This window comes from Humulus lupulus, chromosome 4 (genome assembly GCF_963169125.1).
Source record: "Humulus lupulus chromosome 4, drHumLupu1.1, whole genome shotgun sequence".
NCBI lineage: Eukaryota > Viridiplantae > Streptophyta > Magnoliopsida > Rosales > Cannabaceae > Humulus > Humulus lupulus.
Genome location: NC_084796.1, coordinates 73,730,998 through 73,791,711, shown reverse-complemented (window position 1 = coordinate 73,791,711; position 60,714 = coordinate 73,730,998). Strand labels below are relative to the sequence as shown.

Here is a 60,714-nt window from a genome sequence, read left to right as displayed (position 1 = left end):
CTTTTGGGACTGAAAGGTTATTGAGCTCAAATTCATAATTTAGTTATAAATTAACCTTCACTAGTAGAGTCAATGGTACTTAAGGAAACAAGAGATAATTAAAAGGGTAAAACGGTAATTTTATTCCCAATTAATTATGAACCATTATTAGAGGGTCAAGTTGTATGCAATGATTATATCAATGGACGCTTTATGATTATAAAGTACTCAGTAAATGAAATGTCTATAATTACAAGAGTGTAGTCTCATATTTATAGTGGAATAATCATGAGATTAATAAATTAAGATTATTTAATTAAAGAGTTTAATTAATAATATCAAATTTATTGGAGCTTGGAATTATAGGTCCATAGGTCCCCATAGCGGCTCTATCAACATTGTTCAAGGTAAGAGATGATATGAAGGGAAAATAGTTTAAAGACATATTTAAGAAGAAACTTGTTCTTCAGGCCAAATATGCAATTATATGATAATAGTGATTAATTAATTAATTACAAATTAGTTGTAGTTAACAAAATTAATTAATATTTAATTATTGTATAATTTTTGAAATTATATTAAATAATTAAATAAATTTCGAAATTTAATTAAATAATTAATTAATTGTAATTTTCGAAATTATGATTAATTAAATATTTATTTTCGAAAATTTTGGGATTTAATTAATTAGTAGAATTAATTAAATATCTTTATTTGAGTGGGAGATGATAATCTGATAAGTTCAAATTGGATTTGAATTTAAAAGATTAATATTTATTCAAATAATTAATTATATTTTATAATTAATTAAAAAGATAGTTAATTTGAATTAGCTATCAGGTTGTTAGATCTTATCTGACAAAGAAATTTGAATAAATAACTAAATAAAATTTGAAAAACTAATATCCCTAGAAATTAGGAAGCTACACGTTCACACACAGTCCATAGATTGTGTGTGGCATGTAGGATAGTATTTTTCAGGGATGGGATTTTCAATTTTATTTATTTAATTAATTAATTAATGGATAATTCAAAAAAATTGGTTTTTGGATTTTTTTTCATTAATGGAATAATTAATTAATTAAAAAGTAAATTGTAAAATGGTTACAGATTTATTTTTTAAATTTTGAATATTTTCTGTTAAGTAAGACTGATCAGATTATTATTCAAAATAAGAGAAGTGAGTGTAAGACAACTCAAAACATTCGCTCTGTGAAAAATAGAACGATAGTTTTCTCTCTCCTTGAAAATAAAGAACCAATTCTCAGGCCTATTCTCTTGATCTCATGAGTTGAGTACATCAAGAAGAATCACAAATAAACTATCCTTCATTCTCTAAGTGCCCACACATTTCTTGAGGTGTAGAGAACGCTTTGGAAGATCTTGGTGTGAGTACGTGGAGCGGCTTGGATAGGAAGATCGTTCTAAATACGAGAAGATAGCAAGGACACTTGATAGGCTTCAAGAGGTATGATTTCTATCACTATCTTGCTTATGATTAATGTATGTATATTAATGGAACCGCATATTTAATGGTAGTTTAAATATGTTACAAAATTTTTGTTGTACACTGGGCCAACCCCACCACCATTCCGCTGCGTATTAGGAAACTCGTTCCTAACAGGTGGATGAGCTGATTCGGATTATACTGAACTAACCTAAAATCAGCAATAGCCCTATCTAATTCCCTAAAGGGGTATGGGTTACCTTGGCCGGAGGGGCTGGCTGCTGCCCCTGACGCAACTTGATCTGGATCGGGTTCCCGAACAACCTCGGGAGCCCGTCTTTTTCACAAAAGAGACACCTCGGCCTCTTCCTCCTCGCTGTCCTCACAGATCGGTAAGGCCTCTTGAGGAGGGGGAAGCTCGGGGATGGTTGGGAACGGAGCCCAGGTCCTCAGAGCTAATGTTTTCCCCTCTCCGATCAGCTTGCATTCCAACATGGTGGCATCATTCACAACCTGGCGATAGTCCTTTTTGCCAGGGGGAAGTCTGGATAATTTTTCGTACTGACCCCCGAGGGAACAAAATTTTCCTTCCTCGCAAATATGGTTGCACGAGAAACAAATTCAATCAAGACATGCACAAAAACAAAGAAATATCTTTAAAGGAACAAAAATCATGAGCTGAATTTACAAGGATAGAAGACATACGAGGTCGGTTGAAGTAATGGTTTTCACAGTTTCTGAAGCCATTCGACATAAAGAATAAATCTTTATGATCGTTTGGATGGCTGGGGAGCTCAATGACAGAGGCAGAGTTAGGAAATCGCATGAGGTAGTAGAATCAATCACCGTGTCCCCTCTTATAGGGGCTTGCCTTAAGCCAAAAGAAGTACAATTTGTCTGCCGGGGTGGGGACCTCCCACTCGTGTTTTAGGAACAAGTACTTCAGCCCCGCCAAAAGTCTATACGAATTTTGGGAGAGTTGGAATGGATTCAACTTCACGTAATTCAAGAAATTCGTGAAGTACTGGTCCAGGGGAAGGAAGGCCCTAGACTTCAGGTGCTCATCACTCCAAGCCGTGTAGTCGTCTTGGAGAGGGGAACAACTCCTTTCCCCTTCGAACGCAGGATGAGCGAGAAGAGTTCTAGCTTCGACCTCTATGTTGTGACGCAACATAATCTTATTCACTCTCCCATGCGTCGTGATCTTGGAGATGATATGCTCAGCCTCGAAATATGCATTGGGATCGACCACGAGCTCCTTCTCCACCACCAAACCAAAGTGGCGGATGGGAGATTCGGGGGTGATCTGCTTCCCCTTGTTGTTCTGTTGAGAAGACGAGCTTAAGGCATTCTTCTTTGGAGCGTTCTTCTTGTGAGGAGACATCAGATCGCCTAACGACCAAACGGCCTAGTTAGTAGGCGACCTAAGATGATCTAAAACTATGACGCGAGAGTATGAAGAACGAAACAATTATTTTGGTTATACGAGCTAAAGTTAGCCTCAGCCCCATTGTGTGATGCAATGCGATGTCCTAGGCTACGCACCTCAGTTTCTTAACAGTCCTTTGATATTTAGGGATCCGTGTGTCAGAAACGACAGGCCATTACTTTCCTCTGAAAAACGTTTTTGTGCAAAACCGCTTAAGGAATCATAACGCTTAAGCTACCTGGTTTTAAACCTAGAAACCTTATGATTTTTTATGCCCCAAGCAGGTATTTTGCTAAACCTATTTGAGATTAGAATTACCCTAGATTGACCAAGAAAATTACCAAATTTTATGAATACCTTCATATTCGGTTTCACTTATGGAGTTTAAAATCAAAACCTATTCCATGTGAACATTTAGAAATAGCCTACCAGCAACTACAATAAGTGTTGTGGATGAACATGGTAAAGAGCACAAATTCCATTGGATAAAAAAAAGGAAAAAACTCTTCAAACCAAAGAATGAGATACTTACAGGAAAGTACATTCGCATATTGGAGGGAGTAGACTCGGGAATGGGAAGCTCCGGGAAAGCTTCTGAATGTTTTGGCACGATGAACGGTTTTGGGGATTCTGGGAAAGAAGGGAAGTTTGGAAGTTCAGAAAAAGGAAATTTTTAAATGCAAAGGTGGTGAAGTTTGAAATTTGACCATCCTATTTATACGTAAATTAAGGAAATTAATTTAGGCCATCCAATTAGGTTAGTTCAAGATCCAGGGTTAAGATTAAATAGACCAAACAGTGACAAAAAGATGATAAGACAATTATTTCATTCCTCGAAACCTGAACAGATGCCAATTGCGGTACACCATGTGTCCAGCACTCGAGTAGTAGGCAGGCGTGGTTTTATGTAGCAAAAGTCTAAAAGCCCTTACTGTGTATGTCAGAAAGTGACGACATCATACACGAGCAGGAGCTTGGGGGGCAAATGTTGTACCCTAATTTTAGCACGAGTCCATGCACTCAGCTCGGGTACAACTGGCAGATAAATTTACGGAGAAATGACTAAGGGAAATAATATCCGCTTATTATCTACAACTCAAGATTCATAGTGGTCATACGTGGTGTAAGGCGTCCTGAGTTTATCTCAAACTAAGGATGCAATGGTTGTGAAGCGCGAGCTCATGATTTTAAATAGCTGTCGAAGCACGAGCTTGGAGGAGATATCTAGCTCGTGGTAATTCTAGTATACTACATACACACGGATCCCCAGAGACTCGGGATCCCTTTATATGTTTATTTATGACCAGGTTGTCATATTTATTATCCGAGATAGTGGGAACCTGTTTATTCTATTATCAAATCATATCCCAATATAAATTGGAATTATTTGTATTAAATGTAATCATTATGTAAATGCATGATTGACTCATGTGGTTACCCAAACCCGTCCATGGAATTCCCTTATAAATACTGGGAATATTGGACAGGAAAAGGGGGCATTATTCTGTAATACCAAAACTCTACCAAAATAGAGAGAGAAACAGCAATAATATTAACTCGTGGACTAGGTAGATTTTAACCACTGAACCACGTAAAAATTATGAGCTCCTGAGTGAATTATGTTTAATTTTCATTACGGTTTACTATTAAGTACTAATTTTCCCTATTATTTCTTAATACACTGTTGGTGAAAAACTGCGTCAACACCTCCTATAGCGTTGTCGTTAACGTCATTTAGCCGGACGCTGAACACCCCAACTAGAGGGGTTCCAAAACCATCACTGATTTACACTTTTCCACTGGTCCTTCCAAATAATGCTTTAACCTTTGACCATTTACTTTAAAATGTCTTGTTTTCTCAATGAATTTGTACTGCTCCATAAGGAAATGATACCACAACTGTAAACGGTCTCGACCATCTAGACTTTAGTTTTCTTGGAAACGTTTCAATCTAGAATTAAATAACAGAACTTTATCTCCTGGTTGGAAATCTTTTCTGATTATTCATTTATCATGAAAATCCTTAGACTTTTATTTATAAATCTTTGCATTTTCATAAGCTTTATTTCTAAATTTATCAAGCTCATTCAACTCTAGAAGCCTAATCTGCCCAGCCATAAATAAATCTGCATTCAATTTTTTTACTGCCCAATAAGCTCGATGCTCAAGTTCAACTGGTAAATGACATGCCTTCCCAAACACCAACCGATATGGCAACATACCAATCAGAGTTTTAAAAGCTGTGCGATATGCCCATAATGAATCATCAAGCTTTTTCGACCAATCTTTCCTTGATGTGTTGACAATTTTCTCTAAAATACTTTTAATTTCTCGGTTGGACACCTCAGCTTCTGTGATGAACTCCATAACGAACACATAAAGATGTAAAATATTTATTACAAAAATGACTACCTCTATAACTAATAATAGCTCTTGGAGTACCAAACAGAGTAAAAATATTCTTATGAAGAAATTTAAGTACCTCCTTACCATCAAAAGTAGGAGTTGCTACAGCTTCTACCCATTTAAAAACATAATCTACTGCCAGGAAAATGTACTTATTATTAAATGAGGATGCGAAGGGTCCCATAAAATCTATGCCCCACACATCAAACAGCTCAACCTCCAGAATTCTAGTCATTGGCATTTGATCTCTTCTGGATATATTACCAGTCTTTTGGCAACGATCACAACTCGTAACAAAGGAATTAGCATCTTTAAATAACGTAGGCCAATAAAACCCACATTGCAAAACTTTTGCTGCTATCCTTGCTCCCCCAAAGTGACCATCACAATGTAAAGTATGGCAATGAGTAAGTATGGAAGTCATTTCTTCTTCTAGGACACATCTTCTAATCACTTGGTCAGCACAGTGATGAAAAAGAATGGGCTCATCCCAATAATAATGCTTAACTTCCGAATAGAACTTTTTTAGTTACTTCCTTGACATGTCAGGAGGCACAACCTTAGCTACCAAATAGTTAACATAATCTGCAAACCATGGTATGGTCTCTTAACATTCAATTGAAAATAATTGTTCATCTGGAAAATTTTCATCAATTGACTCTTCTTTCGCACTATGCTCTTCTTCTTTTTCCAATCTAGATAAATGATCAGCAACTTGATTTTCTGTCCCCTTCTTATCACAAATTTCCATATCAAACTCTTTCAATAGTAAAACCCATCGAATTAGATGAGGTTTAGAATCCTTCTTAGTCATAAGATACTTAATAGCTGAATGATCTGTGTAAACTATGACCTTATTACCAATTAAATATGGCCTAAACTTGTCAAATGCAAAGAGTATTGAAAGTAATCCCTTCTCAGTGGTTGCAAAATTTAATTGAGCATCAACAAGGTTCGTCTAGCATAATAATTGTTCGAAATACCTTGTCAACTCGCTGTCCAAGAACTGCTCCTACGGCATAATCACTAGCATCACACATTAATTGGAAAGGAATTTCCCAATTTGGTGATATAATAATTGGAGCATAAACTAGTTTTTCCTTCAATGTATTAAACGCCTTTAACCACTCAAAATCAAAATCGAATACCACACCATTCATAAGTAAGGTAGATAAAGGCTTTTAAATTTTTGAAAAATCCTTTATAAACCTCATATAAAATCCAGCATGGCCCAAGAAGCTTTGAATCCCTTTAACAGACACTGGGGGAGGTAAATTTCATGTTGTTAATATCTTGGCCCTATCTACTTCAATTCCATGGCGTGAAATTTTGTGGCCCAAGAATATTCCTTCTGTCACCATGAAGTGACATTTCTCCCAGTTTCAAATTAAATTGGACTCCTCACATATCTTCAAAACTCTTTCCAAATTAAGTAAACATCCATCAAAGGAGGGTCCAAATACTGAAAAAATCATCCATAAAAATTTCAATACATTTTTCCACCATGTCCGAAAAAATTGACATCATACATCTTTGAAAGGTTGCGGAGGCATTGCATAACCCGAATGGCATCCTCCTAAAGGAAAATGTTCCATAAGGGTATGTGAAGGTAGTCTTTTCTTTATCCTCCGGTGCTATAGGAATTTGATGATATCCGGAATATCCATCCAAGAAACAGTAATAAGGATGGCCAGCCAATCTATCTAACATTTGATCAACGAAAGGTAAAGGAAAATGGTCTTTCCTAGTGGCTTTATTTAGTTTACGATAATCAATACAAATTCTCCACCCCGTCACCGTACGAGTTGGAATAAGTTCGTTATTATTATTTTTAACTACCGTCATGCCACCTTTCTTTGGAACTACCTGGACATGACTAACCCAAGTACTGTCAGATATTGGGTAATTTACTCCAGCATCCAACAATTTAAGAATTTCTTTCCTTACCACTTCTTTCATTGAAGGATTTAGCCTCCTTTGAGCATCAATACTAGGCTTACTATCCTCCTCCATTAACATACGGTGCTTTACTGTCTAAGGACTAATACATTTAATATCCACTAAAGTCCATCCAATCGCTAATTTGTGAGCCCTTAATACCTTCAGAAGTTTCTCTGCTTCAATCTCAGATAAAGACTATGAAATAATAACTAGGAGAGTGTCATTCTTACCTAAATAAGCATACTTAAGATGATCAGGTAAGGTTTTTAAGTCAAGAACTGGTGGCTTCTCAATGGATGGAAGAGGTCTCTCAAGCACTTTCCCTAATTCCTCATATTTCTTTTTATATATTTGCCTTGATTAATTCAACCACTTAACATACTCACCAGCTTTAGTACCAGCACACTCTTCAGGACTTTCTATCAGACTCAACTCCAATACACTAACATAAAAGCAACTGTCACTAGCTGAAGGATATTTCAAAGCTTTGAAAACATTAAAAATGACTTCATCTCCTTGTACTCTAAGCCTTAAGTCTCCTTTCTGAACGTCTATTAACGCTTGTCTCATGGCTAAAAATGGTCGTTCTAATACAATAGGCACATCCTCATCTTCCTCCATATCTAATACAATAAAGTCCGATGGGAAAATGAACTTATCTACCTTTACTATAACATCTTCTATAATACCTTTGGGATGTGTTAAAGAACGATCAGCTAATTGAATAGTAACAGTAGTTGGTCTAGCTTCCCCCAAACCAAGTCTTTTAAATACAGACAGCGACATTAAATTTATACTTGCACCTAAATCACATAAAGCTCTCTCACAATGACAGTTTCCAATAGTGCAAGGTATAGTAAAACTACTCGGATCTCTTAACTTTTGAGGAAGCTTCTTTTGAATAATTGCACTACACTCTTCAGTTAATGCAACGGTTTCATAATCCTCCATTTTTCTCTTATTAGACAAAATCTCCTTCATAAACTTCACATAACTAGGCATTTGTTCTAGAGCCTCTGCAAATGGGATGTTAATATGAAGTTTCTTAAATACTTCAAGGAATTTGGAGAATTGTTTGTCAAGATTAGGCTTTCGAAACCGTTGAGGATATGGATTTTTTGGTGTAGGCTCATAATATTTTGATTTTTTTTTGTTTTGGAAGGTCTTCAATAACCTCCTCTTAAATTCTACTAGTAACTTGTTGTTTCTCTGTATTCTTCCCTTTCTCTTCCACTGTAGGTCCATCATACTTAGTCCCACTCCTCAAAGTGACACCTTGACATTGTTCTTTAGGGTTTACCTCTGTGGAACTAGGCAAATTTCCTTGCTGTCTACTAGAGAACATTTGAGCCAATTGACCTATTTGTGTCTCCAAATTTCTGATGGAAGACCTTGCTCTGTCATGAATTTATTTAATTGGTCTGGCTGAATTGTTGGTGGGTTCATTTGAGGAGATGGTGGATGAGATGGGCGTGGGTTTGGATCATAATATGTTCTAGCATGTAATCCATAAGTTGGTTGATTAGGTTGTTGTTGAGGTGGGTACTGTGGATATTGTTGTTGTAACCCTTGATTATTTTTCCAAGACAGATTAGGATGATTTTTCCAAGCAGGTGTATAGGAATTTGAATAAGTATTGGGTGCGGGTCTTGAAAAATTACCTATAACCTGTGCTTGTTCCAAGGGCATATTGTTTACATCTGTTGACCAACTAGTTGTGCTCGTACATTGTTCATAAGAATGAGGTCCTCCACAAATCTCACAACTCATGACATTTTGTACTTTCATTGTTTGTGTGGTGAGATTAGTATGCTGCAGTTGTTTGGTTAGAGATGCTACTTGAGCAGTCAATAGCGCCATTGGATTAACTTCTAAGACTCCTGATACTTTCTTATTATCTCGCTCTGTAGGCCAATTATAATTATTGATATCCATCTCTTCCAACAGCTCATACACTTCATTAGCGCTTTTTCTCATACATGCTCCTCCTGATGCTGCATCTATAATCATTCTTATATTTCCCCCCAAACCATTGTAAAAAGTATGAACTACCAGCCGCTTTTCTATTCTATGATGTGAGCATCTCCTTTGCAATTCCTTAAATCATTCCCATGCATCATACAAAGACTCCCCATCCAATTGATCGAAGTTGTTAATCTCTCCTCTAATTCTGGCTGACCAGGCAGGAGGAAAATATTTACCAAGAAACTTCTGAGCCAAATCTTCCCAAGTAAGTATAGAATTGGCTTGTAAAGAATTCAACCAACTCTTAGCTTTGTCCCTTAGTGAAAATGGGAATAGCCTCAATCGTACAACATCGTTACTCTCCCCTTCATTTTAAATGTCGCACATAACTCCAAAAAATTTGTGATATGTAGATTTGGATCCTCATTCGGTAACCCCCCAAATTGTACACAGTTTTTCACCATCTGAATAGTTGAGGGTTTTATCTCAAAATTATTAGCCTCAATAGTTGGAGGATGAATGCTTGAATGTATCTCCGTAACAGTAGAGAGTACATAATTAATTAATGGTGGATCAGCTTCAGCTGCATTACCCATATTTGCATTATTGTTAACAACATTATTTGCGTTCTCAGCCATGGTAAAGTCCAGCCTTTTATTTATCTTACGATTCTTTCTACACGTTTTCTCAATTTCAAGATCTATTGGTATGATTTCCTTTTGTCTACTTCCTCGCATATACTAACAATTCTGGAAACACAATATAGCCTTGATCCAAATAAATATTAAAAAATAAAAAAAAAACCAAATTAGAAAAAATAACAATTAACTATGACATTTGGAAATTAAGTCCCCAGCAACATCACCAAAAAATTGATCGTGAAAATATATATACGCAAGTGCACGTAATCGATTCAAGTAATATATATGATAAGTAGAGTATCGTTCCCACAAAGACTATCTTCTAAGTACCACTAATTGTTCTTTTAATTTCTATTTGGCAATCAAAATCTAAATGAATTTATTTTAAAATTATAAAATAAAACTAAGAACAAGAATCACTAATGAAAAGATTTAAATCACTATTAAAAAGACCTAGGGTGTTAATTTCATCAACTTTTCATTCTACTAATTTTATTAATCAATTCTAAATTTCTTTCTTCCTATTCTAATAGCAGGTTAAAATAATTCGATTCCTATTCTTTTTCAAGATATAAGATCTCAACCTATATGCAGGTTTTCTACATCTCTGTGATAAACTTAAACATATAGAAGGCATTAAGCATGGAAACCTAATTACTATACAAGCCATACAGGTACTTTCGTCCAATATGTAACCTATGTCTATATAACGATAGCATATTCAATTCTCATCTTTCGAATTTTGAATCAAAATCATAAATCAAGCAAATATTGATCAGGTATTTACTAGCATTAAGCGAACATTATATAGATTAGAATAATGAAAAGAATCAATAGAACATCATAATAACATTAAATAGAAATCCAAGTGACTACATTAAACCCAAGATAAAAATTGTTTAGTTCATATCAGACATGACTAAATCAACAAAATAATTATTCAAAAACATAAGATTCATAAACTTCAAGAAGAAATAAAAATATGAAACTGTAGAATAGCTAGCCTAAGAACCACAATTAGTATCTAAAAATGTAATTAAAAACTGACCTAATTACTTAATCAAACCCTAAACACAAATTTATAGTAAAAAAAATTAAAAGAATCTGATTTTTTTCCTTGTGCGGGCCGTGACTTGGCCTTTTCTAGGTCGCGGCCTGTGTCTGTTTTAGGGCCTTTTCTTCTTTTTTAATGGTTTTAGGCGTCGCGACTCAAGAATCTCAAGTCGCGGCCCGTGTCTGAATTTCCCCTTAGTTAAGCCGCTGTTTCCCTCTTGAATCGCGACTTGTAAGCCCAAGTCGCGACATTATTTCCTTCCAGCAAGCATATGCACCTCTGACTTCACCTTGAGTCGCGACTCATAAGTCCATGTCGCGACTTTAATTAAAAAAAATTCTCAGATTTGATCGTTCAGCTCATCTCTTCATCAAAACATGTCCTTTAAGCATCCTTGGTATCATTTTTAGTCTAATAACCACCAAAAGCCTCGTTTTCCCAGCATTTTTTAATCTTTCTCGTTATTCATCACAACAACCTACAACAAAGACAAACAAAAGCATAATCTTTCACAAAACACACATAAAAACTCAAGATTACCACAAAAACACCATCTAAAATGACCATAAAATGAAGTTATCAGCGTTGGTAACCTTTTCAGTTCCAAAAGTCAACCCAATAGGGAACCATTATTCAATCTATAAGAAGGTATAGGTTCCATATCTATTAAACTACGTCCCCAGCCATATACATCATTGAGTCCCCAAAACAATTTTTCTTAGCTTGATCATTCTGACAAACCTTAACACATGAATCAAAGGATCAGATGACATATATAGGAGTTCATAGCAACCTCAGGATTAAGATCATCGTGTAAATGATCATCGTTTGATGTGTTTGATTACTACTATGAAACGGTGTTTAAATAAGTATTAACAAAATCACATCTGGTCCAGTTCTACATACTCTCAGCATGCAAAGTACCTCCACTAAAGTGTCCTATACTAGTAACCCGGATCTAGGTCACATGTATTCATAATACTAGTGGACCGTACTAGCAGTAATTAATATAAAGATTCCATAACTTTATTTTACTGCGAACTATTTAAGTTTATTATCTTAATCTTGATCTTCCCATACCAATATGAGATTAAGACCACATAAATAAACTTTGGAATTTCCTGATATTTGGACATAGTCTATATATATAATAATTCAATTCAATTACTTATTTCATTTAAAATATATGTCAACTACAATTCCTTTAAGGGCACTATTCCCAACATGTGTATCCTTAGCATACTTAATATTAGTCTGCCCACTTATGAGAACCATAGGGCGGTGCTGCCGAAATTTTTACATAAACGAAACAATGAAAATAGAGTAAATTAAATTATTTGTATACTACAAACCTGAATCAAATAGGTTCTTTACCCTTTTAGAAGTGGAGTGAAAAGGTTGATTAGGACACACACCACACATAGTCAATTCTACTTAATGATATTTTACTTTAGTACCATAGATGGTGATTGATAAGAGTTCGACGACAATGAGAAATCGACACGAAGATGCTTATTGGAACGGTCTCCAAGCCTTCTTGAGAATGGGAAAAGTTCATGTAGACTGCGACAGGAGGATCCCATGTCTGTATGTTAGATGTTTCAATGTAATACTGCAAAATGTGGATACGATGGAGGCTCATATCTTTGATTGGGGTTTTCAAGAAAATTATCAACAGTGAGTTTACCATGGGGAACCAGAATAGGTGTTCCCGATGAGGTAGTCGAGGAGAATGAATATATAAATGAGAAGAGAGATGTTGCTGATGATTTTATATTCCTAAAAAATGCTAACGAATGGGTTAGTATTACGACGAGTTGTTCGATGAGATTGAAGCTGAGTTGTTTTCAGGGTGAGATTGGATATCATTCGTAAACTTTTTGGCGAAGTTGATGCACATGAAAGTTAGAGGGAATTGACCTAACAACTCATTTGATGAATTGATAAAGTTACTGAAGTTTTCATTTTCGAAAGATAATAAAATCCATGCAGCACACTATGAGGCTAAAAAGAAACTAAGCAAGTTAGGATTGGGATACCAGTCAATCCTTGACTGTAAATATGACTGCTGCTTATTTTAAAATGAGCTTGCAAGTAAAAATTCATGTCCGGTGTGTGAGAGTATTAGATGGATCAATGAAAAGACGAGGGGGAAAAGAGTTCCACATAAGGTGATGTGTTATATTTCGCTGACTCCCAGAAAATGAATGTACAGTTTAAGGCATACAACGAATAACATGTTATGGAATCATACAAGGTGATCGAAAGATGATGGGGTGATGCATCATCCGGTTGATGAGTTTGCGTGGAAGGATTTCGACGCCACACATCCTGAGTTTGTAAAAGATCCCAAAAAATGTTTGTCTTGGCTTGGCTGCCGGTGGGTTTAATCCATTCGAGAACATGAGTCTTTCGTACGGTATGTGGCCTATGGAGTTGACAAACTATAATCTCCTACCCTGGTTGTGCATGAAGGAGGAGTATTTCATGTTTACTCTCCTTATTCCTCGGCCAAAATCACCAGGTAAGGACATGGATGTATTTTTGAGGTCATTGGTCGATGAGTTAAAAGAGTTGTTGAATAATGGGTGGATACAAGAGATGGCAGAAAAAACCAATTGTTCAAGATGCGTGCAACGCTCCTGTGGACAATTAATGATTTTCCTGCCCATAGTAGTTTGTCTGGTTGGAACAGGCGGGGATACAAAGTTTTTCCAATGTGCAATGAAGACACTTTGTCGATTCAAGTAATTGGAAAGACATCTTATGTCGGTCATAGGCACTTATTGAAAAAAAATCACAAGTATAGAAATGACACAGAATTCGACGGCAAAGTTAAGAGAAGAGGTCCTCCAACTTAGTTCACTTGTGAAGAAATCTTAGAACAAGTCAACAGTTTTTCTCCTCAAGTTCCTAGTAAACATGATATGTTTGGGGGTGTCAAGCGCAAACGAGATGCAGAAGAAAGTAACTGGAAAAAAAAAGTATCTTCTTTGAACTTGAATACTAGAGCTCAAACATGCTAAAACATAATATAGATGTGATACATGTTGAGACGTATGTGTGTGATAGTCTTCTTGGAACCTTCTTGGATAATGATAAGTCCAAGGACACTACTAATGCAAGACATGATCTAAAGAATATGGGAGTCAGGAAATCGTTGTGGATTTATGAAGGTGAAAACAAAAGATTATTAAAGTTGCATGCTCTGTATGTCTTGACAACTGATTAGCGACAAGAATTCCACCAAATTCTTAAAGGCATAAAACTCCCCGATGGATTTTGCTCTAATTTGAATAAGAAAGTAACTGGCAATGACTCTAACATTGTTGGGTTGAAGTCTCATGACTGTCATGTTATCATGCAACGTTTAATTGCAATTGTTTTTCGAAAGCTTCTCCTAAAATCCATAGAAAACACCATAATGAAATTTTGCAATTTCTTCAAACAATTATGCCCAAGGACACTTAACATAAACATTATGGAGAAGGCGAAAGATGACATGATTATAATTTTATGCAAGATGGAGTTGATTTTCCCTCCAGCATTCTTTGACATAATGATCCATTTTGTTTTGCACTTCCCGGACGATGCTATAATGGGAGGCCCTGTCTTTATGAGATGGATGTATCCTTTCGAAAGGTACATGAAAAAATTGAAAAGCTATGTGAGGAATAAAGCTTGTCTAGAAGGGTCCATAGCGGAAGGATATGTTGCAGATGAGGCTTTGACATTTTTCTCCATGTATTTCAAAGGTGTGGAAACAAAATTTAATAAGCCTGACCGGAATGAAGATATACCTTATGTGGATCGATATCTCATAGTGTTTCAATCTCAGTGTCGTCCACTCAGTAGGGAACTCATGTGTCACTCAACGAGAAGACTTAGAACACAGTTGAGTGGTTTATTATGGAGAACTCTCCTGACTGAGGAGTATTTAGAGTATGTTAATTAAACTTTAATATTCTCATTCTTCATATTCAAATATGTTTCATCTTTAAAATCATTTATGTATGTTAATACACAGGGAACACCTTGTTGATGTTCAAGAAAGGGATCTAGATAATGATCATGAACTGTTACAAAAGAAAAAATTTCGTTCGTGGTTTCGTAAGAAGGTAATTTCTACTTATCAAGGTGTTTACTACTAAGTTTTTTAATCTAGTCATTGAAATTTATCATTTTAATATTATTTTTTTCGTGGTTTAGATATATGACTTGCACCAGCATTGGTCATTAGGTTACGGGGATGAATTGCTAGCTTTAGTATCTGGGTATGTTTTATTAGCCTACTCATATGAGGCATGTATATTGAATGGGGTTCAATTTCTCACACACAATCGAGATTGAAATCGCACCACACAAAAATATTGAGTGTCTGTTGTTGTGACAAAATGTTTTAACTATTATGGGCAACTAGAAGGAATACCAGAATTGTCTTTTTCTGGTGCCTATCCTGCAGTGTTGTTTCGATGTAAATGGTTCAACAAGGATCTGAAAAAGAAGAAAACATTTACTGAAAATAACATCACTAGTATCAATGTCGCCGATGAGTGGTATAGAGATGAACCATTTATACTTGCTAGTCATGCAAAACCGGTTTTATATATCAATGTTCTCGTTAGAAGACAGGATTGGAAAATAGTTCAAGAAGTGAATCAACATCAAGTTTGGGACATTCTAGATGACCCATAAATGATTAGCGACATTGATGTTGTGCACGACACTAATTCAACAAATTTTGTATTGACTGTCGACCTTGGAGAATTTGTTGTGCAACAATCTGATCAACCAGCAACACATGCTGAAACCCCTTAGCGGCCTTCCTTAGTTATCCAATATAATGAAGATTTTATTAATGACGACAAAGATGATATGTTGGAACACTTAGAAGAAGTAGATGACAATAATGAATTGCTTATCAACCTTAGTGATGACAATGTCTAGCATTTGTCTCCATTAGATGTAAACTTAATCAATGATGATAGTGATTATTCTACTTAGATGTTTGTATCTTTGTTTGTAAAACTTTATATTAAGAAATAAGATATATGTACAGTTCTTCCAATAATTTAAATATAAACCTGAATGTTTAAACTAACCAACAAATTTTTTATACTTAGTATAAAAATTTCATTAGATGTGGCGCGAGCGCACGATGGAGATCCTGGCGGTGACCCTCCCCCAGAGCCTATTAGGATTCCCACTTCATGTGAGTCACGTAATTTTTTCTCTTTTTCTATCTTACCCACTATTAGGTTTCTATCTTACTTAGTTTTTATACTTAAGGCTCAATACATCTTGTGCCCCTCAGGTCCTGTCATCACTATGCCAACGTCGGCTCCTCCTTCGTTAGATGCCCCGTCTACATGGAGGCTCCATTCTTCAGGCTGCTTTTCCCCTTCGCCCACCGGTTCATTCTATTCTACTTCTCCCTCCTCATGGGGTCAGCGTGCAAACTTGACTATAAAGTCTGCAAGTACTTGCCCATTGATTGAGGTCCTTGGGGTGTAAGTGATGTCAAATTGACTTAATTTAATCGACCACTTTAATAACCTTCCCGAAGTTTTCGGTTTGAGCAAGACTTGGCGCAAAGGGGTGTTGGTGAGCACCTTGACAGCATGAGCATGAAAATAGGGCCTCAGCTTTTGAGAAGCCACTATCAAGGCATATGCCAACTTTTCTATTTCTGCGTATCGGTTTTCTGCGTCTACCAACCACTTGCTCACATAGAACATGGGTTGCTAATGCTTCTTTTCTCCTTTGACCAAGGCGGCACTTATAGCATGCTCTGATATAGCTAAATACAAGTATAATTTTTCCCATTTTTTGGCTTGGCCAAAAAGAGTGGTTTTCCAAGGTGTTCCTTTAGCTTAGTGAAGGCTTCCTGACAATCATCATCTCAAGCGAACTTTTTGCTCCTTTTTAGGATGTTGAAGAAAGGGAGGCATTTGTCAGTGGATCTGGGCATGAACCTATTGAGGGCTGCTACTCTCCCTGTTAAGCACTGAACCTCCTTCTTGCTTTGTGGTGGGCTCATTTCCACCAATGCCTTGATTTTGTCAGGGTTGGCCTCAATACCTTGGGAATTCACCATAAAACCCAAGATCTTCCCCGATGAAACTCTGAAGGTGAACTTGAGAGGGTTTAGCTTCATTCTGAATTTTCAGAGGGTGCTGAACATCTCACTGAGGTCGTTTGTGAGCTCTTCTGCCTTCTTTGTCTTTACCAGCATACCGTCCACGTATAATCCATATTCCTCCCTATTTGATTTGCAAACATTCTGTTCACCAGCCTTTGATAAGTAGCACATGCGTTCTTTAAACCAAGAGGCATCACTTTCTAGCAATAAAGCCCCTTGTCTGTTATAAACGAAGTGTTCTCTTCATTGGCCAGGTTCATGGGTATTTGGTTGTACCCGGAATATGCATCCATGAAGCTAAGTAGCTCTTGTCCCACCGTGGCGTCTACTAACTGGTCTATCCTAGGAAGTGGAAAGCTATCCTTAGGTCAGGCTTTATTGAGGTTAGTAAAGTCCACATATGTCCTCCACTTTCCATTGGGCTTTGGGACTAAAATGGGGTTTGATACCCATATTGGATAGAATGCTTCTCGGATAAACCCATTTGTCTTCAACTTGTCAACCTCCTCTTTTAAGGCCACATATCATTTTGGGTCTAGTGCTCTCTTTTTCTGCCTTACAGGCCTTGCTTTTGGGTTAATGTTTAAGTGATGACACATGATTGACGGGTCTATTCCTACCATGTCCTCATGACTCCAGGAAAATACGTCGAGGTTGCCTTTCAGAAATTCTACCATCTTCTCCTTCATGATACCTAGAAGATTTCGTCCTACCTTCAACTTTCTCAACGGATCATTCATGACTGTGACTTCCTCCAACTCCTCTACTGGCTCGACTCTGGGTTCTTCCGTGACTCGCGGGTCCAAGTCGTGCGGGTTTGTGCCTTCATGCACAACCATTGCCATAGGCACTGATGGCTTTATGGCCGTGCGGAGGGATGTGTTATAACATTCCCTCGCTTCCTTCTACTCTCCTTTCACGCTTGCTATTCCCCCGGGAGTTGGGAAATTCATAGCTAAGTGGTACACAGAAGTTATTTCCTTCTACTCTCTTAGGGAGGGTCTCCCTAATACCACATTGAAGGCTGAGGTGCAATCTACCATGACAAATTTTTCCATTATGGTGGTTTGTCTGGGTTGTTCTCCCATGGTGAGGGCTAACTCAATTGCCCCTAGGGGCTGTATTGAATCTCCTATAAATCCATAAAGGGAGGTATTGCAAAGCTTTAGGTGTCAGATGTTTAGTCCCCTTTTCTCCAAAGCGAGGCGATATAGGATGTCCACAGAGCTTCCATTATCCACCAAGACTTGATGCACCCTCATGTTTGCAAACTGGACAGTCAACACCAAGGGGTCATTATGAGGGAAATGTGCACCCCGTTCATCTTCTTCGGTGAAGGCTATCGAGTCATTCTCGCCCTTAAAACTCTTCAGGGGACGTTGCTCCAAACTTAAGATGCACGGTGGACTTCATCTGGACTCCCTGGCATATTTGTCTCGCCCCTTCCTTGATTCGCCTCTGAATCCTGACCCTTCGAAGATGGTCCTGACTTCTCCTTGTACTTCTGGGGCTACCTCTCATGCCCGTGGCGAGGATACTTCTTCTTCTGGTCTTTGGTTCTCTTTGCAGACGTACCTGCCAAAATGTCCTCTGCGTATAAGCTCTTTGATTTCTATTTTTAAATGGGTGCATTCTGCGGTGGTGTGATCGATATCTTTATGATGCTGGCAGTATTTACTGGGGTCTCTCTTTGATCGGTCTTTTTTCATTGGCGGGGGCCTTTTGAAAGGGACTTGGTTTTCATTCGTGACGAAGATATGTTCCCTAGCGTGGGTGAGGTCAGTATAAAAGGTGTAGGGGCCCTACGTGTGCTCATCATTGCACTGGGGCTTCCGAGGCCGATCATCTTTTGTCCCTTCATAGACCCTCTTCATCTTTGCACCGTTTTGGCTTTCCCGGATTAAGGGTTTTGGTGGGGACCGTTCTTTTCTGGCCTTAAGGCACTCGTGACCATCCTCTACAAGAATATATTTATGTGCACGCTCGTAGAAATCCTCCAAATCTGTGACCTCTCTCTTGAGCATGTTATCCCATAACTTACTTCCCGGGTGCACTCCAGCCGTGATGGCCTTTTTTAGCTCCCTATGGATCAAGCTCCCTACCTTGGCTGCCTCCATATTGAACCTGTGGAAGTAGCTCTTTAGACTCTCATTTTCTCCCTGTTTTACGTTAGCGAGGCTGGTGCCCGGCATTGTGTAATCACACACGGCGTGATGTTGCTGAAGAAATTCATCAGAGAATTATTGCCAAGACCTAATGGACCCTAACCACAGTCTTTTGAACCATTTGTACGCAGGTCCTTTAAACGTGACAGCAAATCAATGGCATCTGACCCCACTATTAATCCCCCTTAATTTCATCAGATCGTTAAATTCATCCAGATAGTACTTAGGATCTGTATTTCCTTCCTATAGGGTCATATGAGGTTCCCTGAAGTTGGCTGGAAGCCAGATGGCTTGGATTTCCTTAGTGAAGGGTGATTCATGGTCGAACTCATCATCGACGGCTTGTCCTCCAAATGCGGTGACTATCTTGCTCCAGAGGCTCCTCATTTTTGTGTCTAGGTCTTGTCTCCTCTTGTTCAAGGAGTCTCTTAACATGGATGGGTTAGTGTTTCCCTTTCTTTTGTCTTCCTAGGGCGCCATAGGAGGTGTAGTCCTTTTATTTGCCCTTTTCTTGTTGAGCTCTTCCCGTAAGTCTGAGGGTGTTTTCTTTGAAGTGACTTCGACTTCGTTACGAGGGTCAGCGTTGTTCTTCTGAATTGGCCTCTAGGGCTGCTTCGTTTGTCCGAGACGTTCACACTGCTTTGTCTGGGGGGTATTACTAGTGGAGAATCGAGTCCTCCAATCATCCACTGGGACTGTGGTTTCTGCCCCCTCTAGCCTCTCTCTTTTCTCCTAGGGAGAGATATGTTTAATTTCCCTTGTAGCAGGTCAATCAACACCTCTTGCATGTTCTCTAAGGTGGTTTCTAGCCTTTGGTTCTTACGGTGCAGTTCGTGTATCTCCTCTTCGTAAAATCAAGATCTAGAACTCGAGCTCACGGAATGGACTCGGGGATTCTTGTCGGGCCTACGCATCGATGGGCCTGGATCTTGTCGGCCGGAGTTCGGCACCTGCGGCAGCCTTGGGGGTGAGAACTCACCGGCATCTCTCGCAGGGGCAGCTATTGACCTTGGACGATTCTCATCAGGTGGAACGGTCAGGGATGAGGCCTCCCTTTCATCTTCGTGAACCCTGGGCTCCTTTGGGGCATCCACATTTTTGGGTGGAGGAGGATTCTTCATGGAGGCTTTCAGCTAATCTCCATCAAGGTAGACCTCCACCTCTCATGGCTCTCTCAATTGTTTAGAACATCTCGGCATTTTTTCCCTGCCGAAATCAATGGAAGAACGGTGGCTTGGCACTTATCCTTCCCACAGACAGCATCAAACTGTTGATGGTGAGAACTCGTCAATGAAGTTAAGTTAGAAAAAATCAAAGTATATAGCTTAAAAATGAAAACCTTCACGGATCTAATAAAAAACTTAGAAAATAGTTGCAGAAAGAAAATGGTGAAAAGTACTTGTATTTCTCTTGGTATAAAGCTACAATGTTTTTCCAACCCCCTTCAATGATGAAGGCTCTAACGACCCCTAATACATTGTGGTCCCAGAGGACCAGATTGTACAAAAGTACATTGTCAGGGAAGTGGCATCAGAGGTAGTGACACAGGTGGTTGTGGTGTTGGCTCCAGTATAGGGTCAGAGTTTGTGGGAGAACCTCCACCTTAGTACTCGATTGTGCCTCCACTACTCGCCTAGTACGAGTGTCAGAGATTGGCTGGTGAGGACCACAATAGATATCTCACTCGTACAACCACTACTTGTCTGGCGTGGACATTGTGTCCATACTCTAACTCCTTTTGGTTTGTAAGTGCACTCTGTACCTCTTCTGACTTCTCATCAAATCGCTATGAGGCCTTCCCTATCCTTCCTTTAATGTGTGCTAAAGATATCCTCGACTTTTACATCTTATTATACCCACAGGAAGAAAGGTGCCTAGTTGGTGGCGCTTATCTCAGGGCAAGAGATGAGGCCTCTTCAATGAGGCTTGCTACGTATGCGATAAGACTTGACACCCATGTGTGAGACCAATGCCCCGTGACCCCCATGTGCGAGGCGCAGGTGCAAGGTGGCAAGGACCCATGCAATGGCCGTGCCTCATGAGACGGTGATGGCACAAGGCACGTTGGGGCGGCTGTGTCTTGCGAGGCTCCTAAGGGCGAGAGGCCTCGCTACACTTGCCTCCTTGCGACATGGACCCAAGAATGCGAGGTGAAGGCATGATGGCCTCGCGAGAATATGGTGGCCCGAGGGCCTCGCGGACTCATAGGCGCATGAGGGCCTTGTGTGGCACACCTTCTGGGTGTGTGTGATTGCCTCGCGAGAAAATGGTGCCCCGAGGGCCTCAGGGAGGCGTAGGAGCATGAGGGCCTCGCATGGGCGTGCGTGATTGCCTCACGAGAAGATGGTGGCCCAAGGGCCTCGCGGAGGCGTAGGCGCATGAGGGCCTTGCGTGGCATATCTCCTGGGAGCATGTGATGGCCTCGCAAGAAAATGGTGGCCCGAGGGCCTCGCGAAGGTGTAGGCACATGAGGGCCTCGCGTGGCACACCTCCTGGGCACGCGTGATGGCCTCACAAGAAGATGGTGGCCTGAGGGCCTCGCGGAGGCATATGCGCATAAGGGCCTCGCGTGGCACACTTCCTGGGCACGTGTGATGGCCTCGCGAGAAGATGGTGGCTCGAGGGCCTTGCAGAGGCGTAGGAACATGAGGACCTCACGTGGCATATCTCCTAGGTGCATGAGGCATGAGACGGGGGTCCCGTGTGGCGCACCTGCTGGGTACGCAAGGCACTGGGTTGAGATGTCGCGTCGGTAACAGGGCTCGTTTGTCAAGGCTTCCCGATATAAGCCTATGGACGTAAACACAGGTATGTACTTAGGCATTTATGGGACCATATCACGTGATTTGGATCTTTGACAAGTATGGAACTTTTGAGCATCCTTAGAGATCTCTATCATTTAACACCTTAAACCAAACTAAAAGGAAACCATCATTTCACTTCTTCATCAGAAGCTATAGATGTTCATATCTATGATTAACACTCCCACTCAATTATACTACCGAGTTCCCAAGATGTAAGTATGGGCTAGTTCGTAGGGTAAGCTGGTAATGAACAAGTCAAAAAACTCAAATAATACAATCAGTTAGAATACTAACCATTCATAAATGAGATTGAATTGACCTATGGTCAACTATATGATATGACTAGAATAGATAATAACGATATATTTACTTATCTTATCAAATGTCAATATCAGTCCTGTCCAATGTAACAACTACATCCGATCTTATCTACTTTGCTAATGTTCTAGAAGAACATAACACCACAATGTGTAAGTAGATCATATCATAGATTGGCAAGTCAATGTAAATCCTGTGCACTGACTAATCTTAGGACTAACTTTTTTTAAACATATAATCATATTTATATTCCACTGTGATTACGTCACTATAAATATGATAAGCTATATGCTCGGGATTTAATATAAATTTATATTAAACAAATAATCATGAAAATAAAACATGTCAGCAAAGTGATTGACCAAGTCAAAAAATGATTTCTATTCTTTTATTGAAAATAAAATGAGATTACAAAGAAATTTTGTTTTAATTAGGGCATAAAACCCCAACAAACTCCACTTGCACTAATTGAAACTAATGCCTTAATTCTACTAATCCCATTTCATTGATATGCTTATCAAATGTAGCTTCTGGTAGTGTCTTTGTAAACGGATCTGGAAGATTGTATTCAGTTGCAATCTTCATAACCTTCACATCTCCCCTGGACACATATTCTCGAATAATGTGATACTTCCATTCTATATGCTTACTCCTCTTGTGACTACGAGGTTCTTTCGAGTTGGCTATCGCTCTTGTATTGTCACAAAACAACACAAGCAGTTTATCCATTTCTGGAATAACACCAAGATTCGAGTAGAACTTCTTTAGCTAGAATATTTCCATAGCTGCTTCTGACGCGGCTATGTACTCAGCCTCCATGGTGGAATCTAAGATTGTAGACTACTTTACGCTTCTCCATATCACAGCTCCATCCCCAAGAGTAAGCACCATTCCAGAAGTAGACTTCCTGTCATCGACATCAGTCTGAAAATCTGAAGCAGTGTAGCCTATAGGGTTCAGAACACCACCCTTGTAGACTAACATATAATCCCTAGTCCGCCTTAAATACTTCAGGATATGCTTAACTGCTATCCAATGTTCCGGTCTTGGGTTTGACTGATACCTGCTCACTACTCCCACTGCATAGCAGATATCTGGTCTAGTACATAACATGGCATACATCAGACTTCCAACTGCAGATGCGTAAGGAACTTTTCTCATTGCATCCTCCTCTTCAGAAGTCTGAGGAGACTGCTTCTTTGAAAGATGAATTCCATGGCGGGATGATAAATGTCATTTCTTGGAATTTGTCATTGAGAAACGTTCAAGCACTTTATCTATGTAAGCTGCTTGAGATAGAGCTAAGAGTTTGTTCTTTCTATCCATAATGATCTGGATACCTAGAACATAACTAGCTTCACCCAAATCCTTCATTTCGAATTTAGTGCTCAGCCAATTGTTCACATCTAATAATTTATTAACATTGTTTCCAATGAGTAAGATATCATCTACATAAAGAACCAGAAATCCCACTATTTCATTTGCCTTCAGTTGGTAAACACAGGGCTCATCAGTATTTTGTTCAAAGCCATAGGATTTGATTATTTCATCAAAACCTAAGATTCCAGGAATGAGAAGCTTGCTTAAGTCCATAAATGGATCTATTCAACTGGCAAACTTTTCCTTCTTGTCCACCTACTTTAAATCCTTCTGGCTGTTCCATATAAATTACTTCATCAAGCTTTCCATTAAGAAAAGTTGTCTTGACGTCCATTTTCCAGATCTCATAGTCGAGAGCAGCTGCTATGGATAGGAGGATGCGAATGTACTTGAGCATGGCTACCGAACTAAAAGTTTCCTCATAGTTCACGCCTTCTCTTTGGGTATAACCCTTTTCCACTAATTGAGCTTTATAAGTCTCGATATTTCCATCAACACCTTGTTTCTTCTTATAGATCCACTTGCACCCAATGGCCCTAAAGTCACTAGGTGCTTCCATAAGATCCCAGACGCAATTTGCGTATATGGACTCCATTTCCTGTTTCATGGCTTTGAGCCATAGTTCCTTTTCAGGGCTAGCCATTTCCTGTTCGATCACTTGTGTCACCAATAACCATATTGGTTTCACCATCCAACATAGCGAACTGGGTTCCTAGAAACCCTCCCACTACAACGAGGCTCCGTGACTGTTTGCTCAGGAACAGTGGTACTTTCTTCATTTAAATCGACTTGCATCGGTTGGATATGAAGAGTGGGAATTTCATCATCAACTTGTGTTGATGATGATAGAACAATGGTTAGAGTCAAATCTTTAGCCATCTCCTCTAAAACTAATTTGCTGTGAGGTTTGAAGTTTTGGACATAATCATTTTCCATAAAATTAGCATTCATAGAAGTAAACACTTTCTTTTTTGAATGACTATAGAAAAGTCCACCCTGAGTACCTATAGGATAGCCAACAAACATGCAAACTTCAGTTTGTGGTTCTATCTTTCCTTCCTTTTTCCTCAGGACATGGGTGGGACACCCTGAGATTCTATAATGGCATAAACTAGGTTCACGACCATTCCAGCATTCTGAAGGTGTTTTGTGGTTTGATTTAGACAGCAAGACATTGAGAATTTCATTCGCAGTTTCAATTGCATGTCCCCAGAACGAAGTTGGTAGAGTTGAGTAACTAAGCATGCATCTAACAATTTCTAATAAAGTTCTATTCCGGCGTTCTGCTACACCATTTTGTTGTGGAGTACCTAGGGCAGTAAGTTGTGATAAAATCCAAAGTTCAGTTAAATGAACTTGGAACTGCATATCCAAATATTCTCCATCCCTATCAGATCGCAAGATCTTTAACATTTTACCTAATTAATTCTAAGCCATCGCTAGGAATTCCTTAAACTTTGAAAATGTTTCTGATTTCCTATGCATTAGGTAAAAACATGAGTATCTAGAGTAATTGTTAATGAAAGTGACGAAATACTCAAAACCACCCCTCAAAGGTCCACAAACATCTAAATGCACAAGTCCAAGTGGTTCTTTGGCCCTATGACCCTCTGCAGAGAATGGACACTTGGTCAGTTTGCCTTCTAGACAAGATTCACATATAGGTAATTCACCTAAGGTGAGTTCCCCCAAAGGTTCTTCCTTCGTAAGTCTTTGAATCCTATCATAGCCAATGTGACCTAGTCTCAAGTGCCATAAATACGTCATATTATCGTTATCGGTCTTTTGACATTTATTGGTCCTAGGTTTAGCTTCTATGAATAAATCATTGTTAAGAGTGAGGGGTTCGTTAGGTCACAGAATATAAAGCTCGTTTTCCAAACATGCAATACACAATTGTGATCCATTGAAGGAAATAGATATATTAGAACTTGTGAAAGCTTCGCAAATGGAAGTTACTAGACTGAAAGTCATCAAAGTGGTAGATTCGAGGGCGATCTGAGAAATCAACTGAGTTCAGCATAAAGTCCTCAATACGATTCACAACCTGATTTGCGTGATCGTCTAAATTCGCAGAGAAGAAATCCATCTCGGAATGAAGATGTTAGTTATACTCGACAAGAGGGAGGTCCTTCCATAGTACATGATAATGGGAATGCCCCACCAAACCAAGCTCGAGCTTGGAGGGACAATAACCCATCAAACGTGTACGATAGGATGGGAGCTGTTGAACAGCCCCTAGATAACCTAGGGACCAGAGACAAAACCCTAGAGAGCCTAGCTCTGATGGAAGAGCAAATGAAGAGGCTTTTATCTGGAAAAGATAAAGACGATTGCGACTCAGAGGATGAGCTCGAGCCTTTCGCTCCAAATATTGTGACGGCCACGTATCCGATAGGCTTCAGAATGCCACACTTGTCAAAGTTTGATGGAGATGGAGATCCGTCAGACCACCTCAGAATTTTTAACACCATGATGATGGCCCACAATGTCAGGCTCAACCTAAGGTGAATTTTGTTCCCTTCAACTCTGATCGGGCCAGCCAGGCAGTGGCTTAAATAATACAAGAGGCATTCTATAAGTTCATTGAAGAAGTTTTCTTCTGACTTCAAAAAAGCATTATGGGCTTCCCAAATAGCTCGGGTTAAGGCTGATTCATTAGCCAATGTAAAGCAGCAACCTGGGGAAACATTGAAGGCATATCTAAGTAGATTTGCCAATGTTGCTGCACAAGCTAGGGATGCCGATGACAACTCCAAGCTCATGGCAATGAGGACAGGAATCCTTGTTGGGGGCGACCTGTGGCAAGAATTATAGAGAAAGGGAGTTAATAGTGTGGATGAGTTCTTGGAACGAACTCAAAGATGGACTAACCTGGAAGAGGCCCGAGCTTCCATCGCAGGAACCAGCCAAATCCCTGTCCAGCCCGTTGGAGCGGTAATGGATGTTGCAGCTACGACTCAAACTGTTGCCCAGAATAACCAAGGGGGGAATAACAAAAGGAAGGGAAATGGTGAGGGCGAATAGGGTGGAACAAAGAAAAATAAGTCTGGGGAGAAATTCAAGCCTGTTTACGCCACTTATACCGATCTCATGGATACTAGGGAGCGCATCTTCCTAGCAAATTCTACTCCCCTTCCATGGAAAAAGCCAGAATTGTTGAAAAATCAAAGAGCGAAGAGAGATCCTTCGAAATTTTTTCAATTTCATAATGATATTGGTCATAACACTGATGACTGTGATAGCTGAAGGATGAGATCGAAACTCTCATTATAACAGGTCCTTCAGCCCAATACGACCGAAATCGGGTGGTCCCTAATCAACCTGTTGGAACAAACCCTTCATCAGCTCCAGTAAATCAAACTGGAGCTTAAGCAAATCAGGAAGATCCTCCTCCAATTATAGGGGGAGATATAGCCACCATTTCGGGAGGACCTCATCTGGTAGGCACGAGCAGAGGGGCCCAGAAAAGGTACATTAACGAAGTAGAGTTCGTCCCGGAACAACGATTATCGAAACAACAGCGATTAGAAAAAAAAAATCGATCATTTTTACAAAAGAGGATGCTAGCCACGTCCAATTCCCACATTACGATCCTTGGTCATAACCGTCCAGCTCGCCAATCGGAGGGTCCGAAGGACACTAGTAGATAACAGGAGTTCTGTGAACCTACTTTTTAGGTCCATCTTAGAAAAGATGGGGTTGATTGTTACCAAATTGAAGGCAACCTCAATGACTCTGTACATATTTTCTGGCGAAGGGTCAGCAACTATTGGGACGATAGAATTAGTGGTAACATTGGGAGAAGGTTCACGATCTGTCTCCAAGCTACTTGAGTTTGTGGTAATCGACTGTCCAACAGCGTATAATGCGATTTTGGGCCAACTTGCATTGATGGCAGTTGAAGCCATAACCTCTAACCGTCACCTAGCGATAAAATTCCCCTCCATTGTGGGAATATGCACTGTCAGAGGTGATCAGCTCGCTTCCAGAGAATGCTATAGCATTTCTATGAAGGGAAAATCACAACCTGGGCAGCAAGCTATGGTCATATATGACGGGGGTAAGGAGTCCCAGGAAGTTGAAATTACTTGTGGGACGGAAGAACCTCAAGAACCTGAGGATAGTGACGTCGCCCCACGTGATGACATTGACCCACGAATGGTCAAAGATAGGACAGAGCTCCAAGCTATTGAGGAGCTTGAGGAAGTAAACATTGACTCCAAAGAAGCTTCAAGAGTCGTTAATATTGGAAAAAAATCTTCATGATAAAAGGAAGAATGAGCTGATCAATTTCTTACAAGAGAATCTAGATGTTTTCGCCTGGTCACATGAAGACATGGTGGGAATAAGCCCGAGTGTAATCATGCACACTCTAAATTTGGACAAGAACGTGCTTGTAAAATCCCAAAAATGGAGACATTTGGGAACAATCCGAGCTGAAGCTCTTGAGGAAGCAGTAGCTCGACTATTAAAGTGCAGGTTTATTTGTGAAGCAAAATACCTGATCTGGGTTTCCAATCCCGTGCTAGTCCCAAAGCGAAAAGGGAAATGGAGTACCTGCGTCGACTTCTCCGACCTGAACAAAGCTTGTCCCAAGGATTGCTTTCCACTACCAAGGATTGATCAGTTGGTAGATGCCACGATAGGTCACGAGCTCATGTCCTTCATGGATGCGTACTCTGGATATAACCAAATCACGATGAATCCTACGGACCAGGAACATACTAGCTTCATGACCCAAAATAGCATATATTGTTATAAAGTCATGCCCTTCGGGCTGAAGAATGCCAGAGCTATATATCAACGCTTAGTCAACAAAATGCTCGCTAATCAGATCGGGAGAAATATGGAAGTGTATGTCGATGATATGCTTGTCAAATCCAAGACTGCCAATAACCATGTCTCCGATGTGGAAGAATGTTTTGAAATCTTAAGGAGGTATGACATGAAGCTTAATCCTCAGAAGTGCACGTTCGGAGTGCCGTCAGGAAAATTTCTTGGTTTCATAGTCAACACGAGGGGAATGGAGGCAAATCCCAAGAAAATCAGGTCGTTGGTAGAAATGCCCTCACCCAAGTCGCATAAAGAAGTTCAAAGCCTGACTGGAAAGGTGGCAGCTTTGAATCGTTTTATTTCAAATCTACTGACAAGTGCCTACCATTTTACAACTTGCTCAGGGGAAACAAGAAATTTGAATGGACTGAGGAGCACGAACAGGCATTACTCAACCTAAAAATGCACCTGGCCGAGCCCCCAATGTTATCTAAGCCTATGTCTGGAGAACCTCTGCTCCTTTATTTGGATGTGATAGAAAATGCAGTTAGTGTCGTGTTAGTTCGAGAAGAAGACCGTGCTCAAAAACTAGTATATTATATAAGCAAGAGACTTCTCGGAGCTGAATCATGATACCCACTGATAGAGAAGCTGGCATTTTGTCTGATATTGGCTTCTAGAAAGCTCTGGCCATATTTTCAGTCCCATTCAATCAACGTCATGACCAACCAACCTTTACGGTAGGTGTTGCAAAATCCTGAAACGTTGGGACGTCTGTTAAAATGGGCTATTGAACTTAGCCAGTTTGAGATACTGTACGTGCCACAGACCTCAATCAAAAGTCAGGCCCTTGCTAATTTTGTGGCTGAATGCACTGGATTTCAAGAGGAGCTCTTGAAGGAACCGATGCAAGAGTTGTGAAAGATATTCGTAGATGGATCATCGAATGAGAATGGATCGAGAGTTGGGATCATACTAATCTCCCCATATGGGTATCGATTCCATATAGCTCTGAGATTTAGATTCGAAGCATCCAACAACGAAGTCAAATATGAAGCCTTACAAGCTGGGCTGAGAGTGGCAAGGGAGCTCAAAGCGAAGGTCGTCTAGTGCTATAGCGATTCTCGGCTCGTGGTCAACCAGGTGTTGGGAGAACATCAAGCTCAAGGTACCAAGATGGCGACCTACCTAGCTAAGGTGAATGGAGAGTTGTCCAAATTTGTGTAAAGTACTATTGAATAGATACCCCACGAGCAGAACTCTCATGCTGACGCTTTGGCAAGGCTTGCCACCACCAAAGAAGCTGAGACCTTGAACGTAGTGCCAGTGGAGTTCTTGGAGAGTCCAAGTGAGATAGAAGAAATGATAGAGGTCGAGATGATCGACACCAAATTGACTTGGATGTCTCCCATAATGGAATACCTCACAAGAGGAAAGATACCTAAGGATAGAAAGAATGCAAGAAAAATATTATATCAAGCTCCGAGGTATGTGATAATGGATGGGACATTGTGCCGGCGTGGTCATTCATTGCCTCTCCTATGATGTGTTCTGCCCGAGGAAGCTAAAAATATATTACAAGAAGTGCATAAAGGCTTTTGTGGAGATCATGCTGAGGGGCAAAACCTAGCACTAAAAATACTGAGGCAGGGCTATTTTTGGCCCACTTTAACAAAAGACTCGATCTCGTATGTTCAGAAATGCGACAAATGCTAGCGTTTCATCATAGTTGCCCGAGCTGCTCCAGTCGAGCTAAAGATGATCTCATCCCCGTGGCCATTTGCGGTATGGGGAATCGACCTAATAGAGTCCCTACCTATGGGATAGGGAGGAGTTCGTTATGCGATGGTGGCAATCGACTATTTCACGAAGTGGGTAGAAGCCGAACCTCTGGCAACCATCACTTCAAAGAGAGTCCTAGACTTTGTGGTGAATAGTATTATATGTTGGTTTGGGCTTCCTAAAAAGATCGTGTCAGACAATGGGACACAGTTCGACAGTGATCTCTTCACTGACTTCTGTGAAAAATATGGCATTATTAAGAGTTTCTCCTCAGTAGCATACCCACAAGCTAGGCAGGTCGAGGCTGTAAACAAAACCCTAAAGGCGAGCCTGAAGAAGAGGTTAGACGAGGCTAAAGGATTATGAATCGAACAACTCTTGAAAGTACTTTGGGCATACCGGACTTCTCACAGAACCTCCACGGGACACTCTGCTTTTTCCCTAACTTTTGGAAGCGAGGTCATCCTTCCAGCTGAAGCCATGGTAGCCACTCATAGGCAAAGGACATTCAGCCTGGAACGAAATGATGAACTACTTAACACATCTCTCGGCCCGATTGAAGAGAAACAAGAGGAATCACAGTTATACCTTGCCCACTATCAACAAAAAAATCAATCGTTACTTTAATTCTAAAGTTAAGACATGAAGATTTGGATTGGGCGACTTAGTTCTACGAAGGGTGTTTCTTGCAAATAAAGATCCCAAGGATGGTGTGTTAGGCTCAAATTGGGAGGGACCATATCAGGTCGTTGAGGTTTTGCGAGAAGGAACTTTCAAGATAGCTCGGCTGAATGGAGAAGTGGTCCCACGGACCTGGAATGCCTTACATTTGAAGAAGTATTATCAGTAGTACCATCATCCATGCAAGGCTTATTTATAAAAAAAAAATTGATTAAATAATAGATGGATTATTAAATAAGTTCTTGTTAATGTTGTATTAGCTCGTGTATTAATATTTGTAAAAACAACCAAGAAAGTTTCTACACTCTGGTTATTTGGGGGGCATATAACCCGAGGTTGGCCAGATTAAGATCGCTTGATAAGTTTAATCATTTAAAACCCTGGATACAACCAGGTCTGAAACTTAGAAGCTTGGAAAATTTATTATTTGATGACTTTTTTAAGAGCTCGAGTTGTCAATAAACCTAGCACGAACTAAGTTTAATCATTTAAAACCCTGGATACAACCAGGTCCGAAACTTAGAAGCTAGAAAAATTGATTATTCGATGACTTTTTTTTTAAAAAAAAAGCTCGAGTTGTCAATAAACCTAGAATGAACTAAGTTTAATCATTTAAAACCCTGTATATGACTAGGTCAAAAACTTGGAAAGTTGGGAAAATTGTTTAATATCAAGGGCTTTTTGAAAAAAGCTTGAGTTATCAATAAACGTAACATGAAGTAAGTCTAAATTACTTAGAAAGTTGGGGAAATTGTTTAATATCAAGGGCTTTTTAAAGCTCGAGTTATCAATAAACCTAACACGAACTAAGTTAAATTATTAAAAACCCCGGATATAACCAGGTTTAAGGCCTGATTCTTAATAGGTATGATACAAATCAACACACAAAACTTGGATATAACCAAGCTCAAAATATCTATCCCGATCTAAAAATTGATTCCCAAAATCTCAAATGTACAAGTCAAAGGAGTCATAAACATGAGAGATAATAAAGGAATGATAAATAGATAAAAAGTTAGATATATATCAAGAAAAAATATCCCGAGGAGAAAAACCTCGAACCAAGCTCGAAGGAAATTTTTTAATAAAAAAATTGTTAAGCAATTACAAACAGAAAAAAAAAGAGGTGTAACGGAGCTCCACCAAGTCGCTCCGAAGATGTAACCTCCTCACCATCCCCCTCGGCTGCTGCGAAAGCATCCCCAGTCTCTGATGGTTCTTGCAAAAGCTGAGCCTTGAATTTTGCAAGGAGCGGATCCCACAACCTAGTTTCCATGAAAGAGAAGTTCACATCCTGGTTAAAGGCCCAACACTGGAATAGCATCCCTTCCATGGACGACAGTGAGGTCGCCTTTTCTTCTTTGACTACGGCCTCGGCCTCAAGCAGTTTTTCTTTGGCCTCATCACCCTCGGTTTGGAGTTGTGCAAGTTGAGCCTAGAGGGCCATCAAGGCAGTCTTTGCAACCTGCTCGCTTTCTTGGGATGAGGCGAGAGCAGCCTTGGTATCGTGTTCATTCTTCTGAGCAGCCGCCAAAGAAATTTTGGTGACCTGCTCGACTTCTTGAGCAGCTGTCAGGGCGGTTTTGGCAGCGTTTAGTTCGGCCTGGAGCTCATCATTTCTAGCCCTAGCATGGACTATACAGTGATATTGAGCCAGGGAAAACTACAAAATAATAAAACAAGTCAGATTTATCCTTGGGTACAATAAAAAAAATTTGTCACCAAGGAAGGATAACTTATAGTGAGGCTCATTCCCATGGTTGATTCCATGACGTTCTCTAGGCTCCGCTCCTCGATGATCCTCAGATCCCTCGAGCTGGCCTTATAGGCGTGCCCCACCATATGGCTCGTCGTCTCATAAATGATACCTCGGAAGGCTTCAGGGATTTTCTATAGATCCTGGGGATCTACTGGTATTTGAACGGTCGCGGCTGGGAAAATGGTGGCTGGAGGATCACTTTGTATCACTTGGGCTTGGGGAGGCTCGAATTGAGGCAGAGGAGGAGCCCTCCTATCAGTAACAGAAGACACCACAGTTGTTGAGCTCATGCCTTTCCCCTTAGCAGGGGATTTTGAGGCGTTCCCCACTGCCGAAGGGGTCTTCTTCGTAATCCTGGGCCTCTTCACAATGGGGCCTGAGCTAGCCTACCAGGCTTGGAAGGCAGTTCGGAGGTCAGGAGCTCCGGGTTGTTCCATCTCTTCGCCTGAAAAGAGCAAAAAGGAGTTAGTTCACAAATAAAGTTGTCAAAAACATATACAAGGATAGAGAAAACAAAGATCCTACCCTCCAGGCTGGGGGAGGAGTCTATTATCACCAGCACGGGTGTTTTGGCTAGGATAGGCACAACCTTCGGCCTTGGGATTACTGGAGGATAGGGAGAGTCTACAGTTAGTATTTCTGGGATCCTGATGGGTTCAGGCTCAGGTCCTTCCTTAGGGATGGATTCATCTACATATTGTCTAAATCCAGGGGAAAATGCACCCTAGAGCAGAGAAGACCAGGTCCTATAGTTGGTTCCATACTCCTCAAAAATGGCAGATCTAAAGTTTAAAGTGTTGTCAACAACTATTGTGCCCTTAGGGTAACTACTGTCATGGCGTACCACTAGGTGGTCTACACATTGGATTAGGGTTACATTACGATTTGGGTTATGAGGATGAAGATGGATGAGTTGATTTGGGTTAAACCGAACTAACCTAAAGTTGGCAACAACCCTATCTAATTCCCTATAAGGGTATGGGTTACCTTGGTCGGAGGGGCCGGATGCAACTCGTTCTAAATCAGGTTCTCGGACAGCCTCGGGAGCCCGCCTTTTCCTCACAAGGATCACCTTCTCCTCTTCTCCTCCTCGCCTACGGTGGCTGGCAAGGCCTCCTCTTGAGAGGATGGGAGCTCCTGGATCACCATAAGGGTAGCCTGGGGCATCCTTAAGGCCAACGTTTGACCTTCGCCAATCAACTTATATGCCAGCATCATGATGTCATTCACGACCTGGCCGTAGTCCTTCTTGTTGGGTGGAAGCCCAGACAACTTCTCATATTGACCCCTTAGGGTCACAGACTCCTTCGTCCTCGCAAATATGGCTAAATGATAAACAAATTTAGTTAAGACGTGTACAAAGGAAATATCTTGAAAAGAATAGAATTTCACGAGCTGAAGACACAGAGTAAGGAACTTAAGAGGATGGTTGAAGTATCTGTGTTCGCAATTCCAGGTCTTTGTAGTCGTTGGGGTGACTGCGAAGCTTGATGACGAGAACGGAGTTGGGAAATCTTGTGAGATAGTAGAACTCGTCACCTCGCCCTCTCTATTCCAGAATAGCTTTAAGGCAGAAGAAATATAGTATATCTGCCAGAGTGGGGACCTCCCACTCATGCTTCAAAAAAAAATATTCCAGCCCCGCCAAAAGCCAATAATAATTTGGGGGGAGCTGAAATGGAGCCAACTTCACAAAATTTAGAAAGTTCGGGAAGTATTGGTCCAAGGGGAGAAAGGCTCCAACCTTCAGATGTTCATCACTCCAAGCCGCAAAATCGTCTAGGAGAGGGGAGCAGCTCTGTTCCCCTTCAAATGTAGGTCGGGCAATGAGAGTTCCAGTCTCGGTCTCAATGTTATGGCCCAGCATGATTTTGTTCACCCTCCCTTGGGTTGTGATCTTTGATACGATGCGTTCCGCCTCGAAGTAGGCGTTGGGGTCAACCACAACCTCCTTCTCCACCACCAGACCGAAGTGGGGGATGTGGGATTCTGGGGCAATCTGCTTCCCCTTGTTCTTTTGCTGAGAAGATGAGATGGATACATTCTTCTTGGGTGCGGTTTTCTTTTGGGGAGCCATCAGATCGCCTAACGGACAGAACGACCTAGTTAGTAGGCGACCTAAGAGGGTTTAAAGACTAACGCAAAAGTATGAAGGGGGGAAGGTTTACTTTTGTTATACGAGCTGAGGTTATCCTCAGCTCCATCGCGTTATACCACACGATACCCTAAGTTACACGCCTCAGTTTCCTAATAGACCCCTGATATTTAGGGATCTGTGTGTCAGACTGCCAGACCACTACCTTCCTTGGGAGGTGGTTTAGTACAAACCCACCCAAGAAACGTAACCTCTAAGCTATCTGGTTTGAAACCTAAAACCTCTTCCTCTCCTTTATCCCGAATGGGTATTATTTAAATTAATTCATCATTGGAATTACCCAGATTTACCAAGAAATTTCCCAGTTTTAAGAATGTCTAATTTCTAGAGCTGGTTTTGGACTCACCTGTTGTACCTAAGTCGAAACATATTTCCCTAAAACCATTCGGAAATAACCTAACAGTGACTACAGTGAATAGTGCGGATGAACATGGTGAAGAAAAAAAGTACAGTAAAAAAAAACAAAAAGAAAAAAAATTCTTCAAACCAAAAAAGAGAGACACTTACAGTATGTTCTTCGACGGTAAGACATAGATTTTGCAAAGAGAATTTCCTAGAAAACTCTTGAGTAACTGGGTACAATGAACGAGTTTTGGGGATTTCTGGGAAAGAAGGAAGTTTTGGAAGTGCAGAAGAGGAAAATTTTTAAATGAAAGGTGGTGAAGTCTGAAACTTGGCCATCCCTTTTATACGTAAGTTGTGTAAATTAATCTGGGCCATCCATTTGGGTTAGTTCAAGATCCAAGGGCCAAGGTTAAATAGCCAAAATGGTGGCAAGAAGGTGAAAAGACAATTAAATCAGTCCTCGAAACCCGAACAGGCGCCAATTGTAGTACACCACGTGTCCAGTACTCGAGTAGTGGGTAGGCATGGTGTTATCCGGCAGAAGTTTAAAATTGCCTACTGTGTAGGTCAGAAGGTGACAACATGAAACATGAGCAGGGACTTGGGAGGCAAATGTTGTACCCTGATTTCAGCATGAGTTCTTTCACTTAGCTCAGGTATAGTTGGAAAATAAATAAATGAAAAAAAAACCAAGGAAGATGTCTATTTATTATCCACGTAAGAAGCTCGACTTGCACAATGGTCATACGAGCTAGGGATGCGGAAGTTGTGAAGCGCGAGCTCAGAATATTCAAACAGTTGTCGAAGTATGAGCTTGGAGGGTATATCCAGCTCGTGGTGATCCTGGTATATTGCATACTCAAGGATCCCTAGAGAGTCAGAATCCCAATATACGGTTATTTATGACCAGGCTGCCATATTTATTGTCTGAGATAACAGGAAGCTGTTTATTCTATTATCAATTCATATCCCAATATAAATGGGAAATATATGTATTAAATGTAATAAATATGTATATGTGTGGTTGACTCACGCAGTTACCCAAACATGTCCATGGAATTTCTCTATAAATACTGAGAATATTGGACAGGGAAAGGGATGAATTATTCTGTAATACTGAAACTCTACCAAAATAGAGAGAAAACAGCAATAATATATACTCGTGGACTAGGTGGATTTTAACCACTAAACCATGTAAAAGATTTGTGTTCTTATGAATTCATTTCATTTTCCATTACGGTTTATAACTAAGCACTAATCTACCTTACTATTTCTTAATACACTGTTGGCGAAAAACTGCGTCAACAAATATAAATATGATAATATGTTCAAAATAAGTTAGTCCTAAGATTAGTCAGTGCATAGGATTTACACTGACTTGACAATCTACGATATGATCTACTTACACATTGTAGTGTTATGTTCTTTTCCAGAACATTAGCAAAGTAGATAAGATCGGATGTATTTGTTACATCGGACAGGACCAATATTGACAGTTGATAGGATAAGTAAACATATTTTTATTATTCTAACTGATTGTATTATTTAAGTTCTTTGACGTGTTCGTTACCAGCTTACCCTACAGACTAGCTCATACTTACATCTTGAGAACTCAGTAGTATAATTGAGTGGGAGTCTTAATCATAGATATGAACATCTATAGCTTCTGATGAAGAAGTGAAATGATGGTTTCCTTTTAGTTTGGTTCAAGGTTTTAAATGATAGAGATCTCATTTCAGAAATTAAATTAGTTTACTGAAATATCATTTACAAGGAACTAAGTGTTTTAAGGATAAAATACAATGACGGGTAAAACGGTATTTTAGTCCCATCTCATTGTAGACCGTCTATAGAGGATTGAGTGACAATTATGGTTGTAACAATGGATAGTTAATAGCGTATCTATATTTTTTATAGAGCGTTCTATGAATTCAAGAGTGCAATTCTGAGTCTTTAGTAGAGTCACGAGGAATTAATAAGTTAATAAATTTATTGTTAGATTTATGATAAGTTATTGAAGCTTGATTTTATAGGCCCATGGTCCCCACTGTACATTGGATAAAATCATCTAGATAGTCTCAATTAATTGATTTAATTATCAATTAGAATTATCAAAGTTGACCAGGTCAATTTTGGATAGTTTCACAGAGTTATGTAATTTTGAGAAGAAAAGATAAACTAGGGCAAATTTATTAATTAAGATAAATTTGTATCTAAATTAATAAATAAGTTTAAATCAAGGTTCAAATTATAAATAATTAATTTGATAAAGGATTTGAATAATTATTTAATTAATTAAATCAATAGAATATAATACAGGTATTGATTTTAAGTCCAATGGGCTTATTATCAAATAGGAAATTTCACGAGCCTAAAGCCCGTGATAATTTCGACCTAGGGATATTAATTGGCTATTATTTTATTGATTTTTAATTAAATTAAATGGCCTGATTGAGTCTATAAAAGGAGTGTTAAGTAAGAGATGAAATCATAAGTTCAGAAGTCAAAAACACAAGTTTCTGATAGTTTTTAGATTCTCTCTAAACACAAGTCCTTTTCTAAGCCTCTTAGTTCTTTTCTCTTCTTCTCTTTGTATCTATCTCATGTGTTGAGAATTGCCCACTCTAGTCTAGGTGATTCCAAGGATACTTTGGAAGGCTGTGAAGAAAACTGAAGATCGGTTCAGTTTCTTGGTAATACTCTGTGATAGAAAGGATACAAGGGTTAGAGAAACTGAAGGAAGGACTCTTTCATTCCGCTGCGTATAATGTAAGTATTCTTATCATTATTTCTCTTTGAATTCAATTTTAGAAACATGTTCTAGGTTATCTCATATTAATTTGTTTAATATTAGATCTACATGAAAATAAATAAAGATCATGTATAAGTTTTCGTAACAGTTTCTGATACAGCAAGGATGGTCCATTGACCTTCAAAGAGGCAATGGAGGATCCCAAAAATGAAAAATGGCAAGAAGCTATGAACCAAGAAATGAAATCGATGTATTCCAATTTTGTCTAGGAACTTGTAGACCCACCTAAAGATGTTAGGCCCATTGGGTGCAAATGGATCTTCAAAAAGAAAAGAGGTGTAGATGGGAAAGTAAAGATTTTCAAGGCAAGGCTAGTAGCCAATGGTTACACACAGAGGGAGGGTTTTGATTATGAAGAAACATTTTCTCATGTGACCATGCTAAAGTCCATTTGCATCCTCTTATCCATAGCCGCCACCTATGATTATGAGAAATGATAGACGGACGTCAAGATAGCTTTTCCTTAATGGCTATCTTGATGAAAGTATCTATATGGTACAACCTGAATGGTTCATTAAGAAAGGGAAAGATCGTAAGTTGTGTAAGTTGCTAAAATCCATTTATGGATTAAAGCAAACATCTAGATCTTGGAATATCACCTTTGATGAGATAATTAAAACATACGACTTTGAACTAAATGTCGACGAAGCATGTGTGGATAAATATGTCAAAGGTAAAGTGGTGGTTTTCTTAGTTCTTTACGTGGATGACATTCTCTTCATTGGTAACGATGTAGAGACACTGTCAAACATGAAGAAGTGGTTAGCTGAAAAGTTCCAAATGAATGATTTGGGTGAGGCGAGCTATGTTCAGGTAATCCAAATCCTAAGGGATAGGATGAACAAGCTCTTGGCACTTTCTCAGGCTAATTATATAGATAAGGTGCTTGAAAGGTTCTCTATGGAGAATTCCAAGAAAGGTCAGTTCCCGACCAGACATGGAATTACTCTTTCCAAAGAGAAATGTCCAAAGACACCTTAGGAAAAAGAGGACATGAGAAAGTATCCCTATGCTTCAGCAATTGGGAGTCTGATGTATACTATATTGTGTACTAGGCCCGACATAAGCTATGCAGTGGGGATTGTAAGTCGATATCAATCAAATCCCAGTTTGGAACACTGGATTTCAGTAAATAACATTCTCAAGTATCTTAGGAGAAAGAGAGATTATATGTTTGTATATTGATGGCGTGAGTTAAACCCTACTGGATACATTGATTCTAATTTCCAATTAGACAAAGATAGTCAGAAGTCGACTTCTAGGCCAGTGTTCACTCTTGGTGGAGGAGTTGTAGTCTAAAGAAGTATTAAACAATCCATTATTGTTGATTCAACCATGGAATTTGAGTATATAGCGGCTTATGAAGCAGCTAAGGAAGCGGTTTGGCTTAGGAAGTTCTACACTGATCTGGAAGTAATTCCATATATGGAGAAGCCATTAATCCTATATTGTGACAACAGTTGAGCAGTAGCTAACTCTAAGGAACCTAGAAGCCACAAGAGCGGAAAGCATACAGAAAGGAAATAGCATCTGGTTAGAGAGATTGTGTACCGAGGTGATGTGATTTTAATGAAAATAGCGTCAGACCAAAACCTGGCACACCCATTTACCAAGACACTTCCTGCAAAGTAGTTTATGGGTCATGTACGCAACATTGGATTAAGGAAGATGCCTCACTTGCATTGAGGGCAAGTAGGATATTGTTAGGGTTTATGCCTTAAAAGCATGAAGAAAGACATTTTATTGATTTAAATAAAAATGCATTTTTATTATATTTAAATGTTACAATTATTATTTGAATAATTTATATAAATATAAAGAAAATTCTATATTCATTTATAAGGATATGATCTTGTATTAATACGAGAGAATTAAGATAATGTACAATTAATAAAATAGTCAATAACATATTAAAGTAAGGAATCTTTAATGAATTGTTACTAGTACAGTTTACTAAACATACACGATGCAAGTAGTCTGGATTTGGATTACTGATGTGGATAGACATCTAGGTAAATGTATTGTATATAATAGTGATTATATATGACATGACCGATTTGAATTAAGTAACTTTATAAACTTACCATTTGCCATAAAGATTTACTTCTTATCATAATATATAATCATTTGTAGATAAGTCTAAATCATGAGTGGTCATGAACTCTTGTTTGAGTTTATTGGATCTTTTGATTCATTCGTTAAGGTCTCTTAATATAACAAGGCTAGTGACTTTTGTTTTAGAGATTTAATATCATGAATGGCTTGGAACATGATTTACAATAATGAAATCCATGCTTTCCTAACGGACCAAATATTGGTTCCCTTAAGGGTTATTTATGGAATTGAATAGTTATTGGGCTCAAATCTATAATTTGATTATAGATTAATTATTCACTAGTGAATTAATGGTACTTAAGGGACGAGAGGTAATTGGAGGGGTAAAACGGTAATTTTGACCAGCTCTAATTAGCAAACCAATAAATGAATGATAAAACAACATTTATTGATTATATCAATGGACTACAAGAGAAAACTCTGTAAATATAATTCTATAAATACTTAGAGTGAAATTCCATATTTATAGTGGAGTAATTATGTAATTAATAACTAAGATTATTGAATTAAAGAGTTTAATTAATATTCTAGTTTATTGGAGCTTTGTATTATAGGTCTATGGTCCCCATGTCGCCTATGTCCTACACTGTCAAGGGTAAGGATGTCACAAGGAAGATATATAGAGAGAATGACTAAATTGCAATGGAATTAATTTTCCAAGGCAGTGAAATAATTATGTGATTATTATGGGTAATTGATTAGTTATGAATTAATTAATTAACTATATAGTTTTTATTTTAAAACATTTTATGTTATAATAAATATGAATCGTGTTTTGATTGATATTTGAGAGAGTTTAATTATTATCTTTTATAAGATATTTATTTATTTAAAACTGATATCTTTAAGATAAATTAATTTTGAATTAACTTATATTTATTTGGGATAAATATATTATCTTAAATATTAATTAAACAAAAAATGAGAAAATTAGGGATAGCCACTCATTGTGCCACACAATGAGTGACACCACATTTGGGAGTAATCTATCTCTAGGATTTGAATTTTGAATTTCAAATTAATTTATTTATTTAATTATTCTTTTTAAATATGATTAAAATTAAATAATTAAAATAAGTTATAACTGATCAGTTTTATTTAAATAAAATAAATATTCATTAAATTAATTAATTATATTTATAAACCTGAAAAGAAATGATACTTTTAAAGAAGTTTAATTAAGCAGCTGTTATCGGACTCTCTCTAGGAAAAGAAACGATAGAATTTCTGTAACCTAAAATTCTAGAAATTTCTATAGCCTCTCTCTTCTGAAACTTCTCTAGATCTCATGTGCTGAGTACATCTAGAGGGCCTAAAATCAACCTGTGAATCCTACGTGCCCATACACGTCCTTGTGTAGAATCGGTTTGGAAGGCTAAGGTGTGAGCTTTCATAAGGATATGAAGATCGTTGAGTTTACGAAAATATTCAAGGACACTTAATAGACTATGAGGGGTAATCTCTATTCCTTTTATGTGTTATTTAATATATCTATATATGTATGTTCATGACTATTATTAATGATTTTTTAAAAATCCCTTTTCTACACAATTTCATTGCGTATTTATATTTTTCTTTATTTAATACCAACAAAAATGAGAAGATTCTGTGAGACGATGAAGAGAAAGACTATTATAGCTTGGAGTGAAAACTACAGAATTTATTTATTGGAGAATATTGCTTTCGATTACAAGTGTTCGATCTCTCTAGATATTTTGTTATTGTTTTGGACCATTTCATTCCCCCTTTTATATAGGGAAATAGGACTTTAATTACATTTAAGGGCTTATACTTTTTTAGACCCGTGTTTTGTCTTATTATCTATTTGAACCCTGTGTTTTGGCAAATTATTTTTTGGATCCTGTATTTTGTAAAATAGTTCAAATAGGCCCCTAAACCTGATTTTGATGAACAAAAAATTGGATATAACAACACAGTTCTTAAGCAGAATGACTGTATTTTTTTTATGAGATATTAGTTTAATGAATTATTCGTGATTTTAGTTCAAAAAACTTTGATCAAAATTAGATTTATGGGTCTATTTGAATTATTTTAAAAAACACAAAGTCTAAAAAATAATTTTTTAAAATAAAGGATCCAAACAAATAATGAAACAAAACACAATTTCTTAACAAAAAAAAATATCCCCTACGTTTAATACCATTATTATGTAAAATCAATAAGAATAGGAAGTCAGTACACTATTTCCTAGGTATAATAAATGCCTTGAGCAGTGTGTTGGGTCAGAGACTTACTAGGGAAGAGTTGTGAACCAGAAACATGCTACTGGGGATGATGTGCGTCAAAGACTAGCTTCTATAGGGAAGTATGTCTCAGTGACTTGTTCCCAGGATTTGGCTATGTCAGCAGAATCTTGTTGTTCTCTTCTTCTTACTGGGATGTTAACAGTTCATCCAGAGGATTTTCTGTGCCATAAGGTGGCTTTCTGTGTCTGTACCTTCCTCCTTGCACATGGTTTTCTCTTAAGTTCTTGTTCTGTGTTTTTGGAGCGATACCTTTCATGTTTCAGTTGCAAGCGAGAATCTTCATTCTGTTGGTTCTCACAGAATGGATGAGGGGACAAGTTGGCAACCTATATCCTTCTTTTGGATGGCTCTTTGACAGAGTTTCTATATTCTTATAACGCTGGTGATCATGATTGCTTTTGGCCCATCTCTTTGATCTCATTTTGTAGGCAAGTTCCGATTTGAGCTTATTGGTGGGCATTTTTGCCCTCTATGAGCCAACTCACATTTTCATCTAATGAATATCCAAACTCTATGCTCTCGAAATGTGAAGGTGACTAACCAGTGACTAGTTATTAGGGCTAGTCGTATATCCTCCAAGTCATTAATTTGGCATGGACACATTTTATGCTTGAGCTTGACTTAGGTCCCTGTTACTCCGTGAAAGGAATTGGGGATTCTTGCTTATTTCTAACGTGTTCCCAGTCAACATCTTTTTCTCATTTGATGTTTTTTGGGTACAACAATTGCGATTCCCAAACCAAAAAGCATGTTTGCCACGAAGCTTGTAGAACGGGAAATTCAAATTTACTAGAAAGTCAAACAAAAGTTGGAACAATTTGTTGCTGCACTAAAGGAAGTTATTGATAAACATATATGTAAGTGTCTTAACTTTATGTGTTGGCAAATTATCTTTTGAAGTCTCAACTACTATTTTACACTTGTATCTCTGTTTGTTTTGAATGGTCAACTCTTTAATTGTCGTAAGTTGGTCTGTTCGAGTTTTTTTATCTTTCTGCTAATAATATTCATTAGATAGTTAGGGTATCGTTTGTGACCGACATCATATAAAATCCCTTGTTTATTATTTAAGGGTTTTTGTCAAAAATATTGAGTGTGTGAGATTGAGGGAGCTAGAATTTAGGGATTTCTAACTCTTCTTGAATCTTGAGATATTTGCGTTCGGCACTTGTCTAGATCTTTATTACAGGTTCAAGTTGGAGCACTCTGATTGAGTTGCATCTGAAGATCGATCTAGTGGGATGCCAGGTTCACAATTCGAGGGGAGCTCGATTCAACAAGCTAAAGGAATTTTAGTTGCTGTAGATTCTGAAGGGATTTCAGAAGAACTTGTAATCAGTTTTAGAATCTTAGTTGTTAATTGATTTGCCTTTGAGATCTGTAACCTTCAATTGTTAATTCTTGAATCTTGTAGTGTTCTTTCTGTTTATAAAGATTATAGTATAACAATTGATTACCTAAATTAATTTTACATATGTTTTTCTAGCAATAAATTTTGGGTTAAATTTGTTAAGTAATTTGAATCAATTACTTAAACAAATAAATAACAAGTAACAACTAGAATTTTTCAAATGGTATTAGAACTAGGTTTTGCGAATCATTGTTGTTGATCAATTTGGTACTGTATTTTTTCCTCTAGTTAATTGCTTGCCATATTTTCTGCATTCAGTTCATTATTTTATCATTGAAAATAGTATAGTTGTGACTATAGTGTCTGTCGCTGCATTTAATAATTTGTTGTTTAGTTGTATACTTTGGTGCTCTGTGAGAATGGATTGTTTCAGGGAGGTAGCTCTTTCAGGGGAGGTAGCTCTACCGCTAGACCTCCAATTGCTAGAGGCAGCAAACTTTCCATACTGGAAGGCTAGAATGAGAACATTCTTAAAAGCTCTAGATGAAAAGTTCTGGATGAATGTCGCTGAAGGATGGACGCCACCTTCTACTACTACAAATGGTGTTACTACTCCAAATGTAAAACGCTCTATACTAATTCTTTGTAAAACATCTCTATGCTCATAAACTTATAGGAGGAATTCACTTATTGTATAAAAATTTCAATGGGGGTTTGCTAAAACATGCAAGTTGGGTCCAATAGTTTAAAATAAAATAAAGTTCTCATTGCAACGATTTTAAAGAAAATAATGTAGTTCAAGTCTCATTGATAAGTTCTGAAAACAAAATAAAACATAATATCATTCTTTAAAATTTGCAATTAAGTTGATCGTGTTCTTGCCCATAGGATACCCTCACGCCATACACACTCTGACGTCAGAACTTTCCACATCACCCTGTGTGCCAAAGAGAAACCATATTTGTTACTTGGAAGGGAAAGTAAGGAGTGAGCTAAAAGCCCAGTAAGGAAGTACAAACAACAGACAAGTAAAACACAACGAAACATATTCATGTTCATACATCATAGTTAACTTCATCGTCATACGTCATCATCATAAACATCATCATCATAAACATCATCATCATCATATCTTTGCGAACATGGCCCCCTATCTTGTCCATGTCACATTTTGAGGTAAATAGGAGGTTCTGGTCTTGAATAACATTGGCGCGTCTACCCTATGAGTTACGTATTTTTATCCTTAGTAACTCGAGTTACGATTTTATATCTTTAGTAACCCCTTTGTTGTGCACGTTCAACACGCTAACAACCATTCACTTTCTCATACAACATACAAAACACATGCAATCCAGTCATATCAATACAAAGGAAATACATGATTCATCAAATTCATCATATCATCTCAAAATAGCATTTCATACTTCATATCACATGGTACATCATCATGCATAACATTTAACCTCAACAAACCCATCTTACCGTTCATAGCATAGATAAATAGAGTTCTATCTAACTTCCTTACATTAGGTCTGAGCAAAGCAAAAATGAACAAACTTCACAACGAGCCTATAACCATAATCAAATATTATTCTTTAGCATCACATAAGACTTTCTTGTGCCCAACTCATATACCCCATGTGTGCATGGGCAAGTGGTGCAATTTACACATAATTTCCAGACATAGCACATTTTTCACATAAAATCACAAAAGAATAATGCAACTTTTACCTATCATACATGCATGGTTTTCAAGTAAAAATCGTATGGTTGAATATTAGATATATTTTTTAACATAAAAGTGTATTTCCATGCAACATGCATACGTGTGAGCATTCTTAAAATCTAACGTCTTACAACGATAGTTCTTACATGCTTATTTCTTGCCTCTTCAAACAAAATTTAACAACATACTTTATTTACCATTAATTGTTTCTCTAAATCCCAAAATTTGTTATACAAATTTTAATACAACATATTTACTTTATAAAATAATCCATTAAGTCTTTTTTAATTTCTCATAAAATAATAATTTCATTTATTATTTAAGTAGCATATTTTGTGGCTTTAGAATAACTAAATAAGTTTCTTATTCCCTTTTACAAAATAATTTTACTAATCTCTTTAAAAAAACGACATGTTTATAAATGTGAAAATTCAAAACTAAAGTGTGAAAAATTACATTTTTCATATATATTATTTAAGACTTAATTTATTGGGGTGTTTGACTAACTTATTTTAAATTATAAGACATTTTTCTTTTAATCACCCAAAGTTTCAGCAAGCTAAATATTTGTTTAATATCACAAAATGAATTTAAATCATATTCTTTTTCACATTTTTTTTTTAAATGCACATAAATAATAGTCTAAAAAATACATATTTTTATTTGAAAATACTACAATCATCTAATACATAGCTAGGGTTCAATTTATTTGATGCACTTGTTTTACTTATCTCATATACAATATTTTTCTTATTATTAACCAACAGTTCCAACAGGTAATTATTGAATTATAATCACAATCTTGGATTAAAACGATATTTTCTTTCATAAAATATACAAAAAAAAACTGCATGCATTAGATTGAAGAAAAATACATATTTTCATGTGAAATGTACCCATTTTGCTTGTCTTTGTTTTAAAATGTGAATTACCAAAATGTGATTGATTCTCTTGCAAAATTATATATATTTCCACAGAAGGCATAACAAAGCAACACGCATAAAATTGAAACACATGCTTATATGCACCTTCCTTACTCCATATTTAAACATGTAAAACTATCAACCTTAACTTAAACAAGTCTAGGCCACAATATACACCCATGGCCGAAACCCCTATCATGACTTTAGCATCACTTTTTGCAACTTTTATCATAAGACACCATTGTCTCTTTAAACCTATATGCCCTCATTTAATCTTTCACAAGCATATGTTCAAATAATTAAATAAATACATACATAAAACTCTTAACAATTTACAAGAAACTTTAGGTTACAAAATATGGAAATAACACATATTCTACTCTAACATGCTTCCTAATAAAACAAGAATACACCTATAACAATAACATGCAACAAGATCATGATTTCCAAAGCAGGCACTAGCCTAAATCCATATGCTCAAAATAATAACTAATCTTTCCAAACCCATAACAAAACAAAGAGATCCTTAGCATGTTTCCTAAAATGCAAGTATCAAATTATATGTACCATTTTATTATTCAATATAAAATCTCTAATCTACAACAAAGCAATAACTCCTCCAAAACTAAAGATCCAACATGCATATATCTTGTCAAAACACAAATCAATAGTACAAAGCCACAATCAAACAACAAAAGGCTAGGAATTCTCATTACCTTTCTTGATAGAAATTAAGGACCCAAAAACTATGGCCACTCTCTTGAACACACCTAGGGTTTTCGAAACCCACATCAAGAAAAGAGAAGAAGAGAAAAAAAAATATACTCTTAGAATTAATGTAATAAGAAGACTAATGAAATCAACACTAAAAACCAATACTTACCCTTAGGGATTTTGAAATCCCTAACTTCCTCTTCCCCATGGTTTCTTTCTTTCTCTCCTTCTTTCTTCCTTCCCTCTTCCACGAGATCTCTCTCCCCTCTCTCTTTCTCTCTCTAGGTGGATGGCTGTGGTATAGAGAAGAGATGAGCAAAAATGCTCTCTAGGGTTCTAAGGTTTCATTTATAGTGTCTCTGGGTTTTCCAATATAAAGAAAAGGCAACCTATTTTCTATAAATCCTTTATTTCCTTTAAACAATAAATCAAAAATAAAATCAAATAAAAATTATACTTAGCCAATCAAATCCCTTAGACAATTTACAACACACTAACTTCTCTTTTTCCTTCCTTGGCACACCAAACTAATAAGGAAATGTTAAATTTTCGTAGTTCTAGGGTCCTGCCACTTGGGACACGATTTTGGCTCTTATTCATTGCGTTTTGAGAAAAACTACATTTCACAAAAGTTGTAGATAATTAAATTATCTTTCTAACGGTGCCATGTTTATGTAAATCTCACGCGTACAAATTAAGTTATACCTATTTTACTGTAGCTGGCTCCAGAGTTACGGGAATTAAAAGAACAACTCTTTCTATTCTTAGCATTTGCTTTCCATTTCTTTCTTGTGTGAACACAAGCCTTCTAGAGCCTTCTATCTTTATTTCTCTCATTATTTTCCTTCCAATTAAATTAAATAACAAATACAAGGAAAAATCTAGAATAATACACGAGAAAATTATTGCATGCTCACCATGCAAGCACATGCACACACACAAGTGATAAGGTGCATTTCTACTAACCATGCACATTGGTGCATATAACCAACACTCATTCACTTACAAATTAAAAAAAATGAATAAATAAAAAATTAACAAAAATAAATTCACATAATTTCTACCAAACAATTAAAAAAATAATTTCATAACACTTAACAAATAATTAAAAAAATATTGAAGCACAAAATTAATTAAAGTAAAAAAAAAATTGGCTGAGCTACACCAAAACCAGTTAGTCAGTGGACAACTACCAAAATTGATAAAGCTAACTACAACTCCAAGGCCATGCATGCCATTTTCAATGGAATGTCTCTGAATCACATGAAAGTCATTGCAAATTGTGAGATTGCTAAAGAAACATGGGATAAGGTGCAAACAAAGAATGAAGGGACTACATCGGTTAAGAAATCCAGACTAAGGACCTTAGCTACGGAATTGGAGAACTTGTCAATGAATGAAAGTGAATCAATTGTTGAAGTGCATGCACTGATATGTGATATTTTCAATGAGTCTTATGCACTTGGAGAATCTTATTCTAATACCCGGCTGGTCTGAAAGGTTCTTGGCATTCTTCCTAAAATGTTTTAGGCTAAAGTCACATCCATTGAAAAAGTTCATCACTTGGAGGGTATGGATTTTGATGAGTTAATTGGTTCTCTTCAGAATTATGAATTAACTCTGAAACGATGGTCAAAAGATAAAAAGGAGAAATCGTCTACTAGATTAGCATTTCTTTAGAAGGACAACTTGAAGCAGTCTGATATATCATAGAATCTTGAAGAAGACAAACTGGTCTTACTAACAAAGAACTATGCCAAATTTTTAAGCAATAATATGACGAAGAAAAAATTCTTTGGAAAGGACATTTATGCCAAAAAGCCTTCTAAATATGGTTCAAAACAAGATAAAAATTTTAAGAAAAAGACTAGGGGAATTTAGTGTCGTGAATGTGAAAGATTTGGTCATATTCAAGCTGAGTGTGCGAATAAAGTGAAGAAAAAGATAGCAATGGCAGTGACATGGAGTGAGAGTGATGAAGACAAAGAAGGAAATGACTTTGAGGCTTCCGATAAAGATAGAGTGTGTGTTGTCTTTATAGCTAGTAAAGGGGATGTAGATGAAGAGACCTTGTCCGTTGATTCTGATTTTGGGAGTTTAGATCAACAAACAGCATATGAACAAATGTACAACCAGCGGACTGTGATGATCAAGAAAGTCAAAATGCTATAAGAGAAAAAAAATTATTCTCACCTCTACTAATAGAGAACAATATCCAAAATTTGTTCAAAGATTTGGAGGAGGCTCGCACTAATCTCACTAGTGCAAAGAATGCTCTATCTCTGCTGTCTAGAGGTAAATCTGCACCTGGCTACCAATCAAACTTTCAAAAGATTTATGGTGATAATACTAGTTTAAAGTATAGGAGATTGTATGAAAAATTTAAGAATATATATGTACATGTGATAAACATGTCTAACACCTTCATAACTACATATGAATCCTCAATTAATGAGGTTAATGTGACAAGTGTTTCTCAGAAAGGAATTATCTCTTCAGCCAGACGAAATGGATCGTATCTACATGATAGAAATCAAAAGTTATAAGAAAGGTTTGTTCCCACATTTTATTTTTGTCATAATATGGGACATATTCGGCCTAGATGTTTCAAGTTGCAAGCATACATAGGAAGTCTTTTGCATCAGGAGAAAACAGATAATACTGATACCTCACAGTTACTGCAGTCAAACACTGATGATGTCATTATTGGCTTATCGGAATTATCAATGGTATTTTAATAGTGGATGTTCACCCCATAGTGGATGTACTATTGGCAAAGTGTATCGGGTAAGGAGTGATCACAATCGAGAATTTGAAAATAATGCGTTCGCCACATTTTTTGATCATCATGGTATTTTCCATGAATTCTCTGCTCCTAAAACACCTCAAAAGAATGGTGTGGTAGAAAAACATAACTCTTCAGGAAATGGCAAGAGTTATACTAAATGACAAACAACTTTCTCAAAAGTTCTGGGTACAGGCACTTAATACAACTTGCTATATATGTAATTGAGTCCACTTAAGACCAGGGACTCTGCAAACTTCTTACGAATTTTGGAGGGGAAGGTCCCCAAATTTGGCTCATGTTTGTATTTTTGGTTACAAGTGTTATGTCCTCAATGATAGAGATCATTTAGGAAAGTTTGAAGCTAAGAGTGATGAAGGCATATTTCTTGGATATTCTCTTACAAATCGTGCTTACAAAGTCTTCAATTATAGAACCAAGACTATGATGGAATCTATAAATGTTCAGTTTGATGATCTTGAGGATTTTCAAGTTCGTCAAAGTGAGGAAGATGATCAAGCTCCTTCACCTCTTATTGTATCTCACATCTCTTCGTCTAACCCTATAAATGCATCTCCCATTGATTATGACGCATCTCTGTCACTTGTTACAGACGTTGATAATGCTCATAGTGACAACGTTCGTAGTGATGAACCTTCTTCCTCATCTGTCCCTCCAGCCGGCTCTTCTGCTAAAAATTTCTATAAACATGGTCAACCTACGTGGATTCAAAAGGCTCATCCTCCAGATATTATCATTGGAGATATATAGGACACAATGGTAACAAGGCGCAAAGCAACAAATGAGATTGCTCAACCATGTTATGTATCTCTTACAGAGCCTAAGACTGTTAAACAAGCTTTGGAAGATGATTTTTGGATTGTTGCTATGCAAGAAGAACTATCTCAGTTTCAAAGTAATAATTTTTTGGAGTTGGTAACACATCCTGCTAATACAAATGTTGTGGGAAGGAAGTGGATTTTAAAAAACAAGACAGATGAATTTGAGAATATTATTTGGAATAAAGCACAGTTGGTTGCTCAAGGATACAATCAAGTTGAGCGAATTGACTTTGAGGAAACCTTTGCTCTAGTCGCATGGATAGAATCCATTCGATTACTTCTTGTTGTGGCCTATCATCTTAAATTCAAGTTGTTTCAGATGGATGTCAAAAGTGCTTTTCTCATTGGCTTTTTGCAAGAAAAAAGTCTATGTTGAACAACCTGCTGGTTTTCAAGATCTTTATTATCCTGACTATGTCTTTCAACTGAAGAAAGCTCTTTGTGGATTGAAGCAAGCTCCGCGAGCATGGTATGAATGATTGACTTCCTATCTTCTATGAAATGGCTTTTCTAGAGGTAATGTTGATAAGACTTTATTCATCAAACATCTATCTTCAGGTATTTTTTGTGCTCAAATCTATGTTGATGACATTGTGTTTGGTACTACATGTGCAAATGAAGTGTCTAAGTTTGAAAATATTATGAAACATGAATTCAAAATGAGCATGATAGGTGAACTTACATTTTTCTTAAACCTTCAGATTAAACAACTAAAAAATTGGATTTTATTTCTCAATCAAAACATACTCTTAACATGCTGAAAAAGTTTGGGCTTGAGAAATCAAAACATGCTAGAACTCCCATTAGTACCACTACTAAACTCACCAAAGACATGTCTAGCAAACTAATAAATTCAATCTTGTATCATAGTATGATAGGTAGTCTATTGTATCTTACAGCTAGTAGATCAGATATATGTTTTAGTGTCGGACTCTCTGTATCAAGCCACTCCTACTGAGTCTCACTTGACAGCTGTCAAATGAATCATGAAATATCTTGCTGGGACTGTTGAGTTTGGTTTATGGTATACACATGACACTAATATTTCCTTAGTTGGCTATAGTGATAGTGATTAGGCAGGGAGTTTAGATGAACAAAAAGGAACCTCTGGAGCTTGTTTTTATCTTGGAAACAATCTAATCTCTTAGCACAGTAAGAAGCCAAATTCTATTTCTCTTTCTGCAGCTAACACTAAGTACATTGGTGTTGGTAGTATTTGTACACAACTTCTATGGATGAGACAAATGTTAGCTGATTATGGTTTCCCTGAGACATCTCTTGTTCTCTATTGTGATAACATTAGTGCCATAAATATTTCCAAAAATCATGTTCAACATTCTCATACCAAACATATAGAAATTTGATATCATTTTCTGAGAGAATCGGTAGAGTCACAAAAGATTACATTGTTACATATTTCTACTGAAGCACAATTAGTAGATCTTTTTACCAAAGCACTGAGTTCACAAATTTTTGTCCATTAAGAAAGTCCATTGGTGTTTGCATTATTTGACTTACTGCCATTATGTGTTTTTCTCACCATTAATTTCTTTATGTTGATTTTAGTTTTGGGATAGGTTTTTTTTATCTCGCTTAGTTCTGTAAACTTTTGTTTTAGTCTCACTTGGTGTCATATACAAAAATATTGACCAGTTAAGTGTTATTCATCATTAATCATCTTTTCTGGTCATTCTGTTCTTAGGTTCCTTCCCACCTCTAGTTGCCTTGTCAGTGTGTGAAAGTTACCTTTAATCTTAAATATGTGGAGTATGCTCCTTCATCTAGAGTTGGTTGTTGAGAGAAAACTCTTTGTTAACACCTGAGAGAATTAAAAAAAATATATTCATTTCTGAGAGAGGGTGCCAATGTTTCCCCATGAGGACACCTTCACAGACAAAGAATGATTCTAAGACAGTGCCTTGTTTTAAGATTCTTGATGATGAATATCTTTCTTTTCTTGGTCTTCTTTTTGTATAAGTTCCAAGTGCGATTTTAACTTGGTTGGCCAGAATTTATTTCATCATCTCATTTCAAAGGACTATCCTAGTTCTAGACTTAATATCATTTGTGTGAAGCTAACACATTTTATATATTCATTTCAGTGTCTCATATCATTGGCATTCTTTCTTATGTGTGCATTCTTTTTTAACTTTGTGTTTCTTTGGTTTTTGTTTTTGCTATGTTCTTCAGTTTTATTTTTATTGTTGTTTCAATGTATTTGTTTTTGTGTTTTACCGTACATAAGTAAAAAAAAATTATATAATAATCATAATATATATATAAAAAAAAGTTAACACAAAACAAATTTCTTTTTTCACCCGTCTTATCATTTTTTTTATTGTTGTTTCCTTTATTAGGGTTTTTTTTTGTCGTTTTCCTACTTTTTTGTCTCTCCTCACTCATATTCTCCATGTCTACCTCTTCGTTGATTTCTCCTCCAACTACTTCCTCTTCGAATCCACCCACTTTGTCCTCTCATTTACCAGATGCAGGCATGTCTGTGTCGTCGACTGAAGTTCTACCGTTGAGTTTATCCACGCAATCCTCTTCACCTCCAGAAATCTGTGGGTCTGATCCAATTGTACATATATTTTTAAAATATATTTATTTATTTAGGATTATGCTTGTAATTTATGTTGTATTTTTATGGTGTTGTGTGATTTTGAACAAATTGGTATTTCTATTTATAATTGTTATCCCAAAAATTTAATTTAATGACATGGCAATTGGATAGATACGTGTCAGTTGATAACACACACTTATCAATGTGTTGGCTAAAGAAATGAGAAAGGTTGAGACCAGAAATGTGTCATGCTCGCCCGACTAGGGATGAAACATGGCCGACCAGAGGAGTGTTTGCCTATGCCGACCACTGGTGTCCTGTGCCGACCAGAGGTGTGCTTTACCTATGTTGATCAATGTGCTTGCCTATGCCGACCAGCAGTGTGATTTGGCCAAAGTTGTCTTGGCCGACCAGTCACTTCGGGCATGGATTTGGTTGGAGAATCTTAGAAGTTACCGTCTAGTGACTCTTCAGTAAAGCCTCAATAACAGCTTCAACCTGAATCGCTCGTAACTACCGCGAGAATCTCTCAAATATCCCAGAATAATAGCTACATTGTTGTAATTTGAATTTATTTGTATTTATTAATTAAAGTTGGTTGAAACAACCAAGGACCACGTCAAAATGGGATATTTCTCATGTACGATCCATGAGCCTATAAATAAATGGCTCATGGCATCATTTAGGCGGATATGATCTTTTTGAGACTTGGAAACTCTCTAATTTTGAGATTTTGGGACTGTTACTTGAGGCATTTTCTGAGAGAGCTTAGATAGAGAAATCTTGTATTCTTTAGAGAGAGAAACTCTGTATTTTTCTACTTACACTTAAGAAACTCAGTTGGCTCAGGTTCATCTGATCTTAAGTGTAGGATACATATATCACAACTCCAAGTGGATTAGGCTATTACCAAAAAATTGGGGCTGAACCACTATAAAATTACTTGTGTTATTGTCATTTTTGAGTCTACTCAAAGTTGGCCAAAATCGTGGTCAACATTTTTGGTGCTTTCATTGAGAGCTTGAATAAAAGACATACACTTCTATCCTACCAATATGGCACCCAAGACTATCAGTATGTCATCCAAAAAGCCAGGTACATCAAAAGAGCCTGCTAGATCAGAAGATCCTGGACCTCAAAACCCTGAGACTGAGCCCAGGGTCTTTCTCGAGGAGAGAACTCTAGAGGTCGAACAACTCCAGGAGGCCATGGGGGCTGTCCAAGAGGAGATGATGCAATTTAATGCTCGGCAGGAGTCTTTCGCTGAAGAGATGACCAAATAGAGAACTGCGCTAGAACAGTAAAGGCGCAATATGGAGGATAAAGGCGAAGAGATCAGACAACAACAGGAGGAAGTCGACCAGAGACATCGTGAAGTAGCACTTGCTCTATAAGCGGCTACCCAATTGGCCCAAGCCAATGCTCAATCCATAGCACGAGCAGCCGCCCAATGAGCACGAAAGGACAACGCTAGTCGGAAGTCCCCTGCTAGAAGGACAAACTCTCGGGAACCTGACCGGAGTCGAAGCAATCAGACTGGTCAGGAAGATGACGAAGTCCACTCTAGAACTGCATCAACACAAAGGGAGAACTCTAAAACCCCTTCCAGAAGTCACCAGTCAGAAACTTCCTGGTCAAAGAGTTACTAGTCTGATAGTAAGCACACTCCACCTAGAAACAACCAAACCAAAGTTCCTTGAGATAAAAAACACTCCTAGCTACAAAGATGGACATGGTCGAGACGAGGGGGACAGTCATCAGACCAATCGATCAAAAGAAAAAGAAAAGGAAGGCACTGACTAGGAAAGAGGAAAAGACTACCCAGGGCATACTGAAAAGCTGCCACTACATCCCGGCCAGCAGTGTAATGGGAGAGAGCAGGTCCCGCGTAGAAAGCCCTCTGAAAAATTGAAGAGTATGGTGTTCGATCGGCTAGGAGAACATGCTTCCTTGAAGGATGAAGTTGTCACCAACAAGAGGAGAACCGTCCCGGTCGAAGGGCAATATCTGAACCGCTCTGCCAGTCAAATAGAAATACTTGACGACAGTGCTCTAGATGGAAATTCCCGACCAGGAGGTCAAAACCTTGGAGCCTCGTCGGTTGCTCCAGCCATCCAAGCCCAGCTTGACGCGCTAACAGCTGCGGTGCAGGGTTTATCAAAATGACCTTTCAGAATGGATGCTGTAAATCATAGGAGTGGCAGTCCATTTTGTGCCCGAATTAGAGCAGCCCAGCCACCAGCAAAATATAAAGCACCAGTGTTGCCGGTATATACAGAAAAGGCGGATCCCATCAGACATGTTGGGACATTTGAGGACCTGATGAAACTTCTCGAGGTAAGTGATGATTATCGGTGTAGAGTTTTCCCGACTACATTGTCAAATACTTCCCAAGAGTGGTATTGGATGTTTAAGCTGAATTCCATTACCTCTTAAGAAACATTCAGGAAGGAGTTTTGTAGACAATTCAGTGCTGCTCGAACTCCATCAGTTTATGCCAACCACTTGGCAGATATCAAACAAGGAAAGGATGAATCTCTAAAGAATTATATATAGAGATTCATGAGAGAGGCCAATAGAGCAACTGATGTAGGAGATGAGGGGAAGATGGTTTCCATATCCTATGGAATTTCTTACCAGAGCCCTTTGTGGGATAGTATACATAGAAATCCAATTTCAACACTTCAACAATTTCGTGACCGAGCGGACAAGTATATGAAATTGGATGATGCAATCGAGAAAGAGGAGAATGGCATAAATAATCCGGGTGGATCAGCTAACCCTCCTAAGAATGGTGGAAACGATCAGAATGGTGGAAAGAAATGTGGGAATAACGGGTCTGACCACCATGAAGAAAAGAAGGCTAAGTTGAGTTCAAACGAAAAGTCAACCAAGTATGAGCCTCAGTTCACTAATTACACCACTCTCTCGGCCAACCGGGTGGAAATATATCTTGTTAGTCATGAAGAGGTTCCCTACAAGAAACCTCCACCCATCAGGTAAAAGATGAGTAAGAGAGACATGAATAAGTTTTGTCGTTTCCATGAAGATTATGGTCACGACACGAATGGATGCAATCACCTCAAGGATGAGATAGAATTTCTTCTCCGGTCGGGCAAGTTGAAAAAGTATCGGGCAGAGACACCCCAAGGAGAAGGAGGCAACAACAATACTGGGTTCAAACGACAGAGATCTCCACCCTTGCAACCCGAGCCTATGGACTTTTCCTTAGACACTATATGTGGAGGTCCACACTTGGCTGAGGATAGTAACAAAGCAAGGGAGAGGTATGCCCAGACACTTCGACATGAGCGGGAGTGCTAGGATCATATTTGGTGAACAAAGCCTGATCAGGAACCACTGGAATGGCGAGCATCTGAGGATATATTATCACTAAATACCTCTTTCAGAGTGGTAGCTTAATTTCAAGTTGTTTAACTTGTTATTTGAGTTTGGTTTATGAGCTGGTTATTTGCTAACCAGTCATTTATTTTTATTTTTAAACAATTTTTGTTGTTTAAGACTCGTTATTAGACATGTTTTGTCCTTTTTTAATTTACGAATAATAAAAGAGACTACGCGCAGCGTGGTCGATTCTTGCTACAAATATGCATGTGTGTTAATTTTTCGAACAATGTTTAATTGGTCGGTATGTTCAAGCAGTGTTCAAATGCTCGAATATTTTCCATATATTCTATGTGTTTCGCGAGTAATTATCTGCTCGAATAGATTCGTTCAAGTAGCAAGTGACCAAGGATCTTTCAACCCTCGATCACTTGGAGGGCACATGGGGTATACTGGTATATAATTTAACATAGGCAATAAGAGCACGAGTTAAGATATTTGTTTTTAGGCTGACTTGTAAATTTTCGAATTCAAAAAAGGTCATTAAGCTAACTTGTTTGACAAAGCTTAAGTAACTTGGAATTTTTCAAACTTTTAAGTTAGAAGCAAATATTCGCGTAACAATAAACATTATGCTCATAAAATGTTAGAGCAATAAGAATGTGAGAAAGTATAATTAGTAGGGACTTATGAAATGTCTAGAATTTCTAAGCTAGAAAACTAAGTACTCATGCGAAAATATAAGGCATATATCAGAGTGACTTTACTATTCACAAAAAACTTATAATGTTTTAAGTCTAAAAAGACTTAGAATGTTTCAAGTTAGCAAAGAAAAGTAAAGTATAAATGCAAAATAGCTTGGTTGTACGAGAAAAATATCAAAGCTACTAAGCAACAGTTGTCTTCACAAAAGTATAAGAAAAAAAAGAGTAAACTACTGGACAGGTACAAAGTTTAGCTGGTCAGGTGTAAAGTTTTCTTGGTGGGGAGAGTAGATGCAACTTCCCTGGTCGGCTGAGCATGTATCACTGGTCGAGTAGGAAACTCTGTTGTTGGATTGGAAGCTCTCAGGTCGGCTATGAGTGTCTATTGGTCAGGTAAACTAGTCCCTGGCTGGTCAACACCATCGTCAGCATCCAGAACCTCCTCTGGTCGAAATGATAGAGCAGGAGAGGCAGGCACAGTGTCAGCTGGAAGAGCAGCCTCCTCAGCGGCCTTGGCTTCGTAGTTGGGGAGCTCTTCGACCTTGGCTTCTTCAGAGAGAATTTCAAGGTTGAGAGGCTTGTTTAACTTCCCAATCAGATAGAAGCAGTTGAAGCAGATTTCTTCATAACAGGCCAAATCAGCTTCTTTGTCTTGTTTCAGCTCCTCATTCTCACGAGTCATTTTTTCTAGCTGGTCAGTCAACATCTTGTTTGTTTGGATTTGTTTCTTATTCTCATCAACCAACTCCCTTGGAGATCCATCCCGCTCGACAATGGTCTTCTCCGCCTGCTCGGCCTTGGATTGAATATCTTCTTCAGATTTGGTCATATTTTTAATCTTTGCCAGGGCTTCCACCAATTGATCATTCAAGACCTTGTCTAGCTCCTTATAGTCTACTGCTCAGCGTTGAGCATGACTAACAGTGATGAGTCCCTGGAGTAAACCAAATAGAAAATGAGTGCAAGGAAAAAAATATATACACTACTCTACGAAAATAATTTCTTTGAGAAGAGAAATAAATTTTTCCAAAAGAAAGGCATTTAGGGAAGTAATAAAACTACTGAGAGATTTAAACAAGGTGTTTTAAGTGTCGAATGGTGTTCAGAGGGACAAGGTTAGGGCTATGTCGTGTGCTTAAGTTACTATGCCATGTGCCCGAGCAGATGTGCCATGCGTCCGAGCGGATTGAGGAGCACGCCAAGAGGGGTGCGCATCCGAGGAGCTGGCACATCCAAAGAGCTCCATGCATCCGAGGCACTGCTGGCTGGTGCGTATGAGGAGTTGCTGGCTCGTGCGTCTGAGGATCTGCTAAGCCATGCATCCGAGAAGCTGCTAGGCGGATGATGCATCCAAGGAGCTCTGTGTGTGAGCAGATCGAGGGGTACACTAAGGGGGTGCGCATCCGAGGATCCAGGCATGCCGAGGGCTGGGTTTCCGAGTAGCTGGACATCCGAGGAGCTCCGTGTCCAAGCGGCTGGGAAAGCAGCATATTCGTGAATCTGAGGAACTGTTGGGCTGGCCATCCGAGGAGATCTGTGACCGAGCGGCTGGAGGAGTGGTGTCCGAGGAGTGTTCCGAGAGGCTGCCGTGTCCGAGGAGTAACATGACCAAGGAGCTAAGAGCATGCCCGAGGAGTGGTATCCGAGAGGTGGTCCGAGAGGCTGGCATTGTAATGCCCCGAATTCTCCGATGTGGTTTAACGGCGGGATTAGTAGGCCGGGAGGGTCATACTTGATTAATTAAGCCATTAAATGATATTATACATGTATATGTGAATTATATTATAGTATGATGTTAAATGCATGCATGTGGGTCCACGTTTTTAATTACAGGGGTGTGATGGTAATTTGGCCCGTTGAGGGTATAATTGTATACTTATATGCATGTCGATGATATGTGTTGAGACCACATTATAGTGTGGGTTTGTTCGAGCTATTCGGCATGAGACGATCTTGGAATATTGATTAGCGGTTTAGTCACAATGGGTTTAAGTGTGGGACTCGGGTTGAGTCCCGGGGTGATTTTAATGATTAGAGCGTTATCGAGAATTAAAGGGTAACGGGATGTGAATTATTGGTGTTTGAGATTATTGAGAATAGCAGGAATTGGAGAGCGTTAATTATGATTAACTAGATAGGAGGAAAGTACCAATTTTGCCCTTGGGAGCCTTTAGAAACTTTAAATGGACCTAGGGGTAAAATGGTCATTTCACCCCTAGGATAGATATAACTAGTGTTGGCTTAGGAAGAGAGCAAAAACAGAGCATGTTTAAGAGTTTCTCCTGTATCATCTTCTCCTTCAGTTTTCTTTGTAATTTTTGAACCATTCTTGAGGATTCAAGCTTGGGAAGCAAGCCTTGGGAGTTTGGGAGTGTGTTCCTCAATTGAAGAGCATCATAATCTGAGCTTTGGGTAAGTTTCTAACCATAGAATTCTCTGGTTTGCCCTGTTTTAGCTTTGTTTTGCAGCTGAGATTTCTAGGGTGAATACTTGGTTTTGTTGGGAGTTTTGGCTAGGGTTCCTATGCTTGTGATGTTTAGGGTGTGTTAGGATAGTTTTTGGGTTCATTTGGCATTAAGAATGGGATTTGGAAGCTTGGGAATCAGGTTAGAATCGAGGGAGTTGAAGAAGGTCGGTTCAGGGAAGTTTTGGTCTGGAGGTAGCGCTATAGCGCCCACCTTAGGGCGCTACAACGCTCCTCAATAGGCTTTTTGGCATGTTGGTGGTTCTGAGTATAGCGCTGGGGCGCTAGGGGTTGAGCGCTGTAGCGCTACCCTGTTCCTTCAAAGTCCCGTTCTGAGTGTTTTTAAGGGTTTTTGACTTGGGGTTTCAATCCTTAAGGCGCGGGATCGAATCTACTCACCGTGTGGGCATGTTTCGAGGTCCCGAGAGTGGTGCTTAGGTTAAGACCCTATTATTGTGGATTCTCATTAATGGAGGTTGTAATTGGTTGTGATTAGGTAACCGCTAAGGAACTAAAAGATCGATCGTTCTCAAGGGTCGTCCTTATTATATTTCTCGCTCGAACCTGAGTTAAGACAACTGCACCCTGTGTATATATGACATGCATATTTTCTATAGAGGCATGTTGATTGACAATGTGGACATGGATTGCATATTAAATGCTAGTATATGTTGATTACTTGTATATGGCACTGACTAGTCAGGGACACTGACCTAAGAGTCAGAAACGGCATGAGCGTCCTGAACGCAGGGCCGAATGAAGATTAGATCTAATCGATATCAGCGTTGAATGGCTCTAAAGCATAAACACTGGACCGACCCTAAGGTCGATGAACTTATAAGCGCTTTTCTAGTCTAAGACTAGTTATTCAGAGCCAGCCAGGGCATATGGCCCTGGTGACTATTTGTCACATGGCTAGGGAACGCTGTTCCAA

At 38.3% G+C, this 60,714-nt stretch overlaps 1 protein-coding gene, 1 long non-coding RNA gene and 1 other non-coding gene across 3 annotated transcripts; all 3 read left to right on the top strand.

Annotated features, from left to right (window-relative positions):
- The first annotated feature begins 9,267 nt into the window (after positions 1 to 9,267).
- LOC133833616 (small nucleolar RNA R71) lies at positions 9,268 to 9,374 on the top strand. The gene has a single exon (XR_009892987.1). It is a non-coding gene; the product is annotated as a small nucleolar RNA R71 (small nucleolar RNA).
- Positions 9,375 to 42,303: 32,929 nt separating this feature from the next.
- LOC133830561 (uncharacterized) lies at positions 42,304 to 43,834 on the top strand. The gene is made up of 2 exons (XR_009892118.1): positions 42,304 to 43,220; positions 43,540 to 43,834. It is a non-coding gene; the product is annotated as an uncharacterized LOC133830561 (long non-coding RNA).
- Positions 43,835 to 50,639: 6,805 nt separating this feature from the next.
- LOC133832288 (uncharacterized mitochondrial protein AtMg00820-like) lies at positions 50,640 to 51,080 on the top strand. Its single transcript, XM_062262654.1, has one exon. The coding sequence runs from the start codon at positions 50,640 to 50,642 to the stop codon at positions 51,078 to 51,080; it is 441 nt and encodes a 146-aa protein (XP_062118638.1).
- Positions 51,081 to 60,714: the final 9,634 nt, after the last annotated feature.

Coding starts and splice junctions, on each gene's coding strand:
- LOC133832288 (XM_062262654.1), top strand. CDS start 50,640: ATGGTAACAAGGCGCAAAGCAACAAATGAGATTGCTCAACCATGTTAT.